Source organism: Pseudophryne corroboree, chromosome 2 (assembly GCF_028390025.1).
Source record: "Pseudophryne corroboree isolate aPseCor3 chromosome 2, aPseCor3.hap2, whole genome shotgun sequence".
In the NCBI taxonomy this organism is placed as follows: Eukaryota; Metazoa; Chordata; class Amphibia; order Anura; family Myobatrachidae; genus Pseudophryne; species Pseudophryne corroboree.
The window spans coordinates 668,397,033-668,469,121 of record NC_086445.1 but is presented as its reverse complement, the minus strand read 5'-3'; the positions used below and the strand labels follow the sequence as shown (position 1 = coordinate 668,469,121).

Sequence of the window (72,089 nt, the reverse complement as noted above, 5' to 3'; positions counted from 1 at the left end):
GGACGCAGGGCGCGATGAATGACAGTGCAGGCATGTCCAAACTACGGCCCTCCAGCTGTTGTGAAACTACATATCCCAGCATGCCCTAACACAGTTTTGCTGTCAGAGAATGCTAAAGCTGTGTTAGTGCATGCTGGGATGTGTAGTTTCTCAACAGCTGGAGGGCCGCAGTTTGGACATGCCTGACCTAGTGTGTTGTTTATATGTTATGTGTACATAATGTAGGTATAAAGACAATGTTTGTTAAATACCACATACATAGTGTGTGTTGGGAGATTATTGCATATATATATATATATATATATATATATATACATATACATATACTGCTCCAAAAAATAAAGGGAACATTTAAACAACACATCCTAGATCTGAATGAATGAAATATTCTTATTCAATACTTTGTTCTTTACATAGTTGAATGTGCTGACAACAAAATCACACAAAAACGATCAATGGAAATCAAATTTATTAACCCATGGAGGTCTGGATTTGGAGTCACACTCAAAATTAAAGTGGAAAAACACTACACGCTGATCCAACTTTGATGTAATGTCCTTAAAACAAGTCAAAATGAGGCTCAGTAGTGTGTGTGGCCTCCACGTGCCTGTATGACCTCCCTACAATGCCTGGGCATGGTCCTGATGAGGTGGCGGATGGTCTCCTGAGGGATCTCCTCCCAGACCTGGACTAAAGCATCCGCCAACTCCTGGACAGTCTGTGGTGCAACGTGACGTTGGTGGATGGAGCGAGACATGATGTCCCAGATGTGCTCAATTGGCCTGCATTCATCTGTGAAGAGCACAGGGCGCCAGTGGCGAATTTGCCAATCTTGGTGTTCTCTGGCAAATGCTAAACGTCCTGCAAGGTGTTGGGCTGTAAGCACAACCCCCACCTGTGGACGTCGGGCCCTCATACCACCCTCATGGAGTCTGTTTCTGATCGTTTGAGTAGACATGCACATTTGTGGCTTGCTGGAGGTCATTTTGGAGGGCTCTGGCAGTACTCCTCCTGTTCCTCCTTGCACAAAGGTGGAGGTAGCGGTCCTGCTGCTGGGTTGTTGCCCTCCTACGGCCTCCTCCACGTCTACTGATGTACTGGCCTGTCTCCTGGTAGCGCCTCCATGCTCTGGACACTACGCTGACAGACACAGCAAACCTTCTTGCCACAGCTCACATTGATGTGCCATCCTGGATGAGCTGCACTACCTGAGCCACTTGTGTGGGTTGTAGACTCCGTCTCATGCTACCACTAGAGTGAAAGCACCGCCAGCTTTCAAAAGTGACCAAAACATCAGCCAGAAAGCATAGGAGCTGAGTAGTGGTCTGTGGTCACCACCTGCAGAACAACTCCTTTATTGGGGGTGTCTTGCTAATTGCCTATAATTTCCACCTGTTGTCTATTCCATTTGCACAACAGCATGTGAAATTGATTGTCAATCAGTGTTGCTTCCTAAGTGGACAGTTTAATTTCACAGAAGTGTGATTGACTTGGAGTTACATTGAGTTGTTTAAGTGTTTCCTTTATTTTTTTGAGCAGTGTATATATATCACTATACAGCCCTTTCCCCTCTATCACATCACATACACAGTGTTTGCGCTGGGGACTTATCCCTCATAACAGTATATTGTATTAGCCTCTCACCAGCTTCATTGTCCCTGCACGCTACAGACGCTCACTCTGCATCAGAAACAGCAACCACCATGTTCCTTCCTGGTTGCGCAAGGCACGCTGGGAGTTATAGTCTCCCCTCAGCGCACCCTCCTCAGTCTATTGTGCCAGATACACATATGCCCCACAGTGCCAGATATGCCCTACAGTGTCCGTTATACATATGCCCCACAGTGCCAGATATGCCACATAATGCCAGATACACATATGCCCCACAGTGCCAGATATGCCCTACAGTGTCCGTTATACATATGCCCCACAGTGCCAGATATGCCACATAATGCCAGATATACATATGCCCCACAGTGCCAGATATGCCCCATAATGACATATACATATGCCCAACAGTGCCAGTTATACTTATGCCCCACAATACCTGAGATACATATGCCGCTAGTGCCAGATATGCTTCTCAATGCCAGTTATACATATGCCCCACCCACCCCACACCACCTCCCTCCTGCTGCTCACCCGCTGCTGCTGTGTCGGATGGAGAGGAGAGCGGAGCGCGGGCCCATCCCTCAGTGCTGCTTAGTCAGACTCTGGTGTGTACTTCTCAACTGAGCACTAGTTCGTTAGCCAATCAGAGCTCGCGGACCGGCAGCTTTGGCTCCTGATTGACTGTCGGTCCGCGAGCTCTGTTTGGCTAACGAACCGGTGCTTAGTTGAAAAGATACACGCCGCGGCTGGAGACCAAAGTCTGACTGAGCAGCACTGAGGGACGGGACCACTCTCCTCTCCTTCCCTGATACAGCAGTGGGCTGGGACGGGGAGAAGGAGCAGTTTTGTTAGCAGTTGGGCAAAACCATGTGTACTGCAGGAGTGTGTGTGTGTGTGTGTGTGTGTGTGTGTGTGTGTGTGTGTGGGGGGGGGGCAGATATAACATTTGAAGAGAGAGTTAGATTTGGGTGGGTTATTTTGTTTCTGTGCATGGTAAATACTGACTGCTTTATTTTTACACTGGAAATTGGATTTCAGGTTGAAAACACACCCCGCCCAAATCTAATTCTCTCTGCACATGTTATATCTGCCCCCCCCCCCCCCCTGCAGTGCACATGATTTTGCCCAACTGCTAAGAATTTTGCAGCTGCGATCAGATCTGAATTAGGCCCCTAGGCCGAACATTTGCTGTACTGACAGTTGCTGGTTATGCAGATAGGCCGAACATTACAAAAAAACAGGGGTTAAAGTGAGCCGGCACGGGGCGGAACTGCGTTCTGTCAGTTCCACTTGTTCCGACTCACCTAACCCGATGTCCCAGCGCTGCAGGGAGATGCCGGGCTCCCGCTCTTATCAGCGGCGCCCGGCTCTCCCCGAACAGCGGCAGCTGGAGGCAGGAGCTTACTACTGAGCTCCTGCTTCCGGCTCTGTCAGTACGCGCTATGGGAGAGATGTCATGACGCCTCTCCCATAGTGCCGAGGAGCGGACGCCGAGAGGACTGCGGCGGGAGCGAGGCTTGGTAAGTATATTGCCTCTCTACCCCCTCCCACATGTGTACTAGTAGTGGCGCTGTTACTGGGGGGCTATACTACTGGGGGCAAACTACTAGGGGTCTTTAATACTGGGGTAAGCTACAAAGAGGCTGGGGGCAAACTACAAGGGGGCAAGCTACAAAGGGGCAAACTGCTGGGGGCATTACAAGGGGGCAAACTACTGGCAGCATTACTACTGGGGGCTAAACTACAAGGGGGCATAACTACAGGAGCTAAACTACTGGGGTATAACTACAGGGTGGCATTACTACAAGGCGACATTACTAACGGGGGCAAACTACAGGGGGCTAAACTACATGGAGCAAACTACATGAGGGCAAAACTACTGGGGGCATTACCACTGGGAGGCTAAACTAAAGGGGGGGGGGGGTAAATTACTGGGGTCATAACTGCAGGGGCATTACTAAAGGCAACATTACTACTGGGAGCATTACTACACAGGGGCATTTCCATTAATGGCATTACTGATGGGGTGCACTGCTAATGAGGGCATTGTAAAGGGGACACTTCATAAGGGGCACCACTCCTGGGGACATAAGGGGCACTACTATTGCGGGTATTACATAAGGGGCACTACTACTGTGGGCATAGTATAAGGGATGCTACTGCTGTGGGCATTACTGTATGGGCCGACAATGAAGCTGAGCTCCCAGTCCGCCCTCCGTCGCTCCGCCCCTACCATCGCCGCCGCACTGGAAGCCCTGGTTCCAGACTCCCAGCTGCAGCGGATCTGGGACCAGGCTGGCTTTATTATCTCTGCCGCCGCATTGAGCTCCTGTGACCGTGGCGCTACTAGTTCAAATCTGTCGCTGATTGGCTGCCGGTCCGCAGCAGTTTTGAAATATTAGCGCCGTGGTCACAGGAGCTCGATGCAGCGGCAGGGATAATAAAGACAGCCTGGTTCCAGATCCACTGCAGCTACCCTCTGCCGCCCCACCCTCAGACCTTTGCATGCCCACAGCTTCCTCCTCCGCACTATCTCCGAGGCCCACAGCCTCCTCCACTCCACGCCTACCACAGCCTACTCATCCACCGCACTGCAGACCACTGCCGCTGTTAAACAGGTAATCTTACCCTGCTGCCTTTCTCTCTCCCTAGTCCCTACTGTATGCCCCTGCTGTCATTTTCCATGTCCCTGCTGTCACTCACTCTGTCACTCTATAATGTGAATTTCGGCTCATACCGTATGCTATAATGTGAATTTCGGCTCATACCGTGTGCTATAATGTGAATTTCGGCTCATTCTGTGTGCTATAATGTGAATTTTGGCTCATACTGTGTGCTATAATGTGAATTTCGGCTCGTACTGTGTGCTATAATGTGAATTTCGGCTCATTCTGTGTGCTATAATGTGAATTTCGGCTCATACCGTGTGCTATAATGTGAATTTCGGCTCATACCGTGTGCTATAATGTGAATTTCGGCTCATACCGTGTGCTATAATGTGAATTTCGGCTCATACCGTGTGCTATAATGTAAATTTCGGCTCATACCGTGTGGTATAATGTGAATTTCGGCTCATACCATGTGCTATAATGTGAATTTCGGCTCATACTGTGTGGTGTAATGTGAATTTGGCTCATACTGTGTGGTGTAATATGAATCTGGCTCATACTGTGTGGTATAATGTGAATTTCGGCTCATACTGTGTGCTATAATGTGAAAGGGGACCTATTATTGTGGTGCATAATGTGTATAAAGGGTATATGGTGTGGTAAACTACACTGAAGGGCACGTCCCCTTTTGCGTGGTCATGCCCCCTTTTCAAGAGCGCTCGCGCCATCGGCGTGCACATAATTACAACCTTCACTTTTCCATACCCCCACTTCAAAATTTACACTTGGGTGCTACTACTGTGGGCATTATTACTATTGTGTGACCACGCCCCTTTCTTTTTGAGACCACACCCCCTTTTTGCAGCGTGCGCAATACCGTTATTCCATTGGCACCGTGTGGAGGGGGGTGAGTTCCACCCTCTAGGACCACTTTAAGCACTGGTTATACCAAGGTATATTCGGGTGCAGGGTGTATGAGATTCTTTACTAAGCTGCAGCCAAAAATAGATAAGGGGAATTCACTCCCTCAGTAATACAAAGTAAAGCAGAATGGAGGCTGCGATCTAATATATCTAGACAATAGTGGCTCTATAGAAGAAAATTTTGTTTTTAAAAGAATAACAATTTAATAAAAACCACATAATATATTATGCATATAAAACACTTTGAATAAAATGAATTAATGTACTATATTAAAAAGAGGTATAAATTGCCCTGAATATTGGGTCAGGAAATATATGAGTATGTCATTGAAGGAGTCCATTCCAAAGGTATACCCTTGTTTGGTATTAAATTTGTTTGTAGCAAGAGTCTCTTACAGGTGGGGAGAGTCCAGTAGATAGTGCCACGCCCTGCACCTAGATAAAGCGCTAGGGACCCCCAATATATACAGAGAGGCCTTGATGTGGCTTGGGGGCTTATACATACATTTGCGCAGATATATGTAACCAAGATCTCTGAATTCTAAGATATTGTATGAGATCTAAATCTGGTTACTGCTATTATTCAAGGTGCTGGGGAAAACAAAATGTGTGTTTTTTTTTCCTGCTTAGAGAAACCCCTAAATGATATCACTAAGCTAATTGAGCATCTGCCATTATATGTTTGTTGTGAGAGGCAGAAAGGACTTTGCATTAGGAGGAGATGCAGGTCCTGATATGCCATATGGAGCATTATGGGGTTTCTCCAAGGTAGGTAGCTCTTAGCTTAGATATATTGTAGCAAGGAACCATTATCATGTGGCTCGTTGCTGATTAATCATAGACCCAGATTGGGGTTGAGGAGGTATGGGGTGTGGTACCCCTGCATTGGCTGATCTGGAGGGCTTTAGTATGGCATACCTTTACACTTTATTAACACTCATCACATACTAAATTCTTTAACACTTTTTTCTTATATTAATTACATCTCATTTTTTATCACTTTTTTATAGCTTAGGCTTCTTAACATTAATCTATTAACATTATAGTTTTTTCACTGGTATGCTGCCCTAGGCTTTCTGGCTTATGCTGATTTTTGGGGTGCCATGCCCTACACCTAGATATAGCGCTAGGGACCCCCAATATATACAGAGAGGCCTTGATGCGGCTTGGGGGCTTATACATACTTTGTGCAGATATATGTAACCAAGATCTCTGGATTCTAAGATATTGTATGGGATTTAACTCTGGTTGCTGCTATTTTCAGGGTGCTGGGAGAAACAAAATGTTTTTTTTTTTTCCATTATAGTGCGATCACAGGGTAGCTGCCCAGAAATGCCCATTTCATTGAAAGTGTGGTCCATACAGTACGTGGACATATTAATTGTGGCATGCTAGCAATCACAGTCTGTGTGCAGATACCTGATTCGGTGCATACATGGTCACCATTTTCTTACTTTGGCTGAAATCCGCAAGATCCAATCGCATAACCACTTGTGTCTGACTCAGTGTCCGGTCCTTACTGTTTAACCACAAACATAGGTTCATCATTTCAGATAATTTATACAGAATGAACATTTATACACAGCGATTTCTTCCTGAACTGTACTCTCCACTATGTATTACCCAACACAGTGCCCTGTCCTTTTCTATGTACTCAGTTATCTCGTTTCTTCCAAGTCCATTTTATTCTTTCATCCACATCCCAGAGCCCCTTATCTCCTCCAATGCATTCTAGTACTCCCAAATTTGTCTTATTGCCCTACCATTGTGTAAGGGAGTCTTAATGCTGTAAATCCCATAATAGTACTTAGAATAAACAGACGTGGAGCCAAAGAGGGACATTTACTAAGCAGTGATAAGAGTGGAGAAGTGAGCCAGTGGAGAAGTTGCCCCATCAACCAATCAGCAGCTCTGTATATTTTTATAGTATGCAAATTATAGATGTTACTTCAGTGCTGATAGACTTCCATGGGCAACTTCTCCACTCTTATCACTACTTAGTAAATGTCCCCCGAAGTCTACTGACATTAGTAAACAAACTGCTATATCACCAGGATGGAAACTGATGCAGGTTGGCTGGATTTTAGGCTGAACTAATGTCTGTAGTGACCGATTGACCTATCACAGGGCCAAACACTAGTAAAACAACCTTTGTTTTGCTCTTTGATCATTTTATTATTCAAAAAGTGTCTGTTGAATGGGGTGCAATAGGGAAATTGCTTTCAATCAGAAAATGATTCCCTCTTCACTTACTCTCTTCCTTCATAACCTTTTATTCCTACTGGGTACCCGGCAGTAGGAGTTTAATCCTGGTCTGATGCAGGGCTTTCAAGGCTAGGTCAACTACTCTCAAATGGGATACTAACATCTTTCTAGGACCTCCCAACTGAATTTTGTCTTTGAGATTCTGAATGCTGGCCCTTTCTTCCAATTCAACACTATGGGTGGGATGTAATGGTGTCCGAGATCACCGGAGGTGTGGCATGGCGGCCAATCTCAGACTTTTTTTAAAAAAGGCAATCACTTACAAGGCAAAACCATGCCTTTTAAGTGACTGCCCCTATAAAATAACGTCCGCAAATGTCCAGCATCCCGCACCTCCTCCGATCTCTGAAGCCATTAAATCCCACCTTATATGTCCTCATTAGGCGGTATGTAGGTGCTTGGTAGAAATTTGACCCCTTTTGAGATGATGTGCACGCAGAAAATACCCCCATCCCATGCCACATCCTGTGTCTATAAAATAATTATACATGCCTTTTTTTTTTTAATAGAGATGACCCTTATACACAGGTGTGGGATAGAAACATAGATACTAAAGGAGACAAAGTAGTGTGTGACAAGGTATATGCAATATGCAGTGAATACTCTTATAGCCTTGAGGTTCTAGACACGATACAAGGGGCCTAATTCAGACCTGATCGCAGCTGCAAATTTGTTAGCTAATGGGCAAAACCATGTGCACTGCAGGGGGGTCAGATATATATTATGTGCAGAGAGAGTTAGATTTGGGTGGAGTGTGTTCAAACTGAAATCTGAGTTGCAGTGTAAAAATAAAGCAGCCGGTATTTACCCTGCACAGAAACAATATAGCCCACCCAAATCTCTCTCTGCACGTTATATCTCCCCCCCCCCCCCCCCCCTCCTGCAGTGCACATGGTTTTGCCCATTAGCTAACAAATTTGCTGCTGCGATCAGGTCTGAATTAGGCCCTAGATTCTAACGAGCTGGTACAGATGTCCAGACATGATACACCAATTTACGCCCTGAGTGTCCCCTCTCTGCTGGAGATGTGGAGTGGTGAGTGTTAGGTTTCTTCACGTCTGGAGACATTATCCTCTAACAGTGGTCAAGGAAATTAGTGGGCGCTTTTGCTCTGATGGGACTTAGCTTTTTGCTCCTCTCATATTCTGATATTCCAGTGTCCTCATATAGAAAGTCTCTGCTAAAGCGGGTGTGGTATGGAAGGTCGACAGTAACTAGGTCGACAATGTCTAGGTCGACCACTATTGGTCGACAGTAACTAGGTCGACAGGGTCTTTAGGTCGACATGTTCTAGGTCGACAGGTCAAAAGGTCGACATGAGTTTTTTATGTTTTTTTTGGTGTCGTTTTCTTCGTAGAGTGACCGGGAACCCCAATTAGTGCACCGTGTCCCCTCGCATGGCTTGCTTCGCTCGCCATGCTTCGGGCAAGATTACCATTCCAATCGTAGTCCACGTGGATCATTAAGTATGAAAAGGTTCAAAAAAAGACAAAAATTGTGAAACTCATGTCGACCTTTTGACCTGCCGACCTAGAACATGTCAACCTAAAGACCCTGTCGACCAATAGTGGTCGACCTAGTTACTGTCAACTTAGAGACCGGACCCATCTAAACACATCAAAAGCGCAACAATGGCAGATTTACTTGTTCTATGGCACTCCAGAACTCCCCTGTCCATCAGTGATTGGTGCCAGATGATGGAGTTTTATATGTCCATGGATGATGATATATTTTTTATCATTGGATAAACATTGATGAAAATCTTGCTTATGTTCTCTCCTGGGCCACCCATGGTTCATAATCTCAGTTTTACTGCAGGTGCTCTGTACTCACTCATTCCCGTGATTGTCCTGTTTTCGGCTCTCATGACTTCCCACATATGGGCCACCTCTTGCTGTGTTCCTTATTCCTTCCTCCCATACATCTCCCACCTTCCTCCTTGTCATAGGTGGTCATTCCCAGTTGTTCACTCGCTAGCAGTTTTTAGCAGCCGTGCAAACGCTATGCCGCCTCCCACTGGGAGTGTATTTTAGCTTAGCAGAAGTGCGAACGATTGTAACGCAGAGCGGCTACAAAATAATTTTTTGCAGTTTCAGAGTAGCTTCAAACCTACTCGGCGCTTGCAATCACTTCAGCCATTCAGTTCCGGATTTGACGTCACAAACACGCCCTGCGTTCGCCCAGCCACGCCTGCGTTTTTTCTGGCACGCCTGCGTTTTTACGAACGCTCCCCGGAAACGGTCAGTTGACACCCAGAAACGCCCACTTCATGTCAATCACTCTGCGGCAGCCAGTGCGACGGGAAAGCATCGCTAGACCCTGTGTGAAACTACATCGTTCGTTGTAATAGTACATCACGCGTGCGCATTGCGCCGTGTACGCATGCACAGAAGTGCCATTTTTTAGCCTCATCGCTGCACAGCGAACAACTCAGAATGACCACCATAGTCTCCTCTTTTTCCAGACTCTCTCTCTCCTTTCGTCTCCCACACCTTTCTTTACATTTGGTGCACAAGCCCAGTAATTTGAGTTGCATTTGCTTTCTGACTTCTCAATACCATTTCTTGCATCAATGTTATCTGTGATGTGGCTATGGTACTTTCAAAATCTGTAAAAATACATATTTTAATAAATTATTTATTTTTAATAAACATGTATCATATTTCTGCAGCGGGGTACACTGTGTTCCACAGGGAGTACATTGGGGTGTAGAGCGAGATCTTGGATCCAGAGGCACCATCAGGCAAAGCTTTGACTGTCCCAGGATGCATTGGGGCCTCCTGTATAACCCTGCCCCCAGGTACTGAAAGCTCAGTTTCGAGTGGTGACTGCAGGCAGCAGGTCACCTAACAGGCGGGCTGCACTGGGCAGCCCTGAAAAAGCTCGGAAGACTTCAAGGGACGCAGCACTGTTATGTCAGGGTGACATTCAGTGCTGTGTCTCCACCACCTTCTAAGCGGCGTCGCATACTCCCACGGCTCGGATCCTGGGTACTTGCGGTGTAGACGCTCTGGGTTAGGCACACGGTCGCAAACGCTCTCCTGGTTTGCCTGGCTGCTACGGAGGGAGGAGGTAAGAGGGTCCCCCAGACGGGACCCGCCACTAAATCGCAGTCTAGGGAGTCCTGTCGCAGTCTAGGGAGATGGACTGCGACGCTGGCGTGGACACTGTTACCGAGCAGGGACCCCACTGTATCCACCAGGGTATAGGAGTACAGGTTGGGTGTACTAATGCCCCTATTGGTAAGGATCCGTAGTACCGGCGGTGAGGACCAGAATAGGGGAGTCGGCGCTTGACCTGTAGCCCCTCCCCCAGCCCAGGGCGCCATCTCCTCAAAGATTTCCCGCCTTGGAGCTGCCTCACACTCTCCCTCAGTTCATAACAGAGATGCTAGATGCCATCTTCTAAGCATAGATGCTACTGGTCTCTGGGATTGCAGGGCAAGGTCTCCCTTGTAAAGCTGCCTGTCCACAGCCCTAACACTTTACAAACACTTGAGTATACTACATGTCTTAAGAAAGAGTGTACCTATTGTAGAATATATTGTACGAGTATTCTGATATACTGTATACCTCCGGTCTAGGTCCGCGTTGTTATATATATATATATATATATATATATATAAGCTGGCTGTGGGTGGCCCGGCACTCCTATGAGCCTGAAGTGTAGCTGCTGCGGTGCCCTCCGGGTGACTCTAGGTCACAATATGTAGCGTGGATATGCGGCGGCACTCAAACAGACTCGTCAATATGAAAAATCAGGTCATTTAATTAGACCATTGCAACCGACCTGTTTTGGGGCAGATCCCCGTCCTCAGGGTCAGACAGCAAGTGTCTGACCCTGAGGACGGGGATCTGCCCCGAAACATGTCGGTTGCAATGGTCTAATTAAATGACCTGATTTTTCATATTGACGAGTCTGTTTGAGTGCCGCCGCATATCCACGCTATATATATATATATATATATATATATATAATATTTCTCATACGTCCTAGAGGATGCTGGGGTCCACTTCATGACCATGGGGTATAGACGATTCTGCAGGATCCATGGGCACTCTTAAGACTTTTCAATGGGTATGAACTGGCTGCTCCCTCTATGCACGAAGACAAATAGAGATACAGCGCTAAGGTCACTAATGAAATGAAAAGGTCACTGCAATCCACATATCAAATGAACACATACATTTAATATAAATACCATAACAACATACACAATTTAAAAATTCAATTTAAAATTGCTGCATGTGATGCTGCTCCCAAGAAGATGTTGAAAAAGTTGCGTGAATGCAACGAAATGCATTGGTGTATGCTGCTGTCTAGTGCTCCCCTGGATCTACAATAAAAGAAGAACCAAAGAGCTAAAGACCTAGACCAAGTCCCCACATTTAACATCAATTGGACCTTGCTGGAGGGACCTTTTCAAACTGTGGCAACCACTTTTTATCTTTCTTCAAGGGACTGCTACTCTGCGGGATGCCAAACCGCTTAAACGCCTTGAACACTTCAGTGGTAATTATTATTCACGGTTGATCATCTTATAGGCCTATATGAGATTAGAAGGGACTATTACAAAGGAACAGGTCAAGTAGACTCTTTTTGAGTTCCTATCATTTCCATCTAATTGGGAGCAGCATCACATGCAGCAATTTTAAATTGAATTTTTAAATTGTGTATGTTGTTATGGTATTTATATTAAATGTAAGTGTTCATTTGATATGTGGATTGCAGTGACCTTTTAATTTCATTAGTGACCTTAGCGCTGTATCTCTATTTGTCTTCGTGCTATAAGTTTTGAGGTCTGACCAACCTCTTTTTATATAGCTGCTGTGTTGAACCTCCCCACCTAGCGCCAGGAGCTGATTACCCTCGGGTAATTTTCCCTCTTTTTTTGCATCCTCCCTCTATGCCACTCCTCCAGACCTCCGTTTTAGAAATGTGCCCAGGCAGACTGGATGCACTCTGAGGAGCTCTACTGAGTTTCTCTGAAAAGACTTATGTTAGGTTTTTTATTTTCAGGGAGAACTGCTGGCAACAGACTCCCTGCTTCGTGGGACTGAGGGGGCAGAAGTAGGAACCAACTTCCTGAATAGTTTCATGGCTCTGCTTCTGGCTGACAGGACAGCATTAGCTCCTGAAGGGAACTGAACGCTAGCCGTGCCTAGATGCTCACTCCCACAGCATGCCGTCACCCCCCTCTCAGAGTCAGAAGACAGGTGAGTAGAAGAAGACAGATCTTCTATCAAGAAAAGTGACGGCTGAGGTACAGCGCGGATGGCGGGAGCGCAGCGCGCCATTGCTGCCCACACACACAGGCACTGCAGGGTGCATGGCGCGGAAGGGGTGCGCCCTGGGCAGCAAAAACACCTCTATAAACTGGCAAAAAGGGGGCATAAGATGCCCAGGCACAGCCCTACCCCCACCAGTATAAATATTATGAAAAGTTTCTGAGGTAAAAAGGGCAGAGCTTCTTCCTCAGGCAGCCAGCACACTGCTCAGTGCCATGTTCTCTCTCAGGCTGCAGAGACATCGCCGGTCCTCCTTCACTTCTGACTACAAGTATCAGGGTGCAAAACAGGGGGGGGGCACAAGCGAATTTGGTGCTTTACAAGTGTGTTTTACTGTGTAAAAAGTGCTGCATGTCAGTGGGTATTCTGTGTTCACAGGCATTAGATACTGGCGCTGGGGTAGTGAACTGGCTGCTCCTAAACTGTGTCCCTCTGACAGATTTTACTGTGGGTCCCCTATAAGTCCCAGTGTGTCTGTGTGTGTGTGTTGTACACGTGTGTAAGACATGTCAGAGGCAGGGAGTTCCTCCCCGGAGGAAACCATTTTAGGGACACAGAAATGTAATGTGGTGGCGCTGCCAGCACACCAAGAGCCTGCATGGGTGAAAGAAATACGTGATAGTATGCATCATATCAGTAGGAGATTAGATAAGTCTGAATCTCATGCTGAGTGCTGGAGAAAATCTGTGGAGGATGTTCTTTTTCAGTGCTCTGTTCTTCCATCCGCAGGTGACCCCTCTGGGTCACATAAGAGACCATTTGCGAATATTGTGAATACTGATACCGACACGGACACTGATTCTTGTGTCGATGATAGTGACTCCAGAGAAATGGATCATAAATTGGCAAAAAATATACAATATATGATTGTGGCTATAAGGGAAGTTCTGGAAGTCACGGAATCCACTCCTGTACCTCAGGAGAAGGCTTATTTCTATAAAGAAAAGAAATCTAAGGTCATTTTCCCTCCTTCCCACAAGCTTTAATACACTCTTTGAAGGGATGTGGGTGAATCCCGAAAATAAATTTCGTATTCCCAAGAGAATTCAGATAGCTTATCCTTTCCCGGTGGAGGACAGGAAAAATGGGAGTCATCCCCTGTGTTAGACAGTGCACTGTCCAGGTTGACAAAGAAGGTAATTCTCCCTGCACCTGGCACGGCTTCACTAAAAGATCCGGCAGACCGAAAGATGGAAACTACATTGAAATCCATTTATGTTGCCAATGGTACGCTGCTCAGGCCCACAATTGCTTGCGCGTGGGTGAGTCGCGCTATTGAAAAATGATCAGAAAGCGTGTCATCAGAAATTGACACGATTGATAAAGATGAGATACTCCTTAAGTTAAGGAATATCAAAGACGCTGCCGCATACATGTTAGAAGGGATGAAAGATATTGGACTCTTGAGTTCACAAGACGCTACCATGGCAGTATCGGCTCGGCGGGCGTTATGGATTTGCTAGTGGAATGCGGATGCAGATTCCAAAAGAAATATGGGGGCTCTCCCACATTAAGGTGAGGCTTTATTTGGCGATGGACTGGATGCATTAGGCTCGGCGGCTACCGCTGGTAAGTCAACATTTTTGCCCTCTGCGCCTGCATCGGCAAAAAAGACATATCACCCGCACATGCAGTCCTTTCAGCCCAATAAATACAAAAAAGCGAGAGGTTCCCCCTTCTTTGTGGGTAGGGGAAAGGGAAAGAAGTCCACAGCAGCTTCAGGTTCCCAGGAGCAGAAGTTTACCCCTATTTCTGCCAAATCTTCAGCATGATGCTGGGGCTCCTTTGCGGGAGGCCGCTCGGGTGGGGGCACGCCTCAAACTGTTCAGCCAAGCTTGGATTCTGTCTGGCCTGGATCCCTGGGTGTTGCAAATAGTGTCCCAAGGATACAAGCTGGAGTTTCAAGACGTTCCCCCATGCCGATTTTTCAAATTGACCTTGCCAGCTTCTCTTCCAGAAAGGGAAGCAGTACCAGCGGCGATCCAAACATTATGTCAGGATCCGGTCATAGTCCTGGTACCTTTGTCACAACAAGGGGAAGGGTTTTATTCAAGCCTTCTTGTAGTTCCGAAGCCGGACGGCTCGGTCAGACCGATCCTAAACCTGAAAAATCTGAATCTCTACTTGAAACGATTCAAGTTCAAAATTGAATCACTGAGGGCAGTGATTTCCAGTCTGGAGGAGGGGGACTACATGGTGTCTGTAGACATAAAAGATGCTTACCTGCATGTTCCCATTTATCCTCCTCACCAGGCTTATCTGAGATTTGCGGTTCAGGATTGCCATTACCAATTCCAGACGTTACCTTTCGGTCTCTCCACGGCGCCGAGGGTATTCACCAAGGTGATGGCGGAGATGATGGTTCTCCTGCATCAAAAAGGAGTCAATATAATTCCTTATCTAGACGATCTCCTGATAAAGGTGAGATCCAGGGAGCAGTTGTTACAAAACATCACACTCTCCCTGTCAATACTCCAACAACACGTTTGGATCATAAATTATCCAAAGTCACAGTTGGAACCGACGACAAAATTGTCTTTTCTCGGGATGATTCTGGACACAGAAGTTCAAAGAGTTTTGCTTCCGGTGGAAAAGGCTCTGGAAATCCAGAAAATGGTAAAACAGATATTGAAACCATCGAGTGTGTCGATCCATCAGTGCATTCGGTTGTTGAGGAAGATGGTGGCAGCCTACGAGGCCATACAGTTTGGCAGGTTCCATGCCAGGGTATTCCAGTGGGACCTGTTGGACAAGTGGTCGGGATCCCACCTACACATGCACCGGAAGATAATCCTGTTGTCAAAAGCCAGGATTTCGCTCCTGTGATGGCTACACAGTTCTCACCTACTAGAGGGACGCAGGTTTGGGATTCAAGACTTGCTCCTGGTAATCACGGATGCAAGTCTCCGAGGCTGGGGAGCTGTCACTCAGGGAGAAAGCTTCCAGGGAAAATGGTCAAGTCAGGAAGCCTGCCTTCACATAAACGTGCTGGAATTGAGAGCCATTTACAACGGCCTTCAACAAGCGGTACATCTTCTTCAAGATCATCCCGTGCAGATTCAGTCGGACAATGTATCAGCAATCGCATACATAAACAAGCATGGTGGAACGAAAAGCAGAGCGGCAATGGCAGAGGTGACGAAGATCCTCCTCTGGGCAGAAAGACATGTAAAGGCTCTGTCGGCAATTTTCATTCCGGGAGTAGACAACTGGGAAGCAGACTTCCTCAGCAGACACGATCTCCATCCAGGAGAGTGGGGCCCACACCCAGAAGTCTTCACAGAGGTGACAAGTCTTTGGGGAGTTCCTCAAGTAGACATGATGGCATCTCGTCTCAACAAGAAGCTTCAGAATATTGTTCCAGGTCGAGAGACCCTCAAGCAATAGCAGTGGATGCGCTGGTGGCCCAGTGGGTGTTCCGGTCAGTGTATGTCTTCCCTCCACTTCCGCTGATCCCAAAAGTGCTCAGGATCATAAGAAGAACAAGAGTTCGAGTAATCTTCATTGCCCCAAACTGGCCAAGGAGGGCTTGGTACCCAGATCTTCAGGAGTTGCTCATAGAAGATCCTCGCCTCTTCCTCTTCGCGAGGACCTGCTGCAGCAGTGGTCGTGCGTGTATCAAAACTTACCGTGGCTACGTTTGACGGCATGGCTGTTGAGCGCCGGATCCTAGCCCGAAAGGGTGTTCCCAAGGAAGTCATCCCTACCCTTATTCAGGCCAGGAAAGGAGTAACGTCAAAACATTACCACCGTATTTGGAGAAAATATGTGTCTTGGTGTGAATCCAAGAAGGCTCCTACGGAAGAGTTTGAGTTGGGACGTTTTCTTCATTTTCTGCAGGCTGGTGTGGAGGCGGGCCTACGATTGGGATCAAACAAGGTCCAGATTTCGGCCTTGTCAGTGTTCTTCCAAAAACAATTGGCCTCTCTTCCAGAGGTTCAGACCTTCGTGAAAGGGGTTCTGCACATCCAGCCTCCATGTGTGCCTCCAGTGGCACCATGGGACCTTAACGTTGTGTTGCAGTTCCTTCAATCAGATTGGTTTGAGCCTCTACAAGAGATAGAGTTGAAGTTTCTCACTTGGAAAGTGGTGATGCTATTGGCATTGGCATCCGTGCGGCGGGTGTCTGAATTGGGGGCCTTGTCTCACAAGAGCCCTTACCTGATCTTCCATGAAGATAGGGCAGAGTTGAGGACTCGTCAATATTTTCTTCCGAAGGTGATTTCATCTTTCCACATAAACCAACCTATTGTGGTGCCAGTAGTTACTGACACGTTCACTGAGTCAAAGCCTCTAGATGTGGTTAGGGCTTTGAAGATTTATGTCGCTAGAACAGCCCGGATACGGAAAACAGAGTCTTTGTTTGTCCTGTATGCTCCCAACAATATTGGGTGTCCTGCTTCCAAGCAGACTATTGCGCGTTGGATCAGAAGTACGATTCAGCACGCTCATACTACGGCTGGATTGCAGTTATCGACGTCGGTGAAGGCCCATTCCACTAGGAAGGTGGGCTCATCCTGGGCGGCTGCCCGGGGGGTCTCGGCATTGCAACTTTGCAAAGCAGCTACTTGGTCAGGGTCAAACACATTTGCTAAATTCTACAAGTTTGACACCTTGGCCGATGAAGACCTCAAGTTTGGTCAATCGGTGCTGCAGGGTCAACCGCACTCTCCCGCCCGTACTGGAGCTTTGGTATAAACCCCATTGTCATGAAGTGGACCCCAGCATCCTCTAGGACGTATGAGAAAACAGGATTTTGATACCTACCAGTAAATCCTTTTCTCCTAGTCCGTAGAGGATGCTGGGCGCCCGTCCCAGTGCGTACTTTACCTGCAGTTTTGTTATTAGTGTTACACAAGTTGTGTTATATTAGTTTCAGCATGTTGCTGAAATTGGTTCATGCCTGTTGGCGTGTGTTCTGTTGAATGCCATGTGTGCGGCATGGTTGAGGTGTGAGCTGGTATGTATCTCACCACTAGTTTAAAGTAAATCCTTTCCTCAAAATGTCAGTCTCCCTGGGCACAGTTCCTATAACTGAGGTCTGGAGGAGGGGCATAGAGGGAGGAGCCAGTTCACACCCATTGAAAAGTCTTAAGAGTGCCCATGGCTCCTGCGGAACCGTCTATACCCCATGGTCATGAAGTGGACCCCAGCATCCTCTACGGACTAGGAGAAAAGGATTTACCGGTAGGTATCAAAATCCTGATCTATCTATCTATCTATATATATATATATATATATATATATATATATATATATATATAGCAGACATAAAAGGCGGCACTCAGAGACTTGACTTGTGCAAAACAAACTTTTAGTGCAAAAACTGCAGGTTACAGCAACGTTTCGGGGCGCGTAGCCCCTTCATCAGGATAACCCCAAAGTGAACAGTTACCAACATATATAGGTGCACTCACCCCTGTAGTCTCCCCCATGCTGGTCACCGCTGCTCACACGTCCCGGGCCCGGCTCCGTCCCCCTGGGCTGTCTACTTCCCCCGGAAGTGAAGTCACGGGTCCCGGCTGTGTTGCCACGATAACCCTGTGCAACAGACAAAACCTGTCATGGAGCTGGACTGCCTGGTATCACATCAGTGTGCTTGAATGAGAGCCAATAAAGTTTTACTCATTTCAATATGTTGATTACTCACAAAAGTGCCTAGTACATATTTACACATTACTTGGTGGATAAATAAAATAAAATAAAGTATAAATGTGCTTATATCTCTCCACACCACAGTGTTGTTATAAAACAGTCAATTAAAATATAAAAAAATCTCAAAATGCTACGTTGCTGTAAAAATGGTCTGTGACCCTAAAAACACTGCACACATAAAAAATATATGTTAAAAAATACACCACACCTCGTGTGTTAATACTGCACACAACTGTAAAATTAATCTCTACATTTGTGACATTATCCCAACCAATATCCCGTTTATCCATATATAAACAACCACCTCCATAGTGTTATTACTACTATAAGTGCTCATCTCCAAAAGCTACACCTGTTGTCCCTGTTGCAGCCCGCTCCTAAGCAGGAAAACCTCCCACATATCACATATTTAACATCCCCCGTGCTAACATATAATTTACCTCCTAATCAAAAACAAATAGTTGCACAGTATACAATAACATAAAACAATAACATTTAAAAACAATAATCCATATAGAGCACATCAAAACTCTACACAGATGGAAAACAGCAAAAATTCAAACAGTAAAAGATTCACAATTACATCAGTAAGAGATTCAAAATTAAACCGGCGAGATGTACAAGGTCCCTGTTATTGACGCTTTTTAACTGTGCATATAAATCACTAGGCTATGGGGACCCACAACTTATCCACAAGGATCTTTGGACCACATGTTTCCCTCCACTGTATTATAAGAAATTGCTTAAGCCCAATGTCTCATTGAGACCTCTGGGTCGAATGGTATTTAATCTGAAGATCCATCGGGTCTCCAATTGGAGCAACTTATGTGCCCTATTGCCCCCCCTGATGGACTCAGGCATGTGGTCAATAATGCGGTATTTCAGTGTAGCCATTCCATGTTTGAGCTGCGCAAAATGTCGTGCCACAGGCTGATCACTAGTGCCAGACGACAGTGCAGTTCTAATCGCTTGTCTGTGCTGTGCCATCCTAACTTTAAAAGGACATTCTGTTTTGCCTACATAGTATAGGCCGCATGGGCACATAATCACGTATATAACAAAATTGGAGTGGCACGACAGTGGCCAGTTGATGGTATATTTTTTTGCAGAATGTGGGTGTGTAATGCTACCTCCAGGTGACATATAGCTGCACGTTGTGCACCCGATGCACCTGTAGCATCCATTAGGCCTGCTCAGGAAATGTTGTGGAACAGCCTTCTTGAATTTGCTTAAATCGGTTTTAACCACAAGGTCCTTAATATTTTTACCCCTCCTGTAACTCGGCATAATTTGTGTATTTTTCAGTGCCTTAAGGTCTGGGTCTGTGGTAATAATTGGCCAAAGTGCTTTGGCTTTTTTTACTGGTATGACGGCTGTTGGTGTCATATGTGTTTACCCAAGGTAATTTCTTTTGTTTCTTTTTGATCCTAGTTTTGGACAGTAGATCTGATCTATTTTGGGCACACGCTTTACTTCTGGCACACTTCAATAAAAATTTGGGGTATCCCCTTTCACGAAACTTCTTTTCCATAATATCAAGTTGTGCTTCTAGGTCTGTAGCCGTATTGGTGATTTTACAGACCCGAAGAAACTGGGAATACGGTAGGCCTTGTATAGTTGGAGTAGGATGGAAACTGCTATAGTTTAGCAGCATGTTCCTATCCGTAGGCTTAGAGAATAGGTTAGCAATGATCTTATTTTCATTGATTCTGATGGAAATATCCAGAAAATCAATGTGGCTATGACTGCATTTCATCGTGAGCTTAATGGTGCTTTTGGAATCATTATGTTTTGTAATGATGTCACATAGAGCCTGCTCACTCCCTGTCCAGAAGATGAGCAGGTCATCTATGTACCGGTAGTATAAAAAAATATGCTTAGAAATGCTGGAATTCTCAAAAAACAGTCCCTTCTCAGTTTCCCACATAAAAGTGTTAGCGAAGGCCGGAGCCACTGCTGACCCCATCGCACAACCTGTTACTTGCCTGAAGAACTTGTCCTCAAACAGGAAGTAGTTGTGTGTGAGGGTAAATTCCAATAATTCAGTGAATAATTCAATATCGGGGCCCACGTATGCCGTATTACCAGTAATGAGCCTTCTCACTGCCTGTACACCCTCCCGGTGGGGAATGCATGTGTACAGGCTGGTTACATCTATGGTGGCCATAAGTAGCCCAGCGGGTACTTGATCCAGATGTAAAAACTTTTCCAATAATACGTTAGAGTCCTTCAAATGTGTGAAGGTTTGCTGAATGCAAGGCTGCAGATATGCATCCAGGTAAATTGCTAAAGGTTCGCACAGCGACCCCCGGGCAGATATAATCGGTCTCCCCGGTGGCCGCTGTGCGTCCTTATGTATCTTGGGTAATGTGTAAAATACTGGTACCACTGGATATGTATTTAACAACTTATGTACCATTGTGCTAGCAATAGTTCCCTGTTCACAGGCCTTCATTAGAATATTAGACAATTCTGCTAGATATATTGCTGTGGGATCTTTAACCAAGGGGCAATAAGTACCTGTATCACTCAATAACCGATGACATTCAGCAATATAATCAGTGGTGTTAAGAGTAACTATCGAGCCTCCCTTATCAGCCCCCCTTATGATAATGTCTTGCCTTTTACTCAGCGCTTTAAGGGCTACATTTTCATCCCTTGATAGATTGCTATACACTTGGGATGTACAGATGTAGCCACCTTTATCTTGAGTGGCCGCGGCGTTTGTCCCGTTCGACCATACGCAGCGTACTGTGGCGTAGCGAGGCGCGCCTAGCCACAGAGAGGCTATCTAATCGCACGGAGACAGACATTTGACGTTTGGCGTTACCTTTACGTGTAATACCTGCGATCAGCCACCAGATGTCGCTTTTTACAATCACCACTGCGCATGCGTGTGGTCTCCCGTAAAATACAATACTGACATACATAATAAGGACTACTTTACTAAGGCGTCTCATTACGCTGCATACAGTAAATACTGTACTCATTACGCTGCATTATTTAATACAGTACTGTATATACAGTACGACACCGACGCAAATACAGTAGTACAGCATACAGTATATGATCCATCTACAATACTTTATGAATACTGTATGTGAGCGTCCAAGTCCCGCAGACAAAACACAGTACTGTAAAACCAGTAGTGTACACTGTCGCAAATGGATGTGTGTTACAAGTTCACTATTGCCTCTCAAGATTAGGAATTTTCTACAGTATGTTATCGTCCTAATCCCGTAGCCATTACAGCATAATCAAAACCAACGGATTTATACATTTGTCTGCGGCGAAGTGGTGAAGTGTTTCGCTTCCTATACTCAGAGTCCAGGGTTCGATTCCTTAAGTACGAATGCATGTTACTGTAGTTTTTTTCAGACACTTTATTATTTTTTTTATTCACATACTGTAAACCAGGGCATACAGTAGCTGCATGAGCGGTTCTATGCGATCGAGTCCGGTGTACCATAATGTGCAGGTTCTATGCAGGTTAAGGTTCTATGCTCCGTACACAGTACACATACAATTCTGTAGCTGGGCAGACTGAATAGAAATGGCTACCACCTATGACTCCTTGCCCCACAGAGGCCCTAGGCTACGGAGCAAGTAATAGTCCAGATTGTACAGACTATGGGGCAATGCTGAAGGAGCGTCACAATCCCCTAGCTAAAATACACAGTATGCATATTATGGTACACCGGACTCGATGACATACTGTAGCACACTGGCAAAATGGCCGCCGCCCCTGAACCCTTGTGCAGGTTATGGGGCAATGCTGAAGGAGCGTCACAATCCCCTAGCCAAAATACACAGGGGAGGGATAAGCTACTGTAGGATTGCATACAGTATTACGGTACACCGGACTCAATCGCATAGCACACTGTCAAAACGACCACTACCCATGAACCCCCACCTCCTGAACCCCCACCTCGTGGCAGGCAGCAGTTGGGTATGGAATGAGAAATGGCATAAGCTGTGCAGGCTACGGGGCGATGCTGAAGGAGCGTCACAATCCCCTAGCCAAAATACACAGAGATACTGTAAGCGAGGTCTATGCACATTACAGTACTGTACGTTACACCGGGCTCGGTCGCATAGCAAACTGACAAAACACAAGTTTTACAGTACATACAGTAAAGCAGGCCAAAGCTGCAGGAGAGTTTCTACTGTAAAGGTTCTATGCACCGTACGGTAATGTACACATACCTGTACAATTCTATAGCAGGGCAGACTCAATTGAAATGGCTACCGCCTGTGACTCCTACAGTAGCTCCTAGGAGGCACTCAGCTATGGAGCAAATAACAGCACAGATTTTGCAGGGTACGGGGCAATGCTGAAGGAGCGTCACAATCCCCTAGCTACAATACACAGGGGTGATAGAGATAATCGAGTGGCTGGAGGGGGGTCCCCTTGATTTAAGGGGCCCCCACTCCTCCAGGGTACTCCGGCCAGGTGTGACTAGTTGGGTATTTAATTCCATGGCCGCAGGGACCGGTATAAAAGTCTCCCCCGGCTGTGCATTATCTGTCCAGCTAGTGGAGCCCAGTGCTGATTCAAAAAATATGGGGAACCCCTACGCTTTTTTTGTCCCCCTTATTTTTTGCACCAGGACCAGGCGCAGAGCCCGGTGCTGGTTCTAAAAAGATGGGGGATCCCGTGTCCATTTTTTCCGTATTCCTGCCGGAATTCGACTGCAATTGCATATACAGTACTGTACCCCTTAATGTCACTGCTTACAGTATACAGTATTTAGACATGAGCTTGTGTACAGTATCTGTCATGAGGTGCTTTTTTCACTGACACTATAACTTTTTTCTATTGTGATATACTGTACAGAGGCGGCAAACTAGCCAAACGGGAATAATCAGCTTCTGCAGAATAAAATGAGATGCTACAGTACATGCCTATATTCTGTGAGTGACTGCGGCTCTATGAAATTAAATCAGAAAATTTAAATATGAAATGCATTACTAATGTGTGGCATTACTGTACTGTATGTGTATAAGGTGTACTACAATATTTTCTGGTGTAACATAAGGAAAGGGCACTACTGCATGGTCTAATGCAGTGGTTCTCAAACTTGGTCCTCAGGACCCCACACAGTGCATGTTTTGCAGGTAAACCAGCAAGTGCACAGATGTATTCATTACTAACTGACACATTTTAGAAGGTCCATACAGTACAGTAGGTGGAGCTAATTTTTCACTTGTGATTCTGTGAGACCTGCAAAACCTGCACTGTGTGGGGTCCTGAGGACTGAGTTTGAGAACCTGTGGTCTAATGTACATAAAGATGAATGTGGTGGGGTGTAATGTGAATAAGGGGCATTACTGTTAGGAGTAATGTGGTACTATGATATGATGTCATGAGAATAAGAGACACCACTGCATGATATAATGTGAATAAAGTTGCAGTACTGTGTTGTGTCATTTCATCTTCGGGTATTATTGTGTTACCATGCCCCTTCCCAGCAAGAACATACTGTACACTGTTTTGGGCTGGCACTAAATGTGCACATTGTTCTTATTTAGATTATAGGGGGTAGGAGCGCCAAAATGGGTGATGGTGCTGGGAAAGGGGTGCAGGGTTAGAGGCGGAACTACGTAGCATCTGTGCAAGAGGGCATCAGCCAAAATCTAGCCTAGGGCATCATGTTGGTCAGGTTTGGCTCTGATAATACTGTATACTGTACTCTTACTGTACTTTGCATTCAATACAGATACTGTTTGCACACAGGTTTTACATGAATCATTGGCAATGCTGCAGGAGTGTCTCATTAGGCAATCTAAAATATACCACGACTATGGGTGGGGATACAGTAGGGAAGTTCTGTCACCATAAGCTGTCTGCTGTGTATAGCATATTTCCATCTGAGATGCATTTGTGTGTTTGTAATAAGAAAAAAACATTTTACTGTACATTTAGTGGATACAGTATTTCTCCCCCATAATGACGTATCATACTGTACAGGTACCCTCATGTACTGTACCGTACCATACTGTAAAATTGAATATTTATTGGAAAAACATCAATATTAATGTAAAAATAAAGTATTACAACATCCGATTCCATGTACTGCACTGATCAAAATGTACAGTACTCTTATTCAGGACTTATAAAACTGAAAATAACTGTTCATACAGTACACATCAATAACATTACTACTGTATAATATTCTACATTAGTTTATGCAATAATCAGACAAAGGCAATTTTATCATTTTTTTTAATAATGCACCAATTTAAAATTTTAAACAGAAAATACAGAACTACATATTTGTGGCTTGACCATTTCTTTCAACTACAACAGGTAATACTTTATACAGGTGATTTATATAATTATTACAATGTTCAGGTGTGAGTACTTCTAGCCAAAATTTCTTTATCCCATCCACCAGTTGCTGTTTTGTTGTTGGCTTTGCAACACTCCTAACGTACCTCTTCAATTGAGCCCACACTAATTCGATTGGGTTCATGTCTGGTGATCTATATAAAAATAAAAAAAAAGCGTATAGAAAAAATTAATTACATTACAGTAAATAGAGAAAATTAAACATACAATATTGTACTGTTTATTAAACAAAATTTTTTTTTACAGTACTAGAGTGCTATCCAAAATTTTACTTGTACACTGTTGAAAGAATACTCACTCTGGTGGTGTGCGTTCCCAATTCATACCTTTCTCTTCCATAAATTTGGCTGAGGCGGAGTGTTTAGGATCATTGTCTTGGAATATCCTATGGTGAGTTGGGTAATATTTATTCACAAATGGCACCATACATTTCTCTACTATTGTTTCTTGGAAAAATTTCTTATCCATGATTCCTACAGAAATCAAAAAATGTTGTTCATTAATAAGCAACTCCTTTTATTGTGCAGTTACACGTACTCTACAGTACAACATGTATTTTTACAGAACACAGGCACAGAATAAAGTATAGTAGTGTACCTTCGAAAAATAATAGGGGACCAGCTCCTAATCGTGATATGCCTCCCCATACATGGACTTTCAATGGATGCTTTGGGCGTGGTTTTAAAGAGATATGGTTACGTTTCCTGAATGACATTCTGGAGAACCGCTCAAGGGCAACAGACGATTCATCTGTGAAAATGACATCATCAAATGTTTCACCACTCTCAATCCATCGCCGTGCCTGTTCCACTCTCTTTTCTTTATTCACATCTCTTATCATTGGAGATATCCTGTGAAGAGCCAAAAATAATGAAATCAGATACAGTTATGAAATTACAGATTTACAGATTACTGTATATACAGTAGACTGTATGTGCAGTATACTGTATTATATACCTACTGTATACATTAAACTGTACATACAGTACATTAAGTTACATACAGAGTAATATATATATACATACTGTACATACACACAAACACACACACACAGTATACAGTATGTAATCATCACAATAAGCCGGCAATGCTTCATTGCTGTCTCTGAGTGCCTATACAGTAGGTATCTCTTTTGGGATAGAATATATACAGTATATACACACACACATACTGTATATAGTATAAAGTACACACTCTGTATAATGATTTATGGCATTATTATATCACGTATCAAGGGATTATTAACAGTGCATTTACTGTATGGTTTATACTGCTTTCAGTATTTTACCTTGTTGCGCCAAAGGTCCATCCCATTTTCCGTCGCATCCTTCTGATGCTGGTGGCCGATATGTCCAGGTCATACTTGGAATGGAGAATTCGTTTTATTTGCAGAGCAGTACGCTCATCATCCTCACGAGTTAGTTCCTCCACAATTTGTTGCACTCTCCTACAGTACAATACAGTATGAAAAATATGAATTCATGAACAGCACAATCACAGTTACAATTGATTAAGTTTTTATTTTATTTCAAAAAAATTGTTTATGGTATAAAGCAAGTCATTTAAACATTACAGTAGTGTACAGTACGTACCATGTGCATTTTGTAGGAAATACAAATCTGGGCGTTGTTCTCTCGAATGCATGATAGCGCACCGTTTCTAAAGTGACTATAATGCCACTTTCCTTGAGCCATGCATGGATCTCTTTGATGGTTTTATTTTCTTTTTTCATGTTGGCGATTATCTTGCTCATCGTTTTGTTGATAGTTACTGGCATGTTGTCCAACTATAATTCCTGTATGGAGAGAAAACATTTGTGAATACTGTAGTCTAAAATTTACACATCTGAAAATGCATAAGAGTTTTATGATAGAAGTTAATACTGTACAGTACATGTTTACTATCCAGTACCTGATGTTCAAATTTAAGTATTGTATACTGTACAGTACTGAAAATACAACTTCAGTGTTATGGACTGCAATAAGTTTCCTGTATGAAACAGATACAGTACAGTAAATAACCCTCCTTGGAAGTGCATGGGCCCTGTGAGACTTACAGTAGTGTACAGCATAAGGGTCGACTGACATGATGTACAAGCATTACATACAGTACATGTCAGTACTGTATGTAAATTCTTCAATTATTGCCTAACAACAATGCTGCTTACTGTATATTAAATACTGTAGGCCTAGAAATGTGCCTCTCAATATAGTAGTTAAAAACACAGGGGCCTATGTGGATAAGCGAGTTCTATGCACACTAAAAATGGCCACCGACCGTGAACCCCCAGCACGTGGCAGCGCTCGGATATGTAGTGAGATACAGTATGGCATACATTTCACACTCCAGGGGGCAATGCTGAAGGAGCGTCACAATCCCCTAGCTCAATTACATTGGGATAAGCGCGGTCTATGCACATTACGGTATACCGAGCTGGATCGCTTAGCAACCTGACAACATGGCCGCCGACCGTGAACTCCCAGCACGTGGCAGCGCTCGGATATGTAGTGAGATACAGTATGGCATACATTTCACAGTTCAGGGGGCAATGCTGAAGGAGCGTCACAATCCCCTAGCTCAATTACACTGGGATAAGCGAGGTCTACTGTATGCACATTACGGTATACCGAGCTGGATCGCTTAGCAACCTGACAAAATGGCCGCCGACCGTGAACTCCCAGCACGTGGCAGCGCTCGGATATGTAGTGAGATACAATATGGCATACATTTCACAGTTCAGGGGGCAATGCTGAAGGAGCGTCACAATCCCCTAGCTCAATTACATTGGGATAAGCGAGGTCTATGCACATTACGGTATACCGAGCTGGATCGCTTAGCAACCTGACAAAATGGCCGCCGACCGTGAACTCCCAGCACGTGGCAGCGCTCGGATATGTAGTGAGATACAATATGGCATACATTTCACAGTTCAGGGGGCAATGCTGAAGGAGCGTCACAATCCCCTAGCTCAATTACACTGGGATAAGCGAGGTCTACTGTATGCACATTACGGTATACCGAGCTGGATCGCTTAGCAACCTGACAAAATGGCCGCCGACCGTGAACTCCCAGCACGTGGCAGCGCTCGGATATGTAGTGAGATACAATATGGCATACATTTCACAGTTCAGGGGGCAATGCTGAAGGAGCGTCACAATCCCCTAGCTCAATTACATTGGGATAAGCGAGGTCTATGCACATTACGGTATACCGAGCTGGATCGCTTAGCAACCTGACAAAATGGCCGCCGACCGTGAACTCCCAGCACGTGCTTTCTTATCATATAACTAGTTCAACACAGGTGATGGAAATCATAAATTAAGAGGGAAGTCTAGAAACAGAGCAGTGCGGCTGGTCATGTTGGAGGGTCTGCATACAGAAACATAGAATTTGATGACAAATACTGTAAGAACCACTTTGGCCATCTAATCTGCCTCTTTTTTTTAACCTTTTTTTTTACATCAAACCTTATTTGATCCTTATTTCTTTGTAAGGATATCCTTATGTATGTCTCTTCCATGCATGTTTAAATACTGTAGCTCTACTGTTTTAGGCTCTATCACCTCTGATGGGAGGCTATTCCACTTGTCCACTGCACTTTCTGTGAAGTAATTTTTCTTAAAATTCCCCCTGAACCTCGCCCCCCTCCAGTCTCCGTGCACATCCTCGTGTCCTATTGTGTTTGCTTTTGGATTCGGACTTGTTTTGGATCCTGGTGCTTTTTTTCAAAAACAGCTTAAATCGTAGAATTTGGGGGTATTTTTGATCCTACTGTATAGTGTTATTAACCTCAATGACCATAATTTCCACTCATTTCCAGTCTATTCTGAACACCTCACAATATTATTTGTAGTCCTAAAATTTTCACCGAGGTCACTGGATGACTAAGCTAAGCGACCCAAGTGGCCGGCACAAACACCTGGCCCATTTAGGAGTGGCAGTGCAGTGGCAGACAGGATGTCACTTATAACAATTTTCCCCAAACATCACATGATGCAAAGATAAATAAATAAAAAAAGAGGTGCAAGATGGAATTGTGATTGGGCCCTCCCAACCACCCTTATGTTATATAAACAGGGTCTGCCACACGACTGTGGCTGAAATGACTGGTTGGTTTGGGCCCCCACCAAAAAAAGAAGCAATCAATCTCTCCTTGCTCAAACTGGCTCTACAGAGGCAAGATGTACCGGACTGGACTTACTTAATGGGTGCAGTGAGGTGATGGACATAGAGTCCTGGTCCTCCTCCTCCGCCACCGCCTGTGACAGTGTAGGGCCTGTGAAAGCAAAAATTCCATGAAATATACTTTTGTATTCTGTGTTGAATACAGTAAAGCAAAAATTCAGTCAGGAATTGGAGGAGGAGAGTAGATTTCGCACACAGAGACGAGAATGTCGAGGCCAGAATCAGGGGGTAGTGGAGGAGGGTTAGGATACCGTACCTCACCCTGTTGGGATTGCTGCAATCAGGATGCATCAGGATCACCCTGCTGGTCATGCAAACCCAACCCATTGGTTTAACACAATGTACAGTACAGTACAATACTTTAGTTTACTTACCAAGTTGGGGAGAGGGCTTTTTCTCCCCTTCCTCATCACTGTCAATAATTACTGAGTGGAAAATAAAAAAATATTATAAACAAAATACAGTAGAGTACAGTTACTACAAAATTGCACAGTAGTACAGTGCTACAGGAGGCAGAGATATATTCATAATACAGTAGGAGCAGAATGACTGTCCAGTGGTAGGGGACATACAGTACTGTACTGTGCCTGTATTTAACTCGTGTTGGAGGAGAGGCGATTTCGCACACAGAGGCGAAAAGGGGTCTTCACAGTGAGGGAAATACTGTACAGTACATGTTTGGAATTCCCTGCCTGAAAAGTAATAAAAGTGGACTTGGTCAATACTTTTAAGAATGGGCTTGAGAAAATCCTACTGTACTTACTATACTCCTCCGGCTCAGAGTCCACGTACAGGTAAGTGACATCTGTGTTGAATATAAAAAAAACAAAAAGAAAAGTCAATGGGATTTCTGCAATCAGGATACCGCTGTCGGTCACTTGACTGCTGGAATCCTGACCACTGGTCACGCAAACCCAAGCCATTGGTACTGTTAATAAATCAATGAATGCAGAATGTAGAGTACTGTACAGTAGATTACAATTCTTACCAGGCTGGCCTGAAGGCTCCCCCATTTCCTCCTCCTCCTCCTCGGTATCAATAACGAGGCGGTCTGTGTGTACAAGATAACAAGTATTGTAAAATAAAAAAATTACAGTAATACTGTAGGAAACTAGTGTGTCTGTAACAAAAATAATGATTACCACTTCCAGAGCTCTGCTGGTCAGACGGTGTTGGTGGTGGTGGTGGTGGTGGTACTGTGAGAAAAAACAACAGTGCTGTAAGTGAAGCTGTCAATTGGAAACATGTACTGTACAGTATCCAGGACACATGTACAGTAGTGTAACAACGATGACAGTAGCACCAGAATTCTCGTTACACAATACCTGGCAGCGCAGCAGGTGGTGGTGGTGGTGGTGGTGGTGGTGTTGTTGGTACTGTGGGAAAAAAAATAACAGTACTGTAAGTGAAGCTGTCAATTGGAAACATGTACTGTACAGTATCCAGGACACATGTACAGTAGTGTAACAACGATGACAGTCACACCAGAATTCTCATTACACAATACCTGGCAGCGCAGCAGGTGGTGGTGGTGGTGGTGGTGTTGTTGGTACTGTGGGAAAAAAAATAACAGTACTGTAAGTGAAGCTGTCAATTGGAAACATGTACTGTACAGTATCCAGGACACATGTACAGTAGTGTAACGATGACAGTCACACCAGAATTCTCGTTACACAATACCTGGCAGCGCAGCAGGTGGTGGTGGTGGTGGTGGTGGTGTTGTTGGTACTGTGGGTACGCTCATGTAATTGCATTTCAAAGGCACAGTATTTTCCATCGTCTCCCCCCTACCCCCATCACCCTTCCCCCCTGGGGGCCTGCACAGGGAGGAAATTCAGGTCCTGTGCAATACACAAACGCTGAAGATCTACAGTACTGTTTTGCTCAGTTGGTAGCGTCAGAATACACTCATTTCATTCCCGCTGTTTAGGTGCATTTAGCGTAAAGAATCGCTCCTGCAGATGTACTTTGATTTATGTGAAATCTGTGTGCATCCTTCCATTGACTGTCTTACAGTGTAAATAAAAGAATACAGTGCATTATTACAGAAAAAAAAAAAAAAAAAAAAAGAAAGAAAGCACATCAGGTCTCGAATCCTGGACCCCCAGCGAGGGAGGTGGGAGCCTTCACCCCTAGCCCACGACGCCTCATGAGAGATTTCCAATTTCATGTGTGAAAGTACTGCAAACAGCGGCCGGCCCCCGCCCCATTGCTGTTGGTTTATGCCTTAGAGGACTCGGACGCTCGCATTTGTAAAGCACGGTGTTTTCCTCCGCCTCCGGCTAGCCTGCTGCCCTTCCCCCATGGGAGCCTGCACAGATCATGCAGTAGACAGGGAGGGAATGCAAATGCTGGTTATGTGCAATACACAAACGCCCACTGTAGTACTGTTTTGCTCACTTACAGTACTGTACTGTAGGTTGCATTTAGCGTAAAGAATCGCTCCTGCAGATGTACTTTGATTTACTGTACAGTATGTGAAACCTGTGTGCATCCTTCCATTGGATGTACTGTATTGGAGAGAATTTTTTTTTTTTTAAAGTGAATGTCACGGGAACACATTAAAAATAAGGTTGGCACTTCCTTCCCATTGGTGTTGGTTTACAGTATGCCGTAGTGTACTCGGACGCTCATGTAATTGCATTTCAAAGGCACAGTATTTTCCATCGTCTCCCCCCTACCCCCATCACCCTTCCCCCCTGGGGGCCTGCACAGGGAGGAAATTCAGGTCCTGTGCAATACACAAACGCTGAAGATCTACAGTACTGTTTTGCTCAGTTGGTAGCGTCAGAATACACTCATTTCATTCCCGCTGTTTAGGTGCATTTAGCGTAAAGAATCGCTCCTGCAGATGTACTTTGATTTATGTGAAATCTGTGTGCATCCTTCCATTGACTGTCTTACAGTGTAAATAAAAGAATACAGTGCATTATTACAGAAAAAAAAAAAAAAAAAAGAAAGAAAGCACATCAGGTCTCGAACCCTGGACCCCCAGCGAGGGAGGTGGGAGCCTTCACCCCTAGCCCACGACGCCTCATGAGAGATTTCCAATTTCATGTGTGAAAGTACTGCAAACAGCGGCCGGCCCCCGCCCCATTGCTGTTGGTTTATGCCTTAGAGGACTCGGACGCTCGCATTTGTAAAGCACGGTGTTTTCCTCCGCCTCCGGCTAGCCTGCTGCCCTTCCCCCATGGGAGCCTGCACAGATCATGCAGTAGACAGGGAGGGAATGCAAATGCTGGTTATGTGCAATACACAAACGCCCACTGTAGTACTGTTTTGCTCACTTACAGTACTGTACTGTAGGTTGCATTTAGCGTAAAGAATCGCTCCTGCAGATGTACTTTGATTTACTGTACAGTATGTGAAACCTGTGTGCATCCTTCCATTGGATGTACTGTATTGGAGAGAATTTTTTTTTTTTTAAAGTGAATGTCACGGGAACACATTAAAAATAAGGTTGGCACTTCCTTCCCATTGGTGTTGGTTTACAGTATGCCGTAGTGTACTCGGACGCTCATGTAATTGCATTTCAAAGGCACAGTATTTTCCATCGTCTCCCCCCTACCCCCATCACCCTTCCCCCCTGGGGGCCTGCACAGGGAGGAAATTCAGGTCCTGTGCAATACACAAACGCTGAAGATCTACAGTACTGTTTTGCTCAGTTGGTAGCGTCAGAATACACTCATTTCATTCCCGCTGTTTAGGTGCATTTAGCGTAAAGAATCGCTCCTGCAGATGTACTTTGATTTATGTGAAATCTGTGTGCATCCTTCCATTGACTGTCTTACAGTGTAAATAAAAGAATACAGTGCATTATTACAGAAAAAAAAAAAAAAAAAAGAAAGAAAGCACATCAGGTCTCGAACCCTGGACCCCCAGCGAGGGAGGTGGGAGCCTTCACCCCTAGCCCACGACGCCTCATGAGAGATTTCCAATTTCATGTGTGAAAGTACTGCAAACAGCGGCCGGCCCCCGCCCCATTGCTGTTGGTTTATGCCTTAGAGGACTCGGACGCTCGCATTTGTAAAGCACGGTGTTTTCCTCCGCCTCCGGCTAGCCTGCTGCCCTTCCCCCATGGGAGCCTGCACAGATCATGCAGTAGACAGGGAAGGAATGCAAATGCTGGTCATGTGCAATACACAAACGCCCACTGTAGTACTGTTTTGCTCACTTACAGTACTGTACTGTAGGTTGCATTTAGCGTAAAGAATCGCTCCTGCAGATGTACTTTGATTTACTGTACAGTATGTGAAACCTGTGTGCATCCTTCCATTGGATGTACTGTATTGGAGAGAAATTTTTTTTTTTTAAAGTGAATGTCACGGGAACACATTAAAAATAAGGTTGGCACTTCCTTCCCATTGGTGTTGGTTTACAGTATGCCGTAGTGTACTCGGACGCTCATGTAATTGCATTTCAAAGGCACAGTATTTTCCATCGTCTCCCCCCTACCCCCATCACCCTTCCCCCCTGGGGGCCTGCACAGGGAGGAAATTCAGGTCCTGTGCAATACACAAACGCTGAAGATCTACAGTACTGTTTTGCTCAGTTGGTAGCGTCAGAATACACTCATTTCATTCCCGCTGTTTAGGTGCATTTAGCGTAAAGAATCGCTCCTGCAGATGTACTTTGATTTATGTGAAATCTGTGTGCATCCTTCCATTGACTGTCTTACAGTGTAAATAAAAGAATACAGTGCATTATTACAGAAAAAAAAAAAAAAAAAAGAAAGAAAGCACATCAGGTCTCGAACCCTGGACCCCCAGCGAGGGAGGTGGGAGCCTTCACCCCTAGCCCACGACGCCTCATGAGAGATTTCCAATTTCATGTGTCAAAGTACTGCAAACAGCGGCCGGCCCCCGCCCCATTGCTGTTGGTTTATGCCTTAGAGGACTCGGACGCTCGCATTTGTAAAGCACGGTGTTTTCCTCCGCCTCCGGCTAGCCTGCTGCCCTTCCCCCATGGGAGCCTGCACAGATCATGCAGTAGACAGGGAGGGAATGCAAATGCTGGTCATGTGCAATACACAAACGCCCACTGTAGTACTGTTTTGCTCACTTACAGTACTGTACTGTAGGTTGCATTTAGCGTAAAGAATCGCTCCTGCAGATGTACTTTGATTTACTGTACAGTATGTGAAACCTGTGTGCATCCTTCCATTGGATGTACTGTATTGGAGAGAAATTTTTTTTTTTTAAAGTGAATGTCACGGGAACACATTAAAAATAAGGTTGGCACTTCCTTCCCATTGGTGTTGGTTTACAGTATGCCGTAGTGTACTCGGACGCTCATGTAATTGCATTTCAAAGGCACAGTATTTTCCATCGTCTCCCCCCTACCCCCATCACCCTTCCCCCCTGGGGGCCTGCACAGGGAGGAAATTCAGGTCCTGTGCAATACACAAACGCTGAAGATCTACAGTACTGTTTTGCTCAGTTGGTAGCGTCAGAATACACTCATTTCATTCCTGCTGTTTAGGTGCATTTAGCGTAAAGAATCGCTCCTGCAGATGTACTTTGATTTATGTGAAATCTGTGTGCATCCTTCCATTGACTGTCTTACAGTGTAAATAAAAGAATACAGTGCATTATTACAGAAAAAAAAAAAAAGAAAGAAAGCACATCAGGTCTCGAACCCTGGACCCCCAGCGAGGGAGGTGGGAGCCTTCACCCCTAGCCCACGACGCCTCATGAGAGATTTCCAATTTCATGTGTGAAAGTACTGCAAACAGCGGCCGGCCCCCGCCCCATTGCTGTTGGTTTATGCCTTAGAGGACTCGGACGCTCGCATTTGTAAAGCACGGTGTTTTCCTCCGCCTCCGGCTAGCCCTCCATTCCCATTATGCATTAGCGAACTCAGACGCTCATATATTTTAAAAGCACGGTGTTTATACATTGTACTGTACATTCTTCCTTTTACACAATTACTGTAGTTGCGTCTCCATACACATACTGTACAGTACTCCATACTTTTTCCACCGCCTCCCGTTACGCCTACAGTATTGCCAGAGCTGTAGATCAATCCGCCGCTATACTGTACGATCGAAAGTACTGGATTAGTGGAGCATTAGCGACACAGTGGTGGAGATGTGTAATGCATGATGAGTATCTAGATCGCCTCAACGCGCCTGCCTGTGATGAAACTCAGCTATCGCATTAGCGTGACTAAACGCCCGTCTCGGCGGAGAAACAGTCAAGATAAAGGTGGCTACATCTGTATGGTCAGTACCGGCTGCTTCCAATAATCTACTAAAGGTTTTTAATGATGGATTATTGGACACCGGATCGGATTTAGAACTGGGACCTAATTTCTTAATTCTTGCTGGACAGTTACTCACCCCTGTTGCTACAGGGTTTTTCTCAAATTCTTGTCCAGCAAGAATTAAGAAATTAGGTCCCAGTTCTAAATTCGATCCGATTCACCAATACGGCTACAGACCTAGAAGCACAACTTGATATTATGGAAAAGAAGTTTTGTGAAAGGGGATACCCCAAATTTTTATTGAAGTGTGCCAGAAGTAAAGCGTGTGCCCAAAATAGATCAGATCTACTGTCCAAAACTAGGATCAAAAAGAAACAAAATAAATCACCTTGGGTAAACACATATGACACCAACAGCCGTCATACCAGTAAAAAAGTCAAAGCACTTTGGCCAATTATTACCACAGACCCAGACCTTAAGGCATTGAAAAATACACAAATTATGCCGAGTTACAGGAGGGGTAAAAATATTAAGGACCTTGTGGTTAAAACCGATTTAAGCAAATTCAAGAAGGCCGTTCCACAACATTTCCTGAGCAGGCCTAATGGATGCTACAGGTGCATCGGGTGCACAACGTGCAGCTATATGTCACCTGGAGGTAGCATTACACACGCACATTCTGCAAAAAAATATACCATCAACTGGCCACTGTCGTGCCACTTCAAATTTGTTATATACGTGATTATGTGCCCATGCGGCCTATACTATGTAGGCAAAACAGAATGTCCTTTTAAAGTTAGGATGGCACAGCACAGACAAGCGATTAGAACTGCACTGTCGTCTGGCACTAGTGATCAGCCTGTGGCACAACATTTTGCGCAGCTCAAACATGGAATGGCTACACTGAAATACCGCATTATTGACCACATGCCTGAGTCCATCAGGGGGGGCAATAGGGCACAGAAGTTGCTCCAATTGGAGACCCGATGGATCTTCAGATTAAATACCATTCGATCCAGAGGTCTCAACAGAGGCGGAACTTGCGGCAGTGCAAGCGGTGCAGTGCACTGGGGCCCAGCGCTGTGAAGGGGCCCATAGCCGGCAGCAGTATAATGAGTCAGACTGACTCATTACACGCTGCTACCGCTGAGCTACTGCTGCGGGTCCTAGACTCCTAACTGAGGAAGCCTGTTTGCGGTCCCCGGCACCAGTGATGTGAGAAGGGTGATCACATCACCCTTCATCTCGGCTGCAGCTCTCAGCTTCCTGGACTGAGTCACTGCATACTGGACATGGGGGGAGAGGGAGGGAGAGGGGAGTCACGGCAGCAGTGTGTGTGTACAGAAGAGTGAGGACTGATGAGACGTCACGTCACGTCAGTGCACTCAGCCCCTGCACAGTGAGGAGCCTTGCCGGAGCCAGAGCTAGCCTGGGAGGTGGAAAGTGTGCAACTTGTGGAAAATGAAAACATATGTAAAGTAAAGAGTTTGTGTTTTGCTGGCAATGTGTGTGTTTAGCTGTGGGTGTGTGTGTGTTTCAGTGTATACTCTATGTATTTTCCTATGTCTGTTTTGCTGTGTGCGTGTGTGTTTCTATATATACTGCATATGTATTTTGCTATGTCTAGCTGTGTGTGTGTGTGTGTGTGTGTGTGTGTGTGTGTGTGTGTGTGTGTGTGTGTCTGTATATACTGTATGTGTATTTTGCTATGTCTGTTTAGCTGTGTGTGTGTGTGTGTGTGTGTTTAGCTATGGGTGTGTGTGTTTCTGTGTATATACTGTATATGTATTTTGCTATCTGTGTTTAGCTGTATTTATGTGTTGTGTGTGTTTTCTGTGGATGTGTCTGTGTATATGTGTCTTGCTTTGCGTATGTTTTACTATGTGTGTGTGTGTATATCCATATCTATAGATGTAGCCACACTCATCCAACCCGCGATGAGTTCGCATCACGGCATGGATGGCGCGACTAGTGTGCCCATGTCTATGAAGCTCGTGTGTGTGTACGCATGCAAGCCATAGACATCTATGGAGTGAACGGAGGCAGCGAGTAGCCACAGTACGGCTTTCACTGCAGCTTGCTGTGATGTGTACGCCAGTTCCAGCACATCGCTGCAACGATAAGGCTGTCTTCATCTGTATCTGTCTCACATTCCTGGTTGTAAATGTTGACGTGTGCGTCGCTCTACTGTGTGGCGTACCATGTATAAGGCTCTCTACTGTGTGGCGTACCGTGTATAAGCCTCTCTACTGTGTGGCGTACCATGTATAAGGCTCTCCACTGTGTGGCGTACCGTGTATAAGGCTCTCTACTGTGTGGCGTACCATGTATAAGGCTCTCTGGCTCTCTACTGTGTGGCGTACCGTGTATAAGGCTCTCTACTGTGTGGCGTACCGTGTATAAGCCTCTCTACTGTGTGGCGTACCGTGTATAAGCCTCTCTACTGTGTGGCGTACCATGTATAAGGCTCTCTACTGTGTGGCGTACCGTGTATAAGCCTCTCTACTGTGTGGCGTACCATGTATAAGGCTCTCTACTGTGTGGCATACCGTGTATAAGGCTCTCTACTGTGTGGCGCACCGTGTATAAGCCTCTCTACTGTGTGGCGCAACGTGTATAAGCCTCTCTACTGTGTAGCGTACCATGTTTAAGCCTCTCTACTGTGTGGTGTACCATGTATAAGCCTCTCTACTGTGTGGCATAACGTGTATAAGCTTCTCTATTATGTGGGGTATTCAATTTCGGCTAGCCGAAAAACGGTATAATTCGACCATGGGTATTTAATTGCGGGTTTTTCGCCCATTTTTGAATCCCTTTTCACCCACGACGTTTCACTTTTTTTGTCGAATTGGTATGGGAGAAAACAGACCCAAAAACCGGGCGAAAATGCCTGCAAATTCGTCAAAACACATGGCTCACCAGGAAATTCACAGATCCACGTTAGTGCTGGATTTTTTGACCAGTTGAAAAATCCTGCACATGCATTGAATAGGGGAAATGTCATTCGCCCTAAAAATTACCAATAATTGACGATTTTTAGACTGGATGAAAAATCCGGCAATAACTGAATACCCCCCTATGTGTTGTAACATGTATAAGCTTCTCTACTGTGTGGCGCACCCTGTATAAGGATCTCTACTGTGTGGTGCACCCTGTGTAAGGCTCTCTACTGTGTGGCGAACCCTGTATAAGGCTCTCTACTGTGTGACGTACCGTGTATAAGCTTCTCTACTGTGTGGCGCAACGTGTATAAGGCGCTCTACTGTGTGGCGCAACGTGTATAAGGCTCTCTGCTGTGTGGTGTACTGTGTATAAGCTTCTCTACTGTGTGGCGTACTGTGTATAAGGCTCTCTACTGTGAATTGGGAGTACTACTGTGTGGCGACACCCCTTGTTAGTGAGATAAAACACCGTATTTTGGGCGACGCCATTTCCCTGTTTTTAATATGGGAGGGGGCCCAATGCATATTGTTGCACCTGGGCCCACCATTCTCTAGTTCCGCCACTGGGTCTCAATGAGACATTGGGTTTAAGCAATTTCTTATAATACAGTGGAGGGAAACATGTGGTCCAAAGATCCCTGTGGATAAGTTGTGGGTCCCCATAGCCTAGTGATTTATATGCACAGTTAAAAAGAGTCAATAACAGGGACCTTGTACATCTAGCCGGTTTAATTTTGAATCTTTTACTGATGTAATTGTGAATCTTTTACTGTTTGAATTTTTGCTGTTTTCCATCTGTGTAGAGTTTTGCTGTGCTCTATATGGATTATTGTTTTTAAATGTTATTGTTTTATGTTATTGTATACTGTGCAACTATTTGTTTTTGATTAGGAGGTAAATTATATGTTAGCACGGGGGATGTTGAATATGTGATATGTGGGAGGTTTTCCTGCTTAGGAGCGGGCTGCAACAGGGACAACAGGTGTAGCTTTTGGAGATGAGCACTTATAGTAGTAATAACACTATGGAGGTGGTTGTTTATATATGGATAAACGGGATATTGGTTGGGATAATGTCACGAATGTAGAGATTAATTTTACAATTGTGTGCAGTATTAACACACGAGGTGTGGTGTATTTTTTAAACATATATTTTTTATGTGTGCAGTGTTTTTAGGGTCACAGACCATTTTTACAGCAACGTAGCATTTTGAGATTTTTTTATATTTTAATTGACTGTTTTATAACAACACTGTGGTGTGGAGAGATATAAGCACATTTATACTTTATTTTATTTTATTTATCCACCAAGTTATGTGTAAATATGTACTAGGCACTTTTGTGAGTAATCAACATATTGAAATGAGTAAAACTTTATTGGCTCTCATTCAAGCACACTGATGTGATACCAGGCAGTCCAGCTCCATGACAGGTTTTGTCTGTTGCACAGGGTTATCGTGGCAACACAGCCGGGACTCGTGACGTCTCTTCCGGGGGAAGTAGACAGCCCAGGGGGACGGAGCCGGGCCCGGGACGTGTGAGCAGCGGTGACCAGCATGGGGGAGACTACAGGGGTGAGTGCACCTATATATGTTGGTAACTGTTCACTTTGGGGGTTATCCTGATGAAGGGGCTACGCGCCCTGAAACGTTGCTGTAACCTGCAGTTTTTGCACTAAAAGTTTGTTTTGCACAAGTCAAGTCTCTGAGTGCCGCCTTTTATATCTGCCATATACATGGAGGTGCAAACCTCATTGGAGGGCACCAGAGCCAGTTAACCCTTGGAGGTTTTTCGAGTGCCAGCCACAAAAGGGTATATATATATATATATATATATATATATATTAGTCCAGTGCAGTTTTATTGTGTTTAAAATAATCTCTGCATTGCCTGTGACTGTGTGTGCCTGTACTTGCTATATGGTTTCACTCTCATGTGTATCCCATCTAAGGTAGCTATCACTATAGTCTATACCTGAAGGTACTAGGTGCGTCAGGGTCCTACAATACAGTGTACACAGTACTTATCGCTATACGGATATTTTACGGAGTTACAGTCAAGTACACTGGAATTTAGTTCACTAGTGTATGTATTCTGACGCTGGTTGTGTACTTTGTACGCAAGTTGTGTACTCTGTCTGGCTTCATCGTACTAATAGCCTAATTGTTGCTTTATTACAATGTCTAACAATAAGGGCAGTAAAACTCTGGAAGCGCCTGTAAGTTGCAAGGTATGCTCCAGAGGTTTACCTGAGGGGGATGTACTGTGAAATGGTCTGTGCGCTAAATGTCATACACCTCCCAGTCAGCCTGCAGCTCCTTTAACTACAATGGAGCCACCCTGGGCTATGTTCACCACCCTCCTGGGGACTCTGGTGGACCGTTTAGCCCCCCCCCCCCCCCTATGGGACCTCTGGTGTCACTGCCACCACAAATACCTATAGTAAATCCGCCTTGAGCAGATTTACCCAGCTGCAACAGTTAAATCAGTCTTTGGTTAGACAGAAGTCTACTCCAGGTCACTCAAGTGTCTCTGGGTCTTCTAAGCAGGCTGCTTCCTCCTCACAATCCATTAACCTCTCTGATGTTTCATCTGACGAGGAGAGGGAGCATATGGTCCTGTCAGACTCTGAATCATGTGTTACTGATGAGAATTCTACCTTACAGGGTGATGTCCCTGTCCTGGTGGATGCTATTAAGCAGATCCTTCAAATCACTGAGGATGAGGATTCCACTGCAGTGGTCAAAAAAACTGATATGTTTAAACAACAGAAGGTGGTTAAAACTGTATTACCCCATTCTGATCATCTTGTGGACATCAGGAAGGAACCCTGGTCTACCCCGGGTACGAAATTCCTGCTCCCCAAATGGGCTTTGGCTCGCTATCCTCTGCCTGCAGAGTTATGTGGTAAATGGGAAAACCCACCGCTGGTGGATTCTCACATCACCCATCTTGTGGTGTCGTCAGCTCTGCCTGTCACCACTGTCACCTCCCTGAAGGAGCCAACAAATAAGCACGTGGAAGGATGCCTGAAGTCTATATATTACCCCGCAGGGGTTATTCATAGGCTCACCATAGCTGCCTCCTGGGCCACAAATGGTATTGAGGCGTGGGTTCAGGCTTTAGAGGATGAGCTGCTCTAGGATATTTCTGACAAGGCCAGACAATACCTGTCTCACATATGCACCACCGCCTATTACATTCAGCAGGCGTCCTCTGAGGCAGGGGTACTGGCAGCCAAAGCGTCATCCACATCTGTCCTGGCTCGCCACAAACTGTGGTTAAGGTCGTGGAAAATGGATTTGGACCTTGGAGGTACTCCCCTTTACTGGGGACATTTTATTTGGAGAGGACCTGAATAAACTAGTTTCAGAATTAGCAGCTGCGAAGACTGCTTTTCTTCCTACTAATCCTTCTGCTCAGAAGGCGAAGACAACCACTTTTTGTTCCTTTCAACCTCAAGGGAAAGCCAACGGTCAGTCTTACCCCCAGACAGTCACATGCTCCCTAGACCACCAAGCCCAAGACGAAAGAGTCCTGGGCAGCCTATCAGCCTGCTTCATGATGGGGTGGGCCTCCCCTGTGGGACCCCAGCGTGGGAGACCAACTTCTACAGTTTGCCCAGGTCTGGTTAAAGACCACTTCAGATGCTTGGGTACTGGAAGTTGTCTCTCATGAGTACGCTATCTCCTTCAAGAGATGTCCCCCTCACCAGTTCTGCACTATGGTACTCCAGATCCATTGAAGGTGCAGGCATTACAAACGGTGGTAGGTTATCTCTTGAGTACAGGAGTAGTTGTGCAGGTACCTCAGTCCCAGCGTGTCAGAGGCTATTATTGGACCCTGTTTCTGGTGCAGAAACCCAATGGGTCTTTTTGGCCTATACTCAGCCTCAAGTCACTAACAAATTTGTGAGGGTCGCCAACTTTCGTATAGGAAGCATTGCGCTCTATTGTGCTGGCGATGAAACCCAGAGATTACATGGTATCCCTGGATATACAGGATGCTAATCTGCATATTCCTATTGCCAGATTGCATCAGAAGTTCCTGCGGTTTACTATTGGCGACAGTCACTACCAATTCCAGGCTCTGCCATTCAGACTGGCCACTGCTTCTCGGATCCTCACCAAGGTTATGGCCATGATGACGGTGCACCTCCATCACCAGGCAGTCAGATTCCTGCCGTACTTGGATGACCTGCTGATTCTGGTGAGTTCCCACGAAGTACTTCTCAGTCATCTACAATTGACAGTGAGTTGATTACAAGCCCACGGATAGCTGATCAATTGGAAGAAGTCCTCGCTGGTCCCAGGTCAGAGCATGTTGCATCTAGGTGCACTTCTGGACACACACAGTCAGAGACTGTTCCTGTCTCCAGACAAGGACCTGAAAATCCAGGACAGGATTAGACACTTCATTCGTCACCCCAAAGTGTCGATTCACTCGACGATGCAGGTACTTGGCCTTATGGTATCGACATTTAACATGGTGGAGTACACTCAATTTCATTCCTGCCCTCTGCAGCCATTGATTCTTGCCAAGTGGGATGGCCTGCCTCATTGAATCAGTTCCCAAAGGATCTTGTTGACTCCGGAGGTTCATTTGTCGTTGACCTGGTGGCTCCAGGACCAGCAATTGAGCAGGGTCCATCCCTTCTGGATCCCCGACTGGGTCCTCCTGATGATGGATGCCAGTTTGAGGGGATGGGGAGCGGTGTTGGAGCAACACTCTTTTCAGGGTCGGTGGAACAAGGAAGAAGCACTCCTCCCAATAAACATCCTAGAGCTGAGGGCGGTGTTCAATGCATTATCACTCGCCCTGCCTCTGGTATGGAACAGACCGGTTCAAGTACAGTCAGACAACGCCACAACAGTGGTATACATAAACCATCAAGGCAGCACTCAAAGCTGCATGGCTATGAAGGAAGTGTCAAAAATCCTTTGTTGGGCAGAACGCCATCTGCCAAGTATATCGGCAGTGTTAATTCCGGGTGTCCTGAACTGGGAATCAGACTACCTCAGCCGCCAAGACGTACACACCAGAGAGTAGAGTCTTCATCCAGGAATCTTTCAACTCCTAGTGGACAGGTGGGGTCTACTGGACGTAGACCTAATGGCATCTTGACACAATCACAAGGTTCCAGTCTTCGGATCACGGACAAGGGATCCTCAAGCAGCGTTCGTGGATGCACTGGCAATTCCATGGAACTTTCGGCTGTCTTACTTGTTCCTTCCAGTGTCACTCCTGCCAAGGGTTTTACGGAAGTTCAAACAGGAAGGGGGAAGGCTGCTTCTTGTGGCTCCAGCATGGCCCAGACGGCATTGGTTCTCAGACCTGCAGGGTCTATCGATGGGGCATTCCCTTCTACTTCCTCAACGAACAGACCTCCTCGTGCAGGGCCCTTGTCTTTACCCAGACCTGGCCAGACTGGCATTGACTGCGTGGCTCTTGAAGCACCACTCCTGAGAGCCAAAGGATTTTCAGAGGCAGTTATTCAAACAATGTTGAAAGCCCGTAAAGAGGCCTCTGCCTGGATTTATTACATGGTTTGGAATTCTTACTTCACCTGGTGTGCTGAGAAGAATTACAATGTCCATAGATTTAGAACTTCCAAAATACTGGCTTTTCTGCAAAGATGCCTGGACATAGGTCTTCGTCTGTCCTCCCTCAAGGTTCATATATCTGCCTTGACGGGTTGTTTCAGAGAAAAATTGCCCCTATATCTGATGTTCAGACATTCATTTAGGGCGTTATATGGATTCAGCCTCCATATGTCCCTCCTGTGGCTCCATGGGATTTGTCTGTTGTGCTGAATGCTCTGCAAGAGTCTCCATTTGAACCTCTTGAATCAGTGGACCTTAAATGGCTCACAGCCAAGGTCCTGTTCTTGCTGGCCATTGCCTCTGCAAGACGGGTGTCTGACTTAGGTGCTTTGTCCTGTTGTCCACCCTTTCTCATATTCCACCGGGACCGGGCAGTTCTACGAACTCGCCCAGGTTATCTGCCTAAGGTGGTGTCATCTTTTCACCTTAACCAAGAGATTGTGGTTCCGGCCTTTGGGGGTCATTCTGAGTTGTTCGCTCGGTATTTTTTTATCGCAACGGAGCGATTAGTCGCTAATGCGCATGCGCAATGTCCGCAGTGCGACTGCGCCAAGTAAATTTGCTATGCAGTTAGGTATTTTACTCACGGCATTATGAGGTTTATTCTTCGTTCTGGTGATCGTAATGTGATTGACAGGAAGTGGGTGTTTCTGGGCGGAAACTGGCCGTTTTATGGGAGTGTGTGAAAAAACGCTACCATTTCTGGGAAAAACGCGGGAGTGGCTGGAGAAACGGAGGAGTGTCTGGGCGAACGCTGGGTGTGTTTGTGACGTCAAACCAGGAACGACAAGCACTGAACTGATCGCACTGGCAGAGTAAGTCTCGAGCTACTCAGAAACTGCACAGAGAAGTCTTTTCGCAATATTGCAAATCTTTCGTTCGCAATTTTGATAAGCTAAGATTCACTCCCAGTAGGCGGCGGCTTAGCGTGTGCAAAGCTGCTAAAAGCAGCTTGCGAGCGAACAACTCGGAATGACCCCCCTTGTCCCTTTGGATTTGTCCCCCCAAAGAATGTTCTTTGGATGTGGTTAGGGCTCTCCATATCTATGTGGAGAGGACTGCCTCTATCAGAAGGTCAGATTCCATTTTTGTTTTGTTCGGTTTTCGCAAACGTGGCTGGCCTGCGAATAAGCAAACCTTGGTCAGATGGATTAGAATGGTGATTGCACAAGCCTATGTGCAGACTGGACTCCCAGCTCCTGCTGCAGTTAAAGCCCATTCTACTCAGTCTGTTGGACCTTCTTGGGCGGCCCATCGTGGCGCGTCCCCAGAACAATTGTGCAAGATGGCTACGTGGTCCTCTGTGAACACGTTCATTAGGTTCTATGCCTGTGATACTTCTGCCTCCCAGGATGCTTCCTTTGGACGCCGGGTTCTCTTACCCGCTATGGGCCGTCGCCTCCCTTGAGGAATTGCTTTAGGGCATCCCTGATTTATTCCCTGTGAAACACAGTGTACCACGCTGCAGAAAAGGAGATTTATGGTAGACTTACCATGGTTAACTCTCTTTCTGAGAGGTACACTGGGTTCCACAGGGCGCCCACCCTTACGCACCTACTGTAGCTTCTTTGAGTTGTATGGCATTAGCCGCTGGTATCCTCTCCTGTCGTTAGATTGGGATTCTATGTGACTAACATCTACCTTCTCTTTTACCTGCTCATGCATTGGAGTGGTTAACGAAACTGAGCTCTCAGTGCCTGGAGGCGGGGTTATAGAGGAGGACCCAATGCATCCTGGGACAGTCAAAGCTTTGCCTGATGGTGCCTCTGGATCCAAGATCCCGCTCTACACCCCAGTGTATTCCCTGTGGAACCCAGTGTACATCGCAGAAAGAGAGTTAACCAAGGGAAGTCTATCATAACTCTCCTTTTCCTAAATAAATCCTGTACATAGTAACAATGTCAGTATAATTCTTTTCTAGAAAAACATTACTTATATCATAACCTTATTGTGACCTTTTATATACATTTTATTATTAAATTCAATCATTGTAATTTATTATTTATTTTAGATAAATCTACTGTATTACTTTGTAGCGTGATAGATAATGTGTAACTGGACCTTAACGAAATATTCTGTTCAGAACAAAATGAAAAGAAAAAAGGGTATCCACTCCCTTCATATGCCTTTTATTATTGTAGAATTGTTATACAGAGTCTACACTATACACTTGTTTGAAAAGAGCTATTTCATTTTGAATTGACCAGCTGGTGTCTTATGAAATAACACACCCGTTAGAGCCTCTAGACTCGAGAAAGATATTACCTGGGGATTGAGGGACAAAAATAATTTATTCAACACCCCCCCAGACATTTAATGATTAAATATTTGTAAGATTCAAATAAAGGCTTTTCTGCTGTCCTGGGAGACCTTCATACTTCATTCATACTGTATGTGATGCAGTGAAGTTCCAGTGTTGATTAGCAAACATGTAGCTGCAGACCTGCTGCATTCAGGAAAGAATGATCACCCACAGAGGGGCAGTCTGTCTTGTGCCTCCCTCCCCCTTAGCTTAAACCCCATAGGTTATAAAAGCATTGCAGGTGATACTAATTAATTCTGAGGATGCCTTGAGGGAATGTACTGTTAGGGTTCCATGAGGACAAAGTTTAAGAATTAATGTTCTTAAAATGTTCTACCAATTTTTCCTCCAAAACATTTAAGTATTAAGTGTTACTGAAAATCAGCAAATGGGAAAGAATGAGACATTTTCCAAGGTCAAGTGGACCAAGACATACTGTAAGTCTACAGTTATCAGCAGAAAATGTGCACATAAAGAATTCACAAGTTGCAGTTACAAACTATAGACTTAATGGACTTTATAAGCAAATCAAAGTGATGTATGAGGATTGTGAGCAATAAAGTCAAGCATAACCAATATTGTTTTCAAGTGAAATAACATCCATATATAAATAGAAAAATGCTCTCGCTCTGAACTATGTTTAAGGGGGGAAAGCAATAGACTGGGTGAAGAGGAAAGAATGGGGGGGGGGGAAATCAGGAAGTAAGGGAGCTTATGGGTCAGTGGCATTGGTCACTTCTGATTATCATGAAAATGTGTAAGCAGAAAAAACACAGGTGATGAACAGTACAAAATGTTAAAAAAGAAAAGAAAGGATTGCATAAAAATCCACAATATTTTCCTAAGAAGGTATTAGGAAGATTCAGAAAATTTTCTGTATAGCCACCAGTGGATGAAGTTATGTGATACCTCCCCCTACATCTCGCCCCCTCACAATCCTGAAGTTGGCATACCGACCAACGGACTATTCCCACTCGTGAGTGTCCACGACACCCATAGAGTGGGAATAGAACACAACGAGTCCGCAAGGGGCTTGTTGCATTCTAGACACACACACCCCCCCTCCCCCATGCTGAACAGTTTAAAGATGTTGGAACGTACTGATTCCTCAAGCATCTCTATGTAGGGTCCTCATCTCCGGTAAAAGAGAATTACTACTCTATCGAATTATAGTATTTTAAGAAGCAATGTTTTGAATTCAGCTAGCGAAGGAGAGGAAATGGACATCCAGTGTCGCATTATAATCTTTTTTTGCTACTGTAACAATAATTGTTAGAAGTGGCATCAACTTAAGGTCGAGGCCACAAGTGATCCAAGAGTGGAAATTAGCAATAAACAGGTGGTGGGATCGAGAGTCAAAGTTACAGAAAAGGTAGTGTTTATAAAATGCAGTACTTTGTTCCAACATCTTTTGATCTTGTTACGTTGCCAAATATAATGAAGGAAGCCGAGGAAATAGAACACTTGAAACTGCTTTTCTCTTCGTCTGGTAAAAAACGTTTACGTTGCGTTTGAGTTATACAGTATATGCCCTATGTACTATCTTTTTGATTAGAGTCATATTTTATTGTTTTCCTTTCTGCTGAGGAGTACACTGGGCTCCACAAGGATTAACATTGGGGTGTAAAGTAGGATCTTGAACCGAGGCACCAACAGGCTCAAAGCTTTGACCTTCTTCCCAAGATGCATAGTGCCGCCTCCTATATCACCCCACCTCCGTGCACAGGAGCTCAGTTTTGTAGTTGGTGCCATGCAGTAAGCAGGCACATAACAGGGGGGCTGCTCCAGCAGCCCTGAGAGAAGATTTTAAAGAATATTGAAGACTTCAAGGGCTGCAGCAGAGACACTGACTGTGTTAGAGGTCAGTCAGATATCACCTGCTGCAGCTCCATCACCTCTTCCAGCGGCGCTGTACACTCCCGCGCCCTTGTTGCCGGTTACCTACACCGGAGGCTCCGGTTTTCTTCCAAGTTAGTCACACACATGACCGCTGCTCTCCCGGATCGCGTGGCCGCACTCAGGGAGGAGGTAAGGGGTCCCCTCGTCGGGACCCGCTGTAAATCGCGATCCCGCGCAGCCGGTGGGAGGCGGGCCACGCGCGCTGTCGTGGACACTGTGGTAGTACAGGGACCCCACTAGACCACCAGGGCATGGGCACAGGTCGGTTTTCTCTCATAAAACCGTTTTATTAAGCCCCCAGTACCCGGTGGTGAAGTCCAGCAGGGGGATAAGGCTTTGACCTGTAGCCCCAGCCCCAGGGCACCATTTTAGAGTAAATTATCCCGCCCTGGAGCTGCATATCTCTCTCTAGCTCACTCCCTGTCAGCGTTTGGGCACCATTATAGCAAGCAAAGCTGATCCTGGGACTGTTTGGGCAAATACTCCTCTGTAAAGACGCCTGCCTGTCAGCGCTGTGCATTTTACAGGACACTTAAGTATTCTATATGTCTGCTGACAGTGTTAGTTAAGAAAAAGTGCATTTAGTCAGGGTTATTTAGTACAAGTACCCTGTGATATACATCCAGTCTTTACTGTGCATTGTTGTATCTATTAAGTGTATAGCTATACATAGTACTACTCTGTATTGCTAGTCCAGTGCATTTTTATTGCATGTCATAATTTCTGCATTGTGCAAACTGTGACTCTGTGTGTGTGCATATAGCTACTGTGTGACCTCCATTTCGTGTATCTCACTCAGTTTGCTATCCCTATATTCTATAACCTGAGGGGGCTAAGTGTGTCAGGTTTATCATAATATAGGCAGTTCACAGGATATACTCAGTGTGTATTTTTGTCTGTGATTTTTAGTCACCATATACAGTACCTCTTGAATTCCCTGTTTGTGCTGCTACACTACGCAGGGGGTTCTTGTCAGGTATTGTGCTGCTGATATTGTACTGTGTTACCTTGCATTGAGCTTTTGATTATGTCGGCTACAAGGGGCAACGGAGTTGGGGCTGATCCCACATTGCAAGGTGTTGATGCTGCAGACACATTTGAGGATAACATAGCAGCTGAGGGTTCAGGTTCTGGGGGTTCCTTACCCCCCAGTGGGACTGTAGCAACGGGGGTACAAAATGACCCACCTTGGGCTACCTTCTCCACGCTATTGAATACGCTGGTAACTAGACTAACGCCCCCTATGGGACCTCCTGTGCCGGTACAACCGCTTATGGTCCCCGCGGTTAACCCGCCATGGGCAGATCAACTGTCCAATCAGTTACAGCAATTGAACCAATCACTGACTGCTCAAAAGTCTAACCCTCGCCCGCCTAAGACCATGGGGTCCTCTAAGCGGGCAATTACTTCCTCACAACCCACCAACGTCCCAGACACCTCGTCTTATGCGGATTGCGCTTATACGGACCCCACAGATTCTGATCCTGATGCTTCTGATGGGGAAGTTGTTTTGCAGGTGGATGTTCCTGACTTGTTAGAGGCTATCAGGCTCATTCTTCAGGTTGATAATAAACCGGAGCCTGACACTGCCCCTAAGAAACCGGACAGGTTTAAACGTCAGAAGGTGGTTAAACAAGTTTTACCTCACTCTGAACATTTAGTTGACATACGTCAGGAGTCCTGGGAAAATACAGGAAAGAAGTTCACACCTCACAAGAAGATGCTGGCTCGCTACCCCCTCGCTGCGGAGCTTATTAAAAATTGGGAAACACCCCCGCCAGTGGATTCGCAAGTGGTGCGGCTGGTAGTATCCTCAGCTCTGCCTGTAACTGTTCCTCAAACAGAGAACATAATATATAACATATCCATTAGCAGATATTGATATTTCCACAGATGACTTCCAAGGTCACTTTCTTTAGTGACTAACCTGGGCTAAATGAGATGCGTTCCCATAAAGGTTTCTTTCACACTTTATATATCAACAGCCTTCTAACCCACGGCCTATCTGCACCAGGCTTACCTTTAGGATAAGCCCTATATGCACTGAAAGGTATCTTTTCCAGTCCTTGTTCGTATCCGGACTTCCGTTACCTCCACTCAAAATGGCTCCAAACGACAGCAAATGGTGAAAAAAATGTCTATTTTTATTCCAAACAGAATTGTCCCACAACAATGCGGGAGGACCCTGGGCTACATTCTTCCATGGTGGTTGGCAACATCTTGTGGGTAATTTTTTCTTTCTAGACCCCTTATAGTTGGGAACATTTTACCTAGTCCATCCTACCGGTACCATTGGAACTGGCCCTGCTTTTTTTAAATATAGGGTACCTCTTGTATTTTGTTTTATTGTTTTTATATTTTGTATATTGTTTTATTCCCGCATTGTTGTGGGACAATTCTGTTTGGAATAAAAATAGAAATTTTTTCACCATTTGCTGTCGTTTGGAGCCATTTTGAGTGGAGGTAACGGAAGTCCGGATACGAACAAGGACTGGAAAATATACCTTTCAGTGCATATAGGGCTTATCCTAAAGGTAAGCCTGGTGCAGATAGGCCGTGGGTTAGAAGGCTGTTGATATATAAAGTGTGAAAGAAACCTTTATGGGAACGCATCTCATTTAGCACAGGTTAGTCACTAAAGAAAGTGACCTTGGAAGTCATCTGTGGAAACATCAATATCTGCTAATGGATATGTTATATATTATGTTCTCTGTTTGAGGAACAGGAATACACACGGATCTGGAACTTGTATATAGCATCGCTGGGAGATCACCTCTTTTTATTACTATTGTGTCTGTAAAGGAGTGGTGCTCTTTTTTGGGGATCTGCCGAGTTGAAGCTAGGGTGCAAGTTACTTTTTACCTATTTTTAATTCTATTTTTAATTCTACCTGTAACTACTGTCACGTCCTTGAGAGAGCCGACGGACAAGCATGTGGAGGGTTGTTTGCAGGCAATCTACACCTTAAATGGTGCGGTGCATAGGCCCACTATTGCAGTGACATGGGCTGCAGAAGCTGTGGAAGCGTGGGCTCAGGAGCTGGAGGCGGAATTGCCTTCCAATGCTTCTGATCATGCTAGACAATGCCTTTCGTATATTGTTACAGCGTCTCATTACATTAAAGAGGCGGCTTCTGATGCCGGTATTCTGGTGGCCAAGGCTTCTACTACGTCCATTTTGGCTCGCCGAATTCTCTGGTTATGGTCCTGGACTGTGGACATGGACTCTAAGAAAACCCTGGAGGTACTCCCCTTCAAAGGAGACATTCTTTTCGGAGAAGACCTAACAAGATAGTGGCTGACTTAGCGTCTGCTAAAACAGCATGTCTATCTAGTACTGCTCCGGTGCCAAAGGCTAAGAGTACTTCCTTTCGTCCTTCAGGGAAAGCAAAAGGTCAGGCATACCCAAAACAGGTTCGCACTTTCAAGCCCAAACCCAAATGGGCCTGGGCTGCCCGTCAGCCTGCTTCCAAAACTGACAAGCCTGCAGCATGACGGGCCTCCCTCAAGGGGATCCCAGAGTGGGGGGCCGACTTCTAGGGTTTACCCAGGAATGGTTGAAGACCACTTCCGATGCCTGGTTACGGGAAGTCGTCACTCGAGGTTATGCCGTATCCTTCAAGAATCGTCCCCCTCATCAATTTTGCTTGACAAATGTCCCTTCGGATCAGGTGAAGGCAAAGACTCCTCATTCGGTGGTACAGTCCCTCCTGGACACAGGAGTGGTAGTACAGGTGCCTCTGGCTCAGAGAGGCAAGGGGTACTATTCACTGCTGTTCCTAGTCCCAAAAGCGAATGGGTCTTCCCGGCCCATTCTCAACCTCAAGTCCTTGAACAAATTTGTGAAGGTCTCCAAGTTTCGTATGGAAACTCTTCGCTCTATTGTTCTGGCCTTGGAGCCTGAGGACGATATAGTCTCACTGGACATACAGGATGCTTACCTGCATATTCCCATTGCAGTGTCGCATTAGCAGTATCTGAGGTTTGTGGATGGCAACCTCCATTACCAATTTCGGGCGTTACCTTTTTGGTTTGACCACGGCTCTGCGAGTATTCACCAAGGTCATGGCGGCTGTACTCCGCCGTCAAGGGGTCAGGATCCTACTGTACTTAGATGACTTGTTGCAAATTCCCCAGAGATTCTCCTATGCCATCTAGATCTGACTATCCAGTTTCTGCAAGCCCACAGGTGGCTCATCAACTGGAAGAAATACTCCCTGGTCCCTGCTCAGAACATGGTGCACCTGGGGGCGTTGTTGGACACTCACAACTAGCAGTTGTTCTTGTCTCAGGAGAAAGTCCTGAAGCTTCAGGACAGGATTCAATGCTTCCTATCTCGTCCACAAGTGTCGATACATTCGGCAATGCAAGTGCCAGGTCTCATGGTGTCGGCTTTCGACATGGTGGAGTACGCTCAATTCCATTCCCGCCCTCTCCAGAGGCTGATTCTTGCCAAGTGGGACGGCCTGCCTCACCAGATCAGGTCTCAAATGATCTCATTGTCTCCGGAGGTCCAACTGTCACTGAGCTGGTGGCTTCAGGACCAACAATTGAGCAGGGATCGTCCCTTCTGGATCTCCAACTGGGTCCTTCTGACGATGAATGCCAGTCTGAGCGGTTGGGGCGCGGTGTTGAAACAACACACTCTTCAGGGTCGGTGGACCAAGGAGGAGTCTCTCCTCCCAATAAACATTCTGGAGTTGCGGGCGGTGTTCAACTCTTTGAACTTGGCCCAGCATTTAATACAGAACAGACCTGTTCAAGTACGGTCGGACAACGCCACCATGGTGGCGTACATCAATCGTCAAGGCGGCACTCGAAGCCGCATGGCAATGAGGGAAGTATCACGGATTCTTCAGTGGGCGGAACGCCATCTGCTAGCCATATCGGCAGTGTTCATTCCAGGGGTCCTAAACTGGGAAGCAGGCTTTCTCAGTCATCAGGACATACACGCCGGAGAGTGGAGCCTCCATCCAGAAGTGTTTCAACTCCTCGTGGACAAGTGGGGCCTTCCAGATGTGGACCTGATGGCATCTCGACACAATCACAAGGTTCCGGTCTTCGGAGCAAGGACAAGGTATCCTCAAGCAGCGTTCGTGGACGCACTGGCAAATCCATGGAACTTTCTGATGCCATACGTGTTCCCTCCGGTGTCACTCCTGCCCAGAGTAATAAGGAAGTTCAAGCAAGAAGGAGGTATCCTACTTCTGATCGCTCCAGCGTGGCCCAGACGGCATTGGTTCTCAGACCTTCAGGGTCTCTCGATAGAGCGTCCCCTTCTTCTTCCGCAGCGCTCAGATCTCCTCGTTCAGGGCCCCTGTGTATATCAGGATTTAGCCCGATTGGCTCTGACGGCGTGTCTCTTGAAGCTTCCGTCTTGAGGCCAAAGGATTTTCTGAGGCAGTCATTCAAACCATGTTGAAGGCCCCGAAACCGGCTTCTGCTTGGATTTATCATAAGGTCTGGAATTCTTACTTTGTTTGGTGCGCATCTAACAATCATGACGCTTACAAGTTTAGTACAGCCAAACTTTTGGCCTTTCTACAACAAGGCCTGGACTTGGGCCTTCGTCTGGCCTCCATCAAGGTTCAAATTTCTGCTTTGTCGGTTTGGTCTCAGAGAAAAATTGCGACCTTACCTGATGTGCATACGTTCACTCAGGGTGTGTTGCGGATTCAACCTCCATATGTCCTGCCGGTGGCTCCTTGGGACTTGTCGGTGGTTCTGGAGGCGTTGCAAGGGTTTCCATTTGAGCCTCTTGAATCTGCAGACCTTAAGTGGCTTTCTCTTAAGGTATTGTTTCTGCTGGCTATTGCCTCTGCTAGATGAGTGTCGGATTTGGGTGCCTTGTCTTGTAGGTCACCATATCTGATTTTTCACCATGATCGGGCGGTTCTTAGAACACGTCCCGGGTATGTATCTAAGGTGGTGTCTTCTTTCCGCCTTAATCAGGAGATTGTTGTTCCGGCCTTTGCCTCTCCTGATTTGTCTTCCAAAGAACGGTCTTTGGATGTGGTACGGGCTCTCCATATCTACGTGAATAGAACTGCCTCCATCAGGAAGTTGGATTCTCTCTTTGTGCTGTATGGTTTTCACAAACGTGGCTGGCCTGCTCACAAGCAGACCTTGGCCATATGGATTAGAATGGTGATTGCACATGTTTATGTACAGGCTGGTCGCCCAGCTACTGCTACTATTAAGGTCCAGTCTACTCGGTCTGTTGGACCTTCTTGGGCGGCCCGCCGTGGTGCGACCCTTGAACAACTGTGCAAGGCGGCTACGTGGTCCTCAGTGAACACGTTCATAAGGTTCTATGCCTTCAATATCGCCGTCTCCCAGGATGCTTCCTTTGGATGCCGGGTTCTTGTGCCCGCTACAGTGCGTCCCCTCCCATAAGGAACTGCTTTAGGACATCCCCGATGTTAATCCTTGTGGAGCCCAGTGTACCCCGCAGCAGAAAACGAGATTTATGGTAAGAACTTACCGTTGTTAAATCTCTTTTTGCGAGGTACACTGGGCTCCATAAGGCGCCCACCCTAACGCACTTGGCATCTTTGGGTTGGTATGGCATTAGCCGCTGACACCCTCTCCTGTGGTGAGTGTGTGGTGTATGTGGCTACTAACGATTGTTGTCTCTTTTACCTGCTACTGCATTGGGCTGGTTAACAAAACTGAGCTCCTGTGCACGGAGAAGAAAAAAGTATATAACTCGGCGCTGACTTAGTAAGGAATCTCCTATATAAAGTCACTAAATGTCCGGATATGCTGCAGCTCTATCCAGGAGATCACTGATTCTCCCAAAAAAGTAAAAAAAACTACAAACTAATTAACAAATAAAGCGCTGCATACCGGAAATCATTTTTGTGCTTTTTAATAACACATTAATCAAACAATTAATTGACAAACATATAACACACATACATAGACCCGGCCGGTATTAAAATTACCTTAATGATAAAACTTATCAATCCATAAATGCAGATCTCACATCATACTCTCTATTTCAAACATGGCCTATCAATGATGCATCACTGGTATGTTAATCAACTGATAACATATATATAATTGTGCTTAGGGGCCCCTATTGACTAGGATTCAACCCTCAACTAATTAGCAACGTATGGTATCCGGTATTCAATCACAATTATGTCCGTATAGGCCAATGGAATGCTGAATGTGTTAATGTCCAAATGACAGGTTAATTGGTTAGTAGAGCCAGCAATGTCCGTAACTTAGATTAGGTCAAATGATGGTTAGTGAGTCACTGCAGTCCTCCAAAATTAACATGGACATACAACCATATTAATAAACAGCCCTCTGAATGAGGCTCTCATATTCTGTCCTGGGCACTGGTTACTGAGCGGGCTTTGTTTTTCAGGGGTTCTCACCGACCAGCTGATTGTCTGCTGTAACAAAGTCTCTGCTGCCGACTCCTCCCTTATACTACGCCTCACCTCAGACCCGTTTAGGTAGATGTGTCCCAGATGTAGATATGACCAGGTCCGTGTGCTTTGGACCTCTCTCTCAACGCGTTTCTCCGCCTAAAGACTCAGCGGCTTCCTCAGGAGAAATAATGTAATTATTAAATAGCTAATTAATTAATTAATTACTAAATAGCTCAGGAGGCACTGGCTAGCACTAGAGCCAGAGTTACATGCAATATATGAGCCAAAGCGTACATCTGGGCTTTATACACAGGTGTGGCAGTATAAACTCCCGGGAATATGGCGAGTTTTGATCAGAGATGTGTGGAAAGGACACACAGGTGAGTCACTGCCTCACCTGCCATAGACTTTTTACTCCAGAGTTTTGGCTATAAAAATGATTAGAATAATGCAAAGGAGTTATTTCAAACAAATTCTATGTATTTTTCATATACTTTATACAGTCAAAACTCCGGCACAGACGTTAGTATGACAGGAAAGGCTCTGCCTCACCCCACCGCACGTCACTGCATTACATTATAGTATCCTGACTGAAGCCATCTATTCCATATCCTTCTATATTTTACCTCTGCATTTCTAGAACAATATACGAATTTCTCATAGGCTATTGTTGTGTTTACAAATGCTTTCCAGGCTCTAATCTTTGGTCCCTCTTTAGCCATCCATGTCCTGGCTATAATTACCTTGGCTAGCGCACACACATTAAGCAAATATTGTTTGGTATCTCTATGAATATTGTCACCTTCACATACACCCAATAAACACATCCTAGATGTCATTATCGTACTTTCAATTCCTGTATTACCTATAATCCTAATGACCTTGTTCCAGTAGGCATTGAGCACTGGGCATTCCCATATAAGGTGCAGAAATGTACCTACTGCAGATTTACACTTCGGGCATTTATCTGTCTCTTTCCCTTTAAATTTCTTAAGTCTCATAGGAGTGAGATATGTCCTATGTAAAATATACAATTGAATTTGTTGGTATCTAATGGAGCTTGTTGCCCTGCTAGGAGATGCAATTGCAATATTCCATATATAATATATATATATATATATATATATATATATCTCTCTGTGAAATCACTTTCCTTGGTCCAAATATTTTCAAAAAGGTTTTAATAGGAGAATCTGCTATATGTGGATATGTTCCAGAAAACTGCTTATTTAGTGCATGTCTCAATTGCAAGTACCTATAAAAGTAGGCAACTGGCAAATAGTACTCATCTTGTAGTTGAGAAAAAGATTTTAGACCTGCTTCCCCATATAGTTTCCCCACTCTATTCCCTTATGTGCTCATGCCTTATCTTCTTGCAAGTACCTCAACTCCTCGAGTTTTTTAGATTTCACCAGGGGAGAGTCTGGATCCAAATTTTCAGATTTCAACATCCTCTGTACATGTTCCCAGATCTTAATAGCCTGATTCAGCATAACATATTTTTTCTTGAATAATTTACCTGCACACAACACCTGTATGGGAGTATGTCCTGGTAGTATTTGTGAGATCAGCACATGGATCATTTTATTTTCTAAATCCTCCCTTATCCATGTTCTCATATGTGCTAATTGAGCAGAGTAATAAAACAATTTGAAATTTGGCAAAGCTGCTCCCCCCGATTTCCATGGCCTGGTTAAAATATTCAACTGTATTCTTGGGCGTTTATTCCTCCAAATTAAAGTGGAAACCATGCTACTTATCTTCCTAAATATTTCCTCTGGTATATAACAAGGAGATTGTTGTAATACATACTATGATAGGAAGGATTAATTTAATAAAAATTATATTTCAGCCTAAATTACTGTAAGTGGTAATCTCATCCATGACTTGATTTTAACCTGTAGATATTCTAACAAAGGTTGCACATTTAGACCAATATAATCCTGTAAATTATTATTTATCTGTATCCCCAAGTACTTAAATTGATCAACCCATTGAAGAGGAAGACCACTTGATATTCCTGCCGTAGATATTCCCCTTAATGGGAAAATACATGACTTATTCCAATTTATTTTTAACCCAGGGTACTTTTCAAATTTAGTGACCTCTTTAAGAACTACTGGTAATGAAACTTTATAGTTAGCTAAAAATAATAATACGTCATCAGCATATAATGCTATTGTGTCCCTACTTTCTCCCATCCTAAATCCCATTATCTCTGGATGCGCTCTTATAATACATGCTAATGGTTCTATTGCCATTGCAAATAGAATGGGAGAAAGGGGACAGCCCTGTCTAGTACCCCTTGACAGTGAAAAATGAGCTGATACATATCCATTTATAGATAGCCTAGGGTTCATATATAACAGTTTCTCCCATTTTATATATCCAGGACCTATTCCAAGCGCTATTCCAAGCTTCCCACAAAAACGGGCATTCAACAGAATCGAATGCCTTTGTGGCATCTAAAGACACTATAGCTGATAACAACTCATCCTCATGGGTAATTCGCATATTTGTATACAGCCTTATTAGATTGACTGATGTTGATTTACCAGGCATAAATCCAGTCTGGTCTGGGTGTATCATTTTATTTATTACTTGGTTTAAACGATTGGATAATACTTTAGCTAGAAATTTTGCATCTGTATTTATTAGGGATATGGGCCTGTATGATTCGGGCATTACGGAATCCTTTCCTAACTTTGGTAACACTATTATTATTGTTTTCTGCATTGACTCGGGAAGATTATTTTCTTCGTAAAACTCATTAAATGAGTCTAGCAACTTAGGGGCTAGTTCCGTTAAATGCTATTTCTAAATCTCTATCAGTATTCTGTCAACGCCAGGAGCTTTACCTCCCGGAAATGACTTAATAGCCAGTTCTATTTCCTCGACTGTGAATGGAGCATTTAAAAACTCTCGGGATGTACCTGTCAATGTGGGAAGACCAATATCCTGCATATAATCATGTGACTCGTCTCATCTCACGACGCTCTTGTTTTCTAAATGTCTTGATAAAATATTGAGAAGACCTCCACTATCTCAGGAGTATCACTAACTATATCTCCTGTATCTGTCTGTATTTTGGCTATTATATTAGAAGGTCTATCCACTATTGCCAAGTATGCCAAATAACTACCTGATCTATCAGAGTTCAGATAGCTATTATGAGAGTTAAATAACATCCTACGATTAACTCCCTCATACAGATATGTTTTCCACTGATCTTGAGCTTCCTGCCATGCCTTCCTAGTTTCCTCCTGTTTATCTAGTAAATATTTCATCTCAAGAGTATTACTTAAATTTTCTAATTCCACAATAGTTTTCCTGTATACAAGTTTTAGATTCGCTATTTTCTTTATCAGGGAGCCCCCCCCCCCCCATATACACCTTAAATGCATCCCCCACCATTGCCCTTGATGCCGAGTCTATATTATCTTCTATAAATTCCGTCCACATTTTTTCCAGGTCAGACCCATCCCCCATTTGCAACAACCATGACTGATTCATTTTCCAGAAAGACTGTCCCCTATTTGCCTCTACGTCTATCTGCAAAATAATTGGTGAATGATCCGAGATACCTCTTGTTTTATACTCAATTGTAGATAGCCTTAGTAATATATTGGTGGAAACCAAAACCAGATCAATTCTTGAAAAGGATCCATAAGATTGCGAATAGCTTGAAAATTGCTGTACCCCGGGATTTTTAATTCTCCATGGATCTACCCATCCCAAATCTGCTACAAATGCTGAAAAGCCTCTGTTATTTTGGGGCTTACTAACTACTAATTTCCTCCATCTATCTATTTCTGGGTCGAGTACATTGTTAAAATCCCCGAGACAAATTACAGGTACTACTGGTGTCAATGCTACAAATTCTATAGTTTTCTTCAATACCTCATATGAGAATGGTGGCAGTATGTATATGGCCAGCAGTATTATCTGAGTTGAATAGTACAATTCAAAAAAACATATCTACCTCCTGTATCAGTCTTTACTGCATTACATATAAAGGGAAAGTTTTTTGAACTAAAATTGATACTCCCCTTGAGGATGACTTATATATTGTATAAACTGTTTTTATTAAACCCAGTTCAATAAAGAATAATCATTTACAATAATAAAATAAAAATTTGACATTAAACCGAATTCGGGTTCATTTTTTGTTTTAGAATAGTAGAAAACGGTAATAGAGAGAATGATATTAGAAGAAAATACACCGGAACGAAGTCCAGCATGGGAAAAAGAAGAATAAGCGAGTATAGTAAGAAGGGAGGGGGGGAGAGGGGGGGAAGTAAGGGAGCCTGAGAACCGGGGAGTCCAAAAGATCAATAGAATAGAATCAAGAAAGATTGGCCATATTAGCATCAGCAAACCGGGTCGCATAGCAATTATAAGATCAACTACCAGATGGAGCAGAAGAGTGATCACCAGCAATATAATGCTGGTATAACAGAGTACTTTTGAACTCCAGCCAAAGGGACCATATTGCTAAAAATTCAGAAACATTGCCCCTTGTAAACGTGATAATATCCTCCATCTCCATATGGTAGTCAATCCTCTTAAACCAATCTCTCGCTGAGGGGGCCCTTGTTGATTTCCATAGTGTGGGTATGACCGCTTTAGCTGCATTGTTGAGATGTCTGAGTTTCGAGTGTTTATACGTCTTAGTGTCTGCTGTGGTAATATTTAGCAACCAGAATCCTGGATCTTTGGGTATATCGCCTTTCAGTATTGCTTCATTACATTTAAATATATCAGCCCAGAAGATAGTGAGTGCCAGGCATTCCCACCATATATGTAGAAAGCTACCTACATTCGACCTGCATCTCCAGCAAGTGTTGGGTATTGTAGGGAACATTTTGTGCAATATCACTGGAATCCTATACCATCGGTATATGATCTTATAAAGAGTCTCTAGCGCGTAGCCAAGCACATAGAGCTAGCTTGAGCGTTACGAAATATTGCCCCCCAATCTAGATCAGAGATCAGTCCTTGTAGGTCCTTCTCCCAGGCCGCCTCAAATGAGGGAGGACTGGTAAAAAGACTCTCAATAAGGTTAGCATAGAGCTGTGAAATAACATGTGAAAGAGGTTTAGGGTCCACACATAATTGTTCAAAATGTGTGAGATTTCTTGATAATTTGGAATTTTTACCAATTGTGAACAGAAAATGACGTAGCTGCAAAAACTTCCAGAATTCAGTGTGCGGTAGAGGCCATAGTGATTGGATGTCAGAAAATGAGCATAGGCCTCCTGGGCTAATCATTTGGCCTACTCTAAAAATCCCTGCCTCCGCCCATAATGTAAATGAGGCAGTGTGAAGACCTGGGAGGAAGTCAGGATTATAAAAGAAGGAAGTCAGGGGTGATATTTTAGAGGAAATGTGCGGAAGTAAATGCAGTTTCTTCCACATAGCAAGAGTAGGGGTAATAGTAGGATGGTCAATTCTTGGTAAATTGGGTAGCCATGGAGCTATCTCGATATAGTGAGTAAAGCTTTTTTCCTCTAAGGAGACCCATAGTTTGGTGTCTTTTGCACGAGTCCAGTCTAGAACTTAGTTTAGGAGTATTGCCTGATAATAACCGGGGATATGGGGAAGCTGCATGCCCCCCATGTGTTTCCGTCTGAAAAGAATATCATGCTTGAATCTAGTGTGATATTGTCCCCAAACAAATTTACGTATAAGACTTTGAATTGCTTGGAGCCATGTAGTGGGGGTGTGAATGGGAAGCGTTTGAAGAAAATATAAATTTTTTTGTGAGGGAATTCATTTTAACCACGTTTATCCTACCGAACCAGGATAGGTGTAAAGAACGCCATTTTTGATAGTCTGATCGTAAAGAATTTAACAATGGGGAGTAGTTTAAGGAAAATAATTGGGAAAGGTCCCTGGGAATTTGTACCCATGAATATTTTAATTTGGTGTCGTTCCAAGAAAAGGGGAAGGAATGTTTCAGACGGTCAACCATGGATATCGGGGTATTAAGATTCATGATGACCGATTTGGAATAGTTAATTTTAAAATTGGAGAGTTCTCCGAATTTATGATATTCTGCGACCAAATTTGGGAGGGAGAGAATAGGCTTAGAGATCAACGCCAGTAGATCATCTGCGAATAAAGCAAGTTTGTATTCGTGGTCGCCCATCTGTAAACCCGAGATGTTTGGGTTCAATCATATCGCTCTAGCTAGGGCTTCCATACATAATACAAAAAGCAGGGGAGAAAGGGGACATCCCTGCCTAGTGCCATTAGAAATTCCAAATCGGTCAGAAAGTGAACCATTACCATTAACCATTGCTGTTGGGGAGTCATATAGGGCCATGATTCTATGGAGACAGGTACGACCGAGCCCCAGGTGTCGTAGAATGCCAGTCATAAATTCCCAATCAACCCTATCAAAAGCTTTTTCAGTATCTGTGGAAATCAATAATGAGGGTGTTTGGAATTGTAGTGCATAATGTGCCATATTTATGACTTTAATGGTGTTGTCTTTGGCTTTCCTCCCTAGGACGAAGTCGACCTGATCTCCATGAATCAGCGTTGGAAGGAATAATTTTAAGCGGTTAGAAATCAATTTGGCGAACAGCTTCAGATCGACGTTCAATAATGAAATGGGTCGGTAGCTGGGACATAAACTCATGTCTTTGCCGTCTTTGGGAAGAACTGTGATATGTGCTTCTAATGTAGATGTCGAAAAATGTGTTTTGTCAGAAATGGAATTGAAAGTGTAAGAAGAGGGGCGAGTTTATCTTTAAACGATTTATAATACGCTATGGTAAATCCATCGGGGTCTGGACTCTTGCCCGTAGGGGAAGATTCAATAGCCTTTACCACTTCCTCAACAAGGAAAGGCTCATCTAGAAATTCTGCCTCATCTTGTGTCAGGGTGGGGTAATCTATCGATTATAGATAAATTGAGATCAACATCCTAGAAGATTCCAAATTCGAATTGTCTATACTACTGGAAAGGTTGTAAAGTTTGGAATAGTATGATTTGAATGTCATGGCTATCGATGCAGTGTCATTATGAGTCTGACTAAGGTCATCTTTGATAGAGTGTATGAATGTAGTGGCCCTCTGTTCACGAAGAGCTTTTGCCAAAAGTCTCCCGGGTTTGTTGCCCCATTGGTAAAAACCACTCCGGCATTTGCTATATGAGAGCTTAAGTTGATCTCGAAGAAGACCTATTAAGGGAGGCACGTGCTTCTTCAAATTCAATACAGTAAGTGGGGGATCCGGATTGTTTGTGGGACGTTTTCCAACTATTTAATTTTAGCAAGTAGGTCTGCTTTCTTCTGGGTGTTTTGCTTTTTCAATAAAGAACCCAACTGGATGCAAGTACCCCTTAGAACACATTTGTGAGCTTCCCACACTGATAATTTAGAAATATCGTCAAGATTATTAGTTGCAATATATGTATCAATAGCCGAGTCTCATTCGGTTTTACAGTACGGGTCTTGTAGGACAGTGTCATTAAAACGCCAAAAAGACCGGGGCATGGTCGGACCAAGTTATCGATCCTATAGAAACATCAGATAGGAGATGTAGGTAATGGTGATTCAGGAACAGATAGTCTATCCTAGAATAGGTTTGATGTGCGTAGGAGAAAAAAGTGTAGTCTAGGTCAGTTGGGTGGGACAGTCTCCAAACATCCATTAGTTGGTGATCTAACAGGGTGCGTCTCAACTGTCTGTGTTCCTTCCCAGGTATATGTGAAGATTTATTGGAGGTATCCTTTGTCGGATCGAGATGCCAATTCAGATCGCCTCCCATTACCACTATCTCTTTTAAAAGGGGTTCTGCAGATACAAGTATGGAAGAGATGAAGGATGGTTGTTTTGTATTAGGGACATAAATATTTAGAAAGGAATAAGGCTGGTTGTAGATCTGACATGTGACCAATAAGCCCCTCCCCTCTGCCAACTTGTGAGAAGCAATATCCGTAATAGGGAGATGTCTAGCTATCAAGATCGCCACTCCTAAAGTTTTCCCATAAGAGTTGTTCAATGTAAAAATATATGGGTAGTAGTGACATTTAAGTGAAGGGAAATTTCCAGATTTAAAATGAGTTTCCTGGATAAGGGCAATATCTACCCTATCTTCCTGGAGACATTTAAGTAATTTCGATCTCTTCTCGGGGATATTAGGCCCTTTAACATTAAAAGTGGCAATCTTCAGATTATTTTGTCCCGCGATAGGTGGATGTGAATACGGTGAGGTGTGAAGGAGTGAGTCGGCCCACCGGTTCCCAGGAAGAAAAAAGAAAAGGAGGAAAGAGGAATAGAGACAGCGATAGAAACATAATACAACAAAAAATACAATGCAAAAGACTGAAAATTGAAATTACAGAATTCAAAGATTGCTGGGGAATACACTGCAATTGGGCCAAGAGCGGTATCACGCCAGCTCCTGGTCCAATAAACTTGGACATGCAGAGGACAGGGGGGGTAAAAGGGGGGCCAAAGACCCCGACGACAAATTATTATAACATGAATAATACAAGAAATAAACTTGAACATAGCTGGATATTTGTTGTGAGGAAACTCTCAACATAATTAACGGTAAAAAAAAGAGAAAAAATAAACCTGAAAAATGTATAAACTGTGAAAGACATAAAACCTCCAAGCAAACATTAACTCCCGAAGTAGAAATATAATAAGTATTGTTGAATAACTACTAAATGAAATATGATGGATAGGAAAACGTATATGAGTCATGTTAGCAAATGAGAGTAGGTAACGTTACGGCATCTTTCAAAACTGGCATAAAGGTATAAAGGTTCAGGTTACTTCCGCACGCTGAGATTGGAGTGGGGACTTGCGCCTTCTCCTCGAGGTAGAGGATTGCTTCCAAAGGTCATCCTTAGAAGGAAGCGGTGGAGCTCTAATTGACCATGGAACGCTTCCCAATCAGGAAGCTCTAATGGTTGTAGGCCGCTCAAGCATAAGAAGGTAGGCAAGTCCGCCGGTTTCTGAAGAATAAAATTTCTACCGTTGTGGGTGATTTGTAGTGAAAATGGATATCCCCAACGATATTTCAATTCTGGCTTGCGCAAAATATCGGTTAGTGGCCTTAAAGACCGGCATTGTTGAAGAGTGGTCCATGCCAGATCTGGAAATATTTGAATTTTGACCCGATTAAAGACCACACCATTGAGCTGGTGAGTTTTCCGCAGAATGTCCTCCTTTTGTGTGTAGTAATGAAGTCTGCATATTACATCACGAGGTTTATCCATGTGTAGACCTTTGGGTCGTAGCGCACGATGGGCTCTGTCGAAGAGGATTTCAGAAGCAGGGTCTAGATCCAACAGTTCTCCGAAGATTTTAGTGAGTACGTTAACCAGACTAGATGATTGAATATCTTCAGGGAGACCCCTGACCCTGATATTGTTCCGCCTTCCACGATTATCCAAATCTTCTAGGCGGGATTTAAGACCATTAATATCCGACATTTCATGTGAGATAACATCTTTAAAGCGAGAAAGATTGTCAATCATCGCAGATTCGTGTTCTTCCAGGGAGTCAGTGCGATCAGCTAAGCGAGCCATATCAGTTTGAATAATGGCGACTTCTTGTCTGATAGTTGTCAGTAATCGGTTCTCTAGAGATTGGAAGTCTTGCTTTGTAGGTAGCGATTTGATGTGTAGAAGTATCTCGCTAATCTTATTAGGAGATGAATCCTGTGTGGAAGGGGAGCCTCCAGTGCTAGACATATTTCTTGGAGAATTGGAGGGGGTTAAAGTATCTGTCGTCGGATGGCTGGAGGGGGGATCTGCCACTGTAGGGGATTTTTGAAACTGGCGAAGGTCAGAAGTTGGTCCCTTTGGATGTAATGGTGTCCCTTCCGGCTTAGTTTTTGATTTTCTATTTCTCACCATAGGACCGGTTAAGGTAGTGCCGTGTCAACAGACTGATTCAAGAGTAGAGTAGAGATTGTGCAATTATATAGAATATCATATGAGGAAAGGAAGTCATCTGTATACACTGCCCCCCCCCCCCCCCCCATGGCTTAGGTCATCACCATCAGTGAAATTGGAGAATAATGGTAGGCAGAAAATGGATCATCACACAAGGAGAGGAATAAACACCTCACGTATAGATGACACCTCCAGCTAGGGGCTGTGCGGCAGGGAGGTTATACAGATGGTGCTTGCAATGTATAGCATTGGTAGCTATTTGCATGAATTCGGGGAAAAAGAGCTTTGTCTCCCGAAAATAATGCAGGCTGCTCGACAGGATGTGACATATGAGGGAGGAGAGAGACGCCCCTCCAGCTGTTTGAGCACCCGCCACGGAGATATCCCTGTGGGAAAGTGAATGGAATACACAGTGTTGTGTTTGGGAGCGGCTGGTGATGTAACTCCTCTAGCTAAAATTAATAAGAGCAGCCAGAGCGTAATTATAGTGGTAGAAATGCCTCTCAATAACCCCTACGGCCAGAAATAAAAGAAAAAGCAGGACTGCACCACTTCCTGGCTTAGAGACATGTAGTATGGGCGTGCTGCCCTTATTCAAGATGGCGCCTCTAGCCTTCAATACAGGGCTTCAGTAGCCTTCGTACCTGGAGCCCGCAAAATATGGGCTGATGCGTTGGTGGAAGCGGTGAGTGCCTCCACGTCCGTGGAGACGGCCTGCAGCAGGAGGGAAGAAGGTAAGGTCAGGTGCGCAGCATCCCTGGTCCCAGACGTGCCGCCGGCTCGTCCGCGCCATACAGGCTGTCTCCACTCTGGGTTCCGCAGCCGAGGGGGGACTCCCTAGCCGGGTCAGTCAGGTGGGTGGCAGACGCAGGACTGGTAGAGGAAAGGAGGAAGCTCCGTCGCTGCCCGCAGACCACGAGCGCCTCACTTCCGGTCCGGGGCTGTGGAGAAATCGAGGCCCCTGCTCCAGTCAGGGAAGTAGGCCGCAACCCGCACAGGTGCAGGAGGCACCCGCCGGCTCTGCAGATTACTCCACCCAACACAGGAGCGATTTAGGGGTCCAATACAGGTCTTCTTGTGCAGGTAGCAGCATAAATCGGGCAATTTCAGTGTGCCTCAGGCAGGAGCTCTAACACTGCCCAACTGCCTGGATCCGCTATTAAGCCACGCCCCTTCGAGGATGACTTATATGGTGCATGGTACGCCCATCCTACCCATGGCCTTTTCAATGATAGGAGTCTAGCTCCTGCCAAGTGCATTTCTGTAAGGCAGGGGTAGCCAACCCTGGTCCTCCAGAGCTACCAACAGTGCACGTTTTCCAGGTCTCCTCTTTTAAAATGTGACAGTAATAACTGCAGATGTGCACCTGCCAGGTGAGCTGGAAAACGTGAACTGTTGGTAGCTCTCGAGGACCAGGGATGACTAACACTGCTGTAAGGCATACCATTTCTGTGCTGTAGTGCCTAATTTGTTTAAGAACCAGGGATCGTTTCACTTTGTCATTTATACGCCTTACATAACATGTTAAAATCTTAACCATATTTAAGAACTACCAAACAGTCTCAGATATCAACATATATTACTACCTCTACCTCCCTTACATTATTATTTCTTACGTTGTTATTTTGAGTTTGAAACCATTCAATCCCTACTTTTCCATACAGACCTTTTGCATGTCGCACCGAGTTCCCTAACCACAACAACAAAACAAACAATTACCCCCTCCCCCCGTATACCATCCCCTTCTAGGCATACCTAATTCCCTCCCCCAACACCTTTGATCATACCTCCACATTACAAAACATATAATACACCATACAAAATTCATCTTTGGAAGCAATAAATGATAATGACCACCATAGCACGGTGGACTCTCCAGCAATTTTCCAAAGATTACACATATTACTCAACCCTTCCAGGATTTCAATACTATGAGATACAACATTATTATGACTTTATACACGCCCAATAGCATTTCCTAGGACCCCGCCTCTGACCGTCACTGCGGCATTCTCAGTTAACCAGCAGTGTCAATCAGAGCCCGAGCCCAGGGCGTCTATGTATAATACAAATTAAATTTTTCCCTATTTCATATTACTCTTATAATGTTGTTCCACCACTTTTACACATTTTTCTAAATTTAATCTGAAGCCATCTGTTTTTTCCCAGGCTTACAACTGTCCAACCAGGCCGCCGCCTCTCTCGGCATTTGACAATATTTGGTCCCTCCATCCACCACCACCCTCAACTTGGAAGGAAATATCATAGAGTATTGCATTTTCAGTTCTTGCAATCTTTTTTTTATAGGTACAGTATATATTTAGCTCTGTCCTTTTACACCTCTATCAAAGTCAGGGAAGATTGACACTTTCCCCCCATTATAATCCATTGGCCCCTTAGTACGGGCCAAGCTCATCAAGGTGTCCTGGTCTTGATAATTCAAACATTTTGCGATTAGGGTTCGAGGCGGTGCACCTGGTAGTAATGGGCGTAAAGGTATACGGTGCGCCCTTTCAATTGCAAATTGTGGTGAAAAAGAGTTGCTCCCAAATTTATCGCTGAGCCATTTTTCCACAAACTTTTCAGGATTGTTACCTTCCTCTTTTTCTGGTAAACCAGCTATTCTTACGTTATTACGATGTATTTGCCCTTCAGTATCTTCATTCCATACACCAAATTTTTCACCTGAATTTGTAGCTAGACAGCCAGCTGCTCAGATGATGCTATTCTCACTTCAACTTCATCAACTCTTTCACGCACTTTTTGCAAGTCCTGTCGTATCAGTGAGATATCCGACTGTACTTTACCAATTTTTTCTGTTAGCCGATTTTAGCTCAGGTTTACTGCCTCCAACACCTGTTGAAGTGTAACTTCTGAGGTATTAATAGCCCCAATTGCTTTTGTGGGAGTTGTTTGTGGGGTGGATGTTGCTGTATTTGAGCTACTTTTTTGTGCTCTAGCATATTTTTCCAGCCAAGCCGCAGCTGCTGCCTGTCCAGTTTTACCCATTTCCAACTGTTTGTAATTACTACCAACACACTACGTGCTGTAATCCAATACTATTAAAAATCCTTTCTTTCACCCAGAGGAATACAATTATATTTTCAGATAATGACCCAGACTACTTAAATTAATTTAAGCACTGTCTCTCCAACAATTGAACTTGATTATTCAAAATGTAACCATTTTTCCTGAATCGATTCAACTTATATCTTTAGAAGGCTAATCAGCTTAATGCCAAACAATCAAGTTATTTCTTGTATTGCTGCTCAATGTACTCATAAAGTATTTCACAGTAGCTTTCAGATGAAAAAAGTAGTGACTTCAACTAATTTATACCAGTCTTATGGTTTGCACACCGCTTCAGTATACTTCAGGCACCACAGCATCTCCGATTTCCAGTATGTTCTCCTCCGCTGCTCACCCTCTCACAGTAGTAGCCAAAGTGCAAAAGAACAGTATACTGCCTGGCTCACTAACAGCGGCTACCAGCCCCAGGATGACCTCCCGTCCGTAGCTGCATCCCCGTGGTCTGCCGACCCGGCCATTAACCTCTCCACGCCTCAGTGCTAGCCTCCTCCTCCACCGCAGCTGACTCTCTCACTGTTCTGGCAGGAGGTGGCCACCTCTGCTGCACCGCCGGCACTACGTCTCACGTACTCTCGGTGGGTCCTCTCAAGCCGCCTTGTCTCTCCCAGCCAACCCCAGCCCAGCTCCGGATCTCGATCTCTGCGGCCGCCCGGCTTCTCAACACCAGGAGGAAGGGGCTTTCCTCGGGCCCAGCATTTGCTGCCTCTGGCCCTTCTACCACTTCTCAGGATCCCGGGTAGGTGAACAGGATTTTCCTTGCCGGAGAGGCCTTTAGCTAGACCTCACCTACTCCCGCGCTGCTGTGGCCACGCCTCCCCCATGTGATTCCCGCCCTATGTACTATCTTAGCATGAAACTGTTGCAACACAGAGGAACGTAAGGTCCTCATCACTTTATCATATTGTTGGAAGATATCTCCATGTGTAATCGAGGGGACATCTTTAGCCCAGGATTTAGCCACGGATGGTCATATTTTCTCTTTTTGAAGGGATAGCAAGGGTAAATAAAGATATTTAGTTTTATAAGTATTATGGAGTAAAATTTTCAGGAGATTATCTATGATATCCGTTGATACTTTACTAGGTGCAAACCTTAAGATCGTGTCTATATACTGTAATGCTTGATCTGGATATACGGGAATACATATTGTTGTGTTAGGCCATATTTATCCCGTAGAGCCAAAAAGGTGTAAAGTTTCTCCCTGGGTCAAATACGTCCGCAGTAGATCATATGCCCTTCTGATAGAGTCTCCCAAAGATAGGCTTTTCCATACCAGGAGTGAACAGAGGATTCCAACATAGAGAAATACGTGAGGAGTAACAAGGACTATGATTTAGCTTTTTGTTAACTGGTAGACAGGAGAGATATGTATCTTTAAATAGAGGGTTTAAAAAATAGCTTGCAGGAATTTTGCCCTGGGCATATGCAGGAGTGCATTTGGGGAAAATTTATTCAATAAAGCCAAATTTAAGTCATAGTCTGTGTATACTGTATATTTCTTTCAAGCAACCAATCTGAAGCGTATCTAAAAAAGAACGCATGAGTAAACAGTGAAAGATCAGGTAGGCAAAAACCACCATTTGAACGCACTGCCTGTAATTTTAGTCTAGCAATACAAGATTTCCCATTTTTCCAAATACATTTCTGAAAAATGTTATATAGATATTTAATATCAGAGTTTGACAAATGTATTGGGAGCTTTTGTATGCTATACAATAATTAAGGAAAAATAATATTCTTTATCACCGCTATCCTACCTAATATCGAGAGGGAGAGTAAAGTCCATCCATCCATCCAACATTCTTGAATATAAGTCAGTTAGTTTGGCGGGGATTTGTATGCCCCTAAAGTGCGATTTGACTATTTTGAGAGTATATTTAGAGAGTATAAGTCAGTTAGTTTGGCGGGGATTTGTATCTACCTAAAGTGCGATTTGACTATTTTGATTGTGTTCAATGAGGGATTTGTCTTCAAGAAGTCTAAATCACCCGAGAGAGACAACAGTTCAGACTTATCGATATTTATCTTATAACCTGAAAAGGTACTAAATTGGGTAATAAGATTTAGAACTATTGGCAAAGAATGCTCGGCATGTGATAAAAATAAGTGCATGTGATAAAAATAAGTGCATGTTGGCTGCGAAAAGGGCTATGCGCAAATCAGTACATCCAACAGGTGAAGTTCGCAATGCTATTGCCAGTGGCTACAACACTATAGCGAAGAGCAGAAGGGAGAGTGGGCATCCATGCCTAGTTCCTCTCATTATGGAAATGGGATCTGATAAGTATCCATTACAAGAAACCTGCAAGGTCAAGTGAGTGTATAAAGTTTTAATGAATAGAATAAACTTCTCTGGAAAACTAAACTTTGACATGGTACTAAACAGATGATTCCATAGAACTATGTCAAAGGCCTTTTCAGGGTCCAGAGAGAGAATTGTTCTCGGAGAAGATTTAGTTATTTGAGAGGTTGCAAAGAAAACCGAAAAGACCCTTTGGACATTGGTAACTGAGTTCTGACCAGAAATAAATCCAGATTGGTCTGTGTGAATGATTAGATGAAGTACTTGTTTTAATCTATCTGCTAATATTTTGGTTAATATTTTGCGGGGTATCATCATACAACCCATTAAGAACCTAGCAATCTGGTGGACCATTATGCAATAGATAGCATCTATCCTTGTGTATCTATGCCTATTTCCCTATAGATTGTAAGCTTGCGAGCAGGGCCTTCCTACCTCTATGTCTGTCTGTTTTTACCCAGTTTTGTTCTATTACTGTTGTTCTAATTGTAAAGTGCAACGGAATATGCTGCGCTATATAAGAAACTGTTAATAAATAAATAAATAAAATCTAAATTTAGAAGGGAAATAGGTGTATAGGACGCTGGATTACTGAGTTCTCTTCCTTTTGAAAACAATTTAATTATCACAGAATTGAAATATCTGGGCATCAAATCATTGGTAAACATGAAATTGAAAAATTTAGCCAATATATGTGATATGGAGGGTGCTAGTAAATTGTAATAATCAGCTGTCAGCCCATCCGGTCCTGGTGCTTTCCCAGATTCAGCTTGGCTATAACATTTTTTTATCTCAAGTTCTGTGATTGGCAAAGTAAGTAAACCCGAAGCCTGAGAAGGGAGTTTTGGAAAAGGCAGAGCCTCCCAGAAAGATGGAATATGTGGAGAGGTATTAGGGGGAATGGAATATAAAGTTGCACTCAGTAACGCTTTAGAACCATCAGGCAGCGTCAAAGGGTGAACCACCATAGGGGTGCTCTGACTCTGTAATAAATTTGTTAGCAGCTTACCTATCTTATTGCCAAATTTAAAGAATACATGGTCCTTCCAAAAGGAATAAGACTGTTCTAACTTTGTCAAAATAGCGTCATAATGTGTTTTAGCGTTTAAATATTTAAGCTTATTCGGTATTGAAGATTTAGAAATATATACCTGGTATGCCTCTGATAAAGCTGACTGAATGGTTAAATAATCGGCAGAACATTGCTTTTTGTAAGTCAGAACGTACGCAATATTAGAACCTCTAGTAACCACCTTGGATGCTTGCCAAAATAGTATCCAAGCAATCTATATTGTTGATCTCATAATTTGCCCATGTCGCTTGGACCTTACTGCGAAATTTTGTGGAAGTGGAAAAAGACTATGGGTTTCTCCAAATAATGTATGAGCCCGATCTATACTAGTATGTAGCTTAAGCAAGACTAGAGTGTGGTCCAATAGGCAGATCGTCTCTATTTCCACTTCCTCAATTTTAGGGAATAAAGTAGACGAGACTAAAATATAATCAATCCTGGACATAGATCCATATGCCGCTGATAAACATGTGTATGTTTTAT

The 72,089-nt window shown here is 44.4% G+C and overlaps 2 long non-coding RNA genes across 2 annotated transcripts; one reads left to right on the top strand and one right to left on the bottom strand.

The window, feature by feature from the left end:
• Nucleotides 1-28,903: 28,903 nt before the first annotated feature.
• LOC135051071 (uncharacterized) lies at nt 28,904-30,087 on the bottom strand. The gene is made up of 5 exons (XR_010242020.1): nt 30,031-30,087; nt 29,877-29,939; nt 29,652-29,693; nt 29,263-29,313; nt 28,904-28,979 (listed from the first exon to the last, which is right to left on the bottom strand). It is a non-coding gene; the product is annotated as an uncharacterized LOC135051071 (long non-coding RNA).
• A 9,378-nt stretch (nt 30,088-39,465) lies between these two features.
• Nucleotides 39,466-63,265, top strand: LOC135042956 (uncharacterized). Its single transcript, XR_010236009.1, has 4 exons — nt 39,466-39,607; nt 55,214-55,410; nt 57,613-57,723; nt 61,735-63,265. It is a non-coding gene; the product is annotated as an uncharacterized LOC135042956 (long non-coding RNA).
• The last annotated feature ends 8,824 nt before the right edge of the window (nt 63,266-72,089 follow it).